Source organism: Mytilus californianus, unplaced genomic scaffold (genome assembly GCF_021869535.1).
Source record: "Mytilus californianus isolate M0D057914Y unplaced genomic scaffold, xbMytCali1.0.p SCAF_21, whole genome shotgun sequence".
Lineage (NCBI taxonomy): Eukaryota > Metazoa > Mollusca > Bivalvia > Mytilida > Mytilidae > Mytilus > Mytilus californianus.
The window spans coordinates 226,374-298,462 of NW_026262670.1; the positions used below are offsets into that span (position 1 = coordinate 226,374).

A 72,089-nucleotide genomic window follows, 5' to 3' on the forward strand; every position below is an offset into this window, starting at 1 on the left:
AAAATAATGTCAACATTGAAAGTGAAACAAGGGGGAACCACTTCGTTGACTGATTCGATCCACAAAAAATCATTCTTATACAGGTAAAAACGATGATTAACATATTTTTTGAACCAATAACATGAAATCAGACAGACATAGACAAATCAAATTGCACCAACTCGCTATTTATTCATGTTTATATTTATGCTAATATCGGGTTATGTAACCGTCGGCAGTCTTCGGAGTTCATCCCGATGGTTAATAAGACTAAAATACTGAGTGCTGATATGCTGAAATGCTGATACATATTATCGAGTTCATGCATTGCCTTTTGTTCATTTTAGTCTTTTTGTCATTCGGATATACATTTTAGTATGTTGTAAATCAAATAGAGAATTTGAGTCGAATCGATAAACATGAATTTGTCAGGTAATGCGCCTTTCAGACAAAACAATGACAAAAAGAAGAAAAAGATGAGAAATGAAAAACACCGATGCAAATAATAAAAATTACATAAGGCCATGATTGAACCGGTTTCTAAAAATACCTGCTAAGCATGTTGACGAAACGTATACGATGATAAGTCATTATACAATGACAAAACGTATACGATGATAGGTTTTTATATAATGATAAAACGATACGATGATAAGTCAATACACAATGACAAAATGTGTACGATGATAAGTCATTACACAATAACAAAATGTATACGATGATAAATCATTATACAATAACAAAACGTAGAAGATGATAAATCGTTACAAAATAACAAAACGTAGACGATGATAAGTCATTACTCAATAACAAAATATATACGTTGATAAGTCATTAAACAATGACAAAAAAAAAACGTGGACGATGATAAGTCACTACACAATAACAAAAAAAAAAACCGTATACAATGATAATTCATAACACAATGACAAAACGTATACGATGATAAGTCATTACACAATGACAAATGTATAGAATGATAAGTCATTACACAAAAACAAATGTATACGAAGATAATTCATTACACAATAACAAAACATATACGATTAAAAGTCATTACACAATAGCAAAACAAAAAAACGTATACGAGGATAAGTCTTTGCACAATGACAAATGTATACAATGATAATTCATTACACAATAACAAAACGTATACGATGATAAGTCATTACACAATGACAAAAAATACGTATACGATGATTAGTCATAACACAATAACAAAACGTAGACGATGATAAGTCATTATACAATAACAAAATATATACGATGATATATCATAACACAATCACAAAACGTATACGATGATAAGTCATAAGACAATAACAAAACTTAGACGATGATAAGTCATTACACAATAACAAATGTATACAATTATAAGTCATTACACAAAGACAAGCGTATACGATGATAAGTCATTACACAATAACAAAACGTATACGATGATAAGTCATTACACAATAACAAAACGTAGACGATGAAAAGTCATTACACAAAGACTAACGTATACGGTGATAAGTCCTTCATTACACAATGACAAAACGTATACGATGATAAGTCATTACACAATAACAAAACGTAGACGATGAAAAGTCATTACACAATAACAAAACGTATACTATGATAAGTCATTACACAATAACAAAACGTAGACGATGATAGGTCATTACACAATGACAAATGTATACGATGATAATTCATTACACAATAACAAAACATATACGATTATACGTCTTTACACAATAGCAAAACAAAAAAACGTATACGAGGATAAGTCATTACACAATGACAAATTTATACAATGATAATTCATTACACAATAACAAAACGTATACGATGATAAGTCATTACACAATGACAAAAAATACGTATACGATGATTAGTCATAACACAATAACAAAACGTAGACGATGATAAGTCATTATACAAAAACAAAATATATACGATGATAAATCATAACACAATAACAAAAATTAGACGATGATAAGTCATTACACAATAACAAATGTATACAATTATAAGTCATTACACAAAGACAAGCGTATACGATGATAAGTCATTACACAATAACAAAACGTATACGATGATAAGTCATTACACAATAACAAAACGTAGACGATGAAAAGTCATTACACAAATACAAACGTATACGGTGATAAGTCCTTCATTACACAATGACAAAACGTATACGATGATAAGTCATTACACAATAACAAAACATAGACGATGAAAAGTCATTACACAATAAGAAAACGTATACTATGATGAGTCATTACACAATACCAAAACGTAGATGATGATAGGTCATTACACAATAACAAAACGTATATGATAATAAGTCATTACACAATCACAAAACGTATACGATGATGAGTCATTATAAAATAACAAAACGTATTCGTTGATAAGTCATTACACAATGGCAAAGACGAATTGGTACATGTTTTATCTTATCCTTAAACATGATTTGATATATAAAGCATCGGTACTTGTAATTCTTTAACAATAATACCTCAAAGTTTTGTTGTTCTATTGTGTCAGTTAAACCAAAAAGGTTATCCTTGATACTGTAACAGGAAACAGACAATTTCTGCGGACAATTCAATTGTATCAGTTGAACCAAAAAGGTCCTTGATACTGCTAGATAACAGACAATTCAATTGTGTCAGTTGAACCAAAAAGATCCTTGATACTGCTAGGCAACAGACAATTCAATTGTGTCAGTTGAACCAAAAAGGTCCTTGATACTACTAGGCAACAGACAATTCTATTGTGTCAGTTGAACCAAAAAGGTTGTCCTTTATACTGCTAGGCAACATACAATTCAATTGTGTCAGCTGAACCAAAAAGGTCCTTGATACTGCTAGACAACAGACAATTCAACTGTGTCAGTTGGACCAAAAAGGTTGTCCTTGATACTGCTAGGCAACAGACAATTCAATTGTGTCAGATGAACCAAAAAGGTTGTCCTTGATTGCTAGGAAATAGACAATTCAATTGTGTCAGTTGAACCAAAAAGGTTGTCCTTGATACTGCTAGGCAACAGGCAATTATATTGTGTCAGTTGAACCAAAAAGGTTGTCCTTGATACTGCTAGGCAACAGACAATTCTATTGTGTCAGTTGAACCAAAAAGGTTGTCCTTGATACTGTTAGGCAACAGACAGTTCAGTTGTGTCAGTTGAACCAAAAAGATCCTTGATACTGCTAGGCAACAGACAATTCAATTGTGTCAGTTGAACCAAAAAGGTCCTTGATACTACTAGGCAACAGACAATTCTATTGTGTCAGTTGAACCAAAAAGGTTGTCCTTGAAACTGCTAGGCATCAGACAATTCTATTGTGTCAGTTGAACCAAAAAGGTTGTCCTTGATACTGCTAGGCAACAGACAATTCTATTGTGTCAGTTAAACTAAACAGGTTATCCTTGATACTGTAACAGGCAACAAACAATTTCTGCAGACAATTCAATTGTGTCAGTTGAACCAAAAAGGTCCTTGATACTGCTAGATAACAGACAATTCAATTGTGTCAGTTGAACCAAAAAGATCCTTGATACTGCTAGGCAACAGACAATTCAATTGTGTCAGTTGAACCAAAAAGGTCCTTGATACTACTAGGCAACAGACAATTCTATTGTGTCAGTTGAACCAAAAAGGTTGTCCTTTATACTGCTAGGCAACATACAATTCAATTGTGTCAGCTGAACCAAAAAGGTCCTTGATACTGCTAGACAACAGACAATTCAACTGTGTCAGTTGGACCAAAAAGGTTGTCCTTGATACTGCTAGGCAACAGACAATTCAATTGTGTCAGATGAACCAAAAAGGTTGTCCTTGATACTGCTAGGAAATAGACAATTCAATTGTGTCAGTTGAACCAAAAAGGTTGTCCTTGATACTGCTAGGCAACAGGCAATTATATTGTGTCAGTTGAACCAAAAAGGTTGTCCTTGATACTGCTAGGCAACAGACAATTCTATTGTGCCAGTTGAACCAAAAAGGTTGTCCTTGATACTGTTAGGCAACAGACAGTTCAGTTGTGTCAGTTGAACCAAAAAGGATGTCCTTGATACTGCTAGGCAACAGACAATTCTATTGTGTCAGTTGAACCAAAAAGGTTGTCCTTGAAACTGCTAGGCATCAGACAATTCTATTGTGTCAGTTGAACCAAAAAGGTTGTCCTTGATACTGCTAGGCAACAGACAATTCTATTGTGTCAGTTAAACTAAACAGGTTATCCTTGATACTGTAACAGGCAACAAACAATTTCTGCAGACAATTCAATTGTGTCAGTTGAACCGAAAAGGTCCTTGATACTGCTAGGCAACAGATAATTCAATTGTGTCAGTTGAACCAAAAAGGTTGTCCTTGATACTGCTAGGCAACAGACAATTCTATTGTGTCAGTTGAACCAAACAGGTTGTCCTTGATACTGCTAGGCAACAGATAATTCTATTGTGTCGGATGAACCAAAAAGGTTGCCCTTGATACTGCTAGACAACAGACAATTCAATTGTGTCAGTTGAACCAAAAAGGTCCTTGATACTGTTAGGCAACAGACAATTCAATTGTGTCATTTGAACCAAATAGGTTGTCCTTGATACTGTAACAGGAAACAGACAATTTCTGCGGACAATTCAATTGTGTCAGTTGAACCAAAAAGGTCCTTGATACTGCTAGGCAACAGACAATTCAATTGTGTCAGTTGAACCAAAAAAGTCCTTGATACTGCTAGGCAACAGACAATTCTACTGTGTCAGTTGAACCAAAAAGGTTGTCCTTTATACTGCTAGGCAACAGACAATTCAATTGTGTCAGCTGAACCAAAAAGGTCCTTGATACTGCTAGGCAACAGACAATTCAACTGTGTCAGTTGAACCAAAAAGGTTGTCCTTGATACTGCTAGGCAACAGACAATTCAATTGTGTCAGTTGAACCAAAAAGGTCCTTGATACTGCTAGGCAACAGACAATTCAATTGTGTCAGTTGAACCAAAAAGGTCCTTGATACTGCTAGGCAACAGACAATTCTATTGTGTCAGTTGAAGCAAAAAGGTTGTCCTTTATACTGGTAGGCAACAGACAATTCAATTGTGTCAGCTGAACCAAAAAGGTCCTTGATACTGCTAGGCAACAGACAATTCAACTGTGTCAGTTGAACCAAAAAGGTTGTCCTTGATACTGTTAGGCAACAGACAATTCAATTGTGTCAGATGAACCAAAAAGGTCCTTGATACTGCTAGGCAACAGACAATTCAATTGTGTCAGTTGAACCAAAAAGGTTGTCCTTGATATTGCCAGGCAACAGGCAATTCTATTGTGTCAGATAAACAAACAGGTTATCCTTGATACTGTAACAGGCAAAAGACAATTCATGACGTCCAGTTAAATACTTATGCTCGTTCTCTTTGATTCTGCGTTGCATCATATGATTTGGTGGTTTTGCAGTAAAACTCAAAGCTCGACATTGATTCTAACAGGCAACAGACAAATTGAAGGTGTCCAGTAAAACCCAAAGTAACGTCCTCTTTGATTCTGCTTGGCAACAAATGTCAGCACACTTAATAATCAATAATTGTAAAATGATAAACAGGTGCATTAATCTGATATGACAGTTGTTTTCCATTCGTTTGATATGTTTGAGCTTTTGATTTTGCCATTTGATAGGGGACTTTCTGTTCTGAACTTTCCCTTGAGTTAAGTTTTTTTTTATTCCCCCGTCGTAGCGGAGGGGGCATTAAGTTTAAACCTTGCCCGTCCGTCCGTCCGTACGTACGTCCCAAAATTAGTTTCTGTTCTCTAACTTAAGTTTGCCTAAACCAATTGTTATGAAACTTATACACAATGCTTATTACCCCAAAATACAAATCAAGTTTGATTTTAGTGGTGTCACTTTAACTGTTCTAGAGTAATGCCCCTTTACAAAAGGAAAAATTGCTGAATTTTTCGTTTCCGTTCTCTAACTTAAGTTTGCCTCAACCAAATGTTATGAAACTTATACACAATGCTTATTACCCCAAAATACAAATCAAGTTTGATTTTAGTGGTGTCACTTTAACTGTTCTAGAGTAATGCCCCTTTACAAAAGGAAAAATGTTTTGAATTTTTCGTTTCCGTTCTCTAACTTTAGTTTGCCTCAACCAAATGTTATGAAACTTATACACAATACTAATTACTACAAAACTCAGATCAATTACAAATTTGGGTAGCGTCACTTTTACCGTTCTTCAGTTATGTCCCTTTATAACTTTATATGATATGCAAGCGGGGGCATCATCTGTGTCCATGGACACATTCCCCATTTATTTTTTTTATAAAAACTGAAGTACAAAGATAATTTTAATATTATACCTTATCGAAACACTCCTAGGTCTCCTAACAAGCTGTTGGAACAGGATATAACTTAATTTTACAGAGGGAGATACTATTAACCCTCTCGATGAACATACATTTGATATAATTTATGTAGAAGTATTTTAAGCTTAACTTAAACTTCTAAAGTAGAAAGAATTTCATATATAAATCATTTCTTTAAAAGTGACATTCACAAAAAAAACCATAAATAAATATTTGCTATGAACATTGTATTTTATCAGTGAAACACACAGTTAAAAGTATTTAATTCTGAATTTAGGTCAATTTTATCACAAGACACTCATTGTGATGTTATCAGACTGTAAAGTTCGCCTTCAATGACATTTGATTTTTTAAAAACCTGTCGAGTATCGGTGTTCTTTGTAAAAATAGCTTTAAGGACAAATTGTTTAATTGAAAAACACAAAATGCGTATGTTATCAACAGATGCAATACTACAAAATAAAATATATCTTGTAATCTTATAATACTGTATAGAATGATACACATTATAATAAATTATCTATTTTATTGTTCATGAATGCAAAATAGTGATTTAAATATTACATTTCAAATTAATTGTCCTTTGATGAGTAATATACTTGTAACTCAAACCGTTCACAATTTGGAACATCAAACTGTCGTTAATATTAAAACACTAGATTCTTTTTCTGCGTGTATTTAAGTATTTAAATCAGTCAATGTTTTTATTAATTTTCGTCTGTACGAATATGTTTAATTTGTTGTGTAAAATCAAACCTGCTATAAAGGTCGCCCCTATTAAGCAAAACCTGATTTGTATAGTCATCCGATTCTTGTCCCGTTGTAGTTATATACGTGCATGTTAACCTCAATTCAAAGGCCACCTTTTTATAAGGTCATGTTAATTGTGAGAGAAAAACAATACCTTATCACAACCCTCAGGCAAATGTGGACGGATAGCTTGGGTAAATAAATGCAAAAGTAGTGTACCGCTGTTCAATAGTCATAAATCGATTAAGCAAAAAACAAATCCGGGCCAGAAACCAAAAACTAGGGAAACACATCAAGATCTTGGTATCGATTTCCATCAAATTTTTATTGATAATGTATAATAATTCATCAAAATTTGGATGGGGTGCCGCAAAAATGGGAATGTTTTTTTCTCACCCATTCCCCTATATACTTAAAAAGGTTCATTACGGCTAATATTGTTTGCACGAGAGAATCCTTAGTTTTATTAATGTTTTTTTTACTGAAGCCTGACTGTAGGCGATACTCAACTTTAGTACAGAGTTATGGATGACCACTCAGGGAAGAAGATATTGTTGTAATTCATTGGGCTTACAGTACAAATCTGTTGACATTACTACATTCCTTACTTGTGTTGTAGTGTCAAGAGGAAAGTATTGGTGTTTGTCATTGAGCTTACAGTACAAATCTGTTGACATTACTACATTCCTTACTTGTGTTGTAGTGTCAAGAGGAAAGTATTGGTGTTTGTCATTTGGCTTACAGTACAAATCTGTTGACATTACTTCATTTCTTACTTGTGTTGTAGTGTCAAGAGGAAAGTATTGGTGTTTGTCATTGGGCTTACAGTACAAATCTGTTGACATTACTTCATTTCTTACTTGTGTTGTAGTGTCAAGAGGAAAGTATTGGTGTATTTCATTGGGCTTACAGTACAAATCTGTTGACATTACTACATTCCTTACTTGTGTTGTAGTGTCAAGAGGAAAGTATTGGTGTTTGTCATTGGGCTTACAGAACAAATCTGTTGACATTACTTCATTTCTTACTTGTGTTGTAGTGTCAAGAGGAAAGTATTGGAGTTTTTCATTGGGCTTACAGTACAAATCTGTTTACATTACTAAATTCCTTACTTGTGTTGTAGTGTCAAGAGGAAAGTATTGGTGTTTGTCATTGGGCTTACAGTACAAATCTGTTGACATTACTTCATTTCTTACTTGTGTTGTAGTGTCAAGAGGAAAGTATTGGTGTTTGTCATTGGGCTTACTGTACAAATCTGTTGACATTACTACATTCCTTACTTGTGTTGTAGTGCCAAGAGGAAAGTATTGGTGTTTGTCATTGGGCTTACAGTACAAATCTGTTGACATTACTTCATTTCTTACTTGTGTTATAGTGTCAAGAGGAAAGTATTGGAGTTTGTCATTGGGCTTACAGTACAAATCTGTTGACATTACTACATTCCTTACTTGTGAAGTATGGTCAAGATAAAGATATCAGTGTCTGTCATTGGGCTTACAGTACAAATCTGTTAACATTACTCCGTTCCTCACTTGTGTAGTATGGTCAAGAGAAAGATATACGTGTTTGTCATTGGGCTTACAGTACAAATCTGTTGACATTACTACATTCCTGACTTGTGTAGTAGTGTCAAGAGGAAAATATTGATGTTTGTCATTGTGATTACAGTACAAATCTGTTGACCTTACTCCGTTCCTTACTTGTGTAGTATGGTCAAGAGAAAGATATCAGTGTCTGTCATTGGGCTTACAGTACAAATCTGTTAATATTACTCCGTTCCTCACTTGTGTAGTATGGTCAAAAGAAAGATATACGTGTCCGTCATTGGGCTTACAGTACAAATCTGTTGACATTACTACGTTCCTTACTAGTGTATATAGTATAGTCAAGAGAAATATATCAGTGTCTGTCATTGGGCTCACAGTACAAATCTGTTGACATTACTCAATCTTACTTGTGTAGTAGTTTCAAGAGGAAAATATTGGTGTTTTTCATTGTGCTCACAGTACAAATCTGTTGACATTACTAAGTTCCTTTCTTGTGTAGTATGGTCAAAAGAAAGATATCAATGTCTGTCGTTGGGCTTTCAATTAAAATCTGTTGACATAAGTCAGTTCCTTACTTGTGTAGTAATGTCAAAAGAATAGTATAAGTGTATTTCATAGGGCTTCCAGTACAAATCTGTTGACATTACTACATTCTTTTCTTCTGTTGTAGTGTTGAGAGATATCCTTTTGTTATTCACCGTTACAGATATAGGCAATGGGCAAAATTAAATATAAACTAATTCTTGAGTAAAATGTGCAGAATAAATGGCAAAAAAAAAAAAGAAAAGAGAAAAATAGGGCAAAAAAATAAAGAATAGAGAATAATGGGTTGCTAAAACATAAAGAATAGAGAATAACGGGTTGCTAAACCATAAAGAACAGAGAATAATGGGTTGCTAAACATAAAGAATAGAGAATAATGGGTTGCTTAAACATGAAGAATAGAGAATAATGGGTTGCTAAAACATAAAGAACAGAGAATAAATAGGTGCTTAAACATAAAGAATAGAGAATAATCGGTTGCTAAAACATAAAGAACAGAGAACAATGGGTTGCTAAAACAAAAAGAACAGAGAATGATAGGGTGCTAAACCATAAAGAACAGAGAATAATAGGGTGCTAAACCATAAAGAACAGAGAATAAGGGAAAGCTAAACCATAAAGAACAGAGAATAATGGAAAGCTAAATTATAAGAACAGAGAATAATGGGTTGCTAAAACATAAAGAACAGAGAACAATGGGTTGCTAAAACAAAAAGAACAGAGAATGATAGGGTGCTAAACCATAAAGAACAGAGAATAATAGGGTGCCAAACCATAAAGAACAGAGAATAATGGAAAGCTAAACCATAAGAACAGAGAATAATGGGTTGCTAAAACATAAAGAATAGAGAATAATGGGGTGCTAAAACATACGAATAGAGAATAATGGGTTATTAAAACATAACGAACAGAGATTATAGGTTGCTTAAACATAAGGAACAGAGAATAACGGGTTGCTAAAAAATAAAGAAGAGAGAATAATGGGTTGCTAAAACATAATGAATAGAGAATAATGGGGTGCTAAACCATAAGAATAGAGAATAATGGGTTACTAAAACATAAAGAACAGAGAATAATGGGTTGCTAAAACATAATGAATAGAGAATAATGGGGTGCTAAACCATAAGAATAGAGAACAATGGGTTGCTAAAACAAAAAGAACAGAGAATGATAGGGTGCTAAACCATAAAGAACAGAGAATAATAGGGTGCTAAACCATAAAGAACAGAGAATAAGGGAAAGCTAAAACATAAATAACAGGGAATAATGGAAAGCTTAACCATAAGAACAGAGAATAATGGAATGCTAAACCATAAGAACAGAGAATAATGGGTTGCTAAAACATAAAGAATAGAGAATAATGGGGTGCTAAACCATACGAATAGAGAATAATGGGTTGCTAAAACATAAAGAATAGAGAATAATGGGGTGCTAAACCATACGAATAGAGAATAATGGGTTACTAAAACATAAAGAACAGAGATTATGGGTTGCTTATACATAAGGAACAGAGAATAACGGGTTGCTAAAACATAAAGAACAGAGAATAATGGGTTGCTAAAACATAATGAATAGAGAATAATGGGGTGCTTAACCATAAGAATAGAGAATAATGGGTTACTAAAACATAAAGAACAGAGAATAATGGGTTGCTAAAACATAATGAATAGAGAATAATGGGGTGCTAAACCATAAGAATAGAGAATAATGGGTTACTAAAACATAAAGCATAGAGAATAATGGGTTGCTAAAACATAAAGAACAGAGAATAATGGAAAGCTAAAACATAAAGAACAGAGAATAATGGAAAGCTAAAACATAAAGAACAGAGAATAATGGAAAGCTAAAACATAAAGAACAGAGAATAATGGAAAGCTAAAACATAAAGAACAGAGAATAATGGAAAGCTAAAACATAAAGAACAGAGAATAATGGAAAGCTAAAACATAAAGAACAGAGAATAATGGAAAGCTAAAACATTAAGAACAGAGAATAATTGGTTGCTAAAACATAAAGAACAGAGAATAATGGGTTGCTTAAACATAAAGAATAGAGAATAATGGAAAGCTAAACCATAAGAACAGAGAATAACGGGTTGCTAAAACATAAAGAATAGAGAATAATTGAAAGCTAAACCATAAGAACAGAGAATAACGGGTTGCTAAAACATAAAGAATAGAGAATAATGGAAAGCTAAACCATAAGAATAGAGAATAATGGGTTGCTAAAAATTAAAGAATAGAAAATAATGGGATGCTTAACCATAAAGATCAGAGAATAACGGGTTGCTAAAACATAAAGAATAGAGAATAATGGGTTGCTAAAACATAAAGAACAGAGAGTAATGGGTTGCTAAAACATAAAGAACAGAGAATAATGGAAAGCTAAACCATACGAACAGAGAATAAAGGGTTGCTAAAACATAAAGAATAGAGAATAATGGATTGCTAAAACATAAAGAATAGAGAATAATGGGTTGCTAAAACATAAAGAACAGAGAATAATGGAAAGCTAAACCATACGAACAGAGAATAATGGGTTGCTAAAACATAAAGAATAGAGAATAACGGGGTGCTAAAACATAAAGAACAGAGAGTAATGGGTTGCTAAAACATAAAGAATAGAGAATAATGGGGTGCTAAAATATAAAGAACAGTCTGAGAGAATAATGGGTTGCTAAAACATAACGAGCAGAGAATAATAGGGTGCTAAACCATAAAGAACAGAGAATAATGGGTTGCTAAAACATAAAGAACAGAGAGTAATGGGTTGCTAAACCATAAAGAACAGAGAATAATGGGTTGCTAAAACATAAAGAACAGAGAATAATGGGTTGCTAAGCATAAAGAACAGAAAATAATAGGGTGCTAAAACATAAAGAACAGAGAATAATTGACAAAACATAAAAAGAATAGAGAAAATGACCTAAAAAATTAAAGAATACAGAAATGAAGGACCCCCATCCAGATCCTCAATAACAGTTAGGTTTTTAATTTTCTTTTCGATACAACTTCAATTTACCCAATTTTCTTTGTTCTGTGCATTATTATGCCATGATTTTGTGCTTAACACTCTAGAATTTCACTTTGTAATAATTGTAAAGAGTGATACAAATTAATGCACGTGGCTTCCTGCCGAAGCAAGACATCTCGGCACATTACAAACTCGGCACATGTCAACTCATAGTGCAAACTCGGCACATTACAAACTCGGCATATTACAAACTCGGCCCATTAAAAATAATATTAGATATATATTATTGTGCCAATAAAGACTTATTTTCATTTTTATTTGTAATTCAATTTTGTCACTTATTTATGTTGTCTTCTATTAAAATTTGTGTTTGTATTTAATATCTTATTTACAGTAGTGTCCCGTAATTCCGCCCGTCCGGTAACCCCCCCCCCCCCCCCCCCCCCAATCCCATTTACTTCCGTAATTGTCACGTTCGTGACTATTTCGTCTGCTATTTTATTCAAAGGAACTGTACTCATCATCACTGGATGTCAAATTTTAAAGAAAAATCCTTTATTACGAAAATATCTAGTGCTATATATATAATACAGTCCCTAAAGCTAAGGATAATCATATTATTGCTTACAAAACTCATTTCTGACTTGAATTTGTTTTTGTGGATTATCTGGAATCCCTTTATAAGTGGTCTTTAATAAATAGATCTCTTCCTATTTTTCATAAGTTATCATAATAATTATAACAAACACAATTTTTTGGGTTAAACGGACAGAAAGTCACAGGACAAAAAGTCACAGGACAGAAAGTCACAAATTTGTTGGGACAAAAAGTCACAAATAATTTGTTGACAATTGTTTGATTATATAAGAGAAAGATCTTGAAATGTTTTTCTTTTTATTACATATATCCTTTTAACAGTTTAGAAAATTGTTCATTAGCCTTGATAAATAAAAAAATCATTAAATTTTAGGCATGCAATGGATATATTTCATGGCACCATGAAGCCGCTTTGACATTTTGTTTCCGTAACAATTATTTGATAATTATCGATATTTATTAAATAAATTTTAATTAAAAAGTTGCTTTATATATATTACTTCCAGAAAAATACAAAAATGTTTTTTGTTTTTTCTTTTCAATAAGTGTTTTCTTAAAAATGAATTGTGTTCCAATTCTCACCTACGGTAAAAAAATTATTCATATTTCTTTCTCTAATCGTAATCATTATATACATGTAACATTGCTTTTTATGAACCATTTTCATTAATGGGCCGAGTTTGTATATGCCGAGTTTGACATGTCCCGAGTTTGTAGTGAGCCGAGATGTCCTGTATTCCTTCCTGCCACTGCTTCCTCCATTTTTAACAACTGCTTCCCTCGAAATCTAAATAAAAAATAAGATGACTCAAATGTTTGCGTTATTTCGTAAAGGTTCGCGTTATAAGTAAACGCTAACATAGGAAGAAGCATAAAAAAGTTTGCATTGCGCTAATACTTTTTCGTACAAAACTCTATTAAAGTTGATCGTTTGTTATCGGTTCAATAAACATATATTGCATTGCATTGATTGGTATTGTATTACATACTAGATACCCGTATGTAGAAATGACTTGTCGACAATCGGTAATGTTTATAAAGGAAACGAAAATGGAAATTCTTTTTAACCAAGACAGAGACATATAATACAAATGTATTATATGTCTCTGACCAAGAGGACTATTTTTAAAGGTAATTTTAGTTAGTTCTGTTGAATAATATTAATATGAAAGTTGTTTTCCGTTTGTTTGATGTGTTTGAGCTTTTGATTTTGCCATTTGATAAGGGACTTTACGATTTGAATTTTCCATGGAGTTCGGCATTTTTGTTATTTTACTTTTCATTATTCAGACAGTAATATAAGTATCGTAAAATCTATATTTGTGTGTTACATTAAATGACCTTCATGAGAAGAAAATAATATTGTAGATTTTCGTGAACATGGGCGTATCAAGAATGCATATTATGTTGAAAAATGTGTTTTTAGTTCTTTTTTTTTTTTTAATTTTGACAGCCTGCTTTTTAATCTACTCCTCCGTATCTTCCTCCCTTTATCAAAGTCCTGGAGTCTGCCACTGGTGAAAGATATCATATTTTACACGTATATATGTCCCCTTTGAGGACCTCATTCTGAAATGTAAGAAGACAACTTTTCAAGTAACTATTTTACCAAGTTATTTAATTCAATTCATAGTAAACCAAATAGAAAAGCTGGACTTCATAAAACAAACTTGCTAAGCCTTATAAGATGCACATATTTATTAGTTTAAAATAAACTTATAAACAAGTCTTACAGGTTTTTCAATCGTCTTTGTGTATCGCCCCGTAAATGACTTGATTAACTAGTGATAGCTATCAGTGCTCTTTCAATAGGTAGCTTACAAAGGTAAATCTATTTAAAAGTCCATCTAACAAGAATTAAACATAACTTCCTTATTCATTGTACACGCAAATGTACCATTGATTATACCATTTGAATGATCCAGTCAGGTGGCCTAGACATAAATTATTTTCCTGAATGTGACCTACCGAATTAGACTTATTACCGGATTTGTACTTACATGAGCTACACGACGGGTGCCACATGTGGAGCAGGATCTGTTTACCCTTCCGGAGCACCTGAGATCAACCTCAGTTTTTTATGGGGTTCGTGTTGCTCAGTCTTTAGTTTTCTATGTTTTTGTGTACTATTATTTGTCTGTTGGTCCATTCTCTTTTAGCTATGGCGTTGTCAGTTTGTTTTTGGCTTATGAGTTTGAATGTCCCTCTGGTATCTTTCGCCTCTGTTTTATTGATTTATTTCCTCTGCATGACAACACCTACACTTAAAACAACAATTAAAACTTTAGGCACAAATCATTCGTCTTTTTCTGGGGTATAGTTAAACATTGTTTATTAAAAAAATATCTAAAAAAGTAAACAACATTGACATGACATAAAATGCTTAGTAGAGAGAAAATCAGCATCTATCTAAAGTACTATTTTTAGTAGCAGGCACCTTCCGGAGTGTCATTGAACTTATAGACAGGACATTTTTTTTTTGCCCTCCTCCTTATTTCAAAATTATTTTTTGTTTTCTTTTAATTGTAATTATTTTTTTTGTGATTTTCTGTGTTATACTTCCATAAATTTACTACAAACAACGTTTGTTTACGATTTATATTACTATCAATTGCTAGTTTATTGTCGACAGCGGTCACTGATAACTTATTTGTATAAGTATTGCCGATTGACGACCAAATGTCAGATTTTTTTCTTCATTTTTTCTATGTGATCTTCATACTGCAAAGCAAATAATGTTTTGGAATGCAGCATGTTTTGTTTTCTTTCAAGAAAACTGTTTACATGATCACATTTAGTACTAGTACATTGGACAATTCAGAGTCATTTAATATCTTAAAAGGGGTGGATGTTTTTTTTTCTGAGGGATATCAAAAGCCATTTCTTAGGCCCGATTGGCTCAAAATATATCTGAAGGGTGCCCATTTTTGTTTCTGATGGGTCTTTTGTTGTCTTAATGTGTAAAATTGAGGAAATGCTGGCACAATTTGGCATCTGAGGGGTTTAAAACAAAATTAAGCACGTGAGAGATTGAAATTTGCCTGAAATTTTTCTTAGGGGGTCTCTGACAAGGTATAATCCCCCGGCTTTTCATATCTTAATTGGAACAGAGACATATAATACAATGATTGGAATGTCCCATTACGAAATTGTTTCTATGCAGCATTTTTAATTATTTGTTTACCATATAAGACTAGTCTAGACAAGACTGGAGCAGTCAATATACAAGACTCAGGGCGGGTCCAGGCGGCGTTATTTCAGAAAACGGAATCTATCTACTACCGACGAGCGGAAACAGACCTTTTCGCTATTTAGGAATATGCGACTTTTGAATTATTGACGTAATACAACAATCACTTTTCCTTTGTGGCGTCAGACATTTTCTATTGTGACATCAATTTTTTTTTTCGGGAATCAAAGGCTATGTGATGTCCAGTAATGACGGACAAAAAGTGATAAGGGAGGCCCCTCATGGGGGTGTCCAAGTAATCACATAATCACAAATTTTTTGCCACAATATGAATCACATAATCAAAAACCCCATGAGGAGGCTCATATTTTATAAGGTGTATTTAGAGCGGAAATTTTTTTTAACGTTTTTATAATCATATAAATCGTGAGAACAATGAGAAACTGTTTTGACGATCAAAGTGTAGCGTACGCCCTCTACGTACCCCTGGATCAACCAGTACGACTGCAACCTGTCTTACTTTAAAAAAATCCTATCAGAAAAATTTCCGGAAACAAGTCCTGAAACGAGTTGTATATTATGCCAAGTAGATATTAGTTTCACGCCGCCTCTCAAAGTATGTTTCCTGTAACGATTGTGAAAGAAATGGTAAGAATAGACGGTTTTTGTCAAACATACTCAAAGATATCTCAGCTGGTGCAGTGGTGGTCCTAGTTCCAAACAACAGTAAATTATACACATGTAATACTAAATAGTCATGACTGACTAAGAGTAAGAGGGGGTCCGCTTCCAGTCATACTCCAGTGATTCCCTAAATAACCAAGTTTTTCCCCCAAATCCGCCTCTAACTAGTATATCATTGACTACCCAATAACAGGTTGGGCTCAAGTCAGGAAAAGTGGGGTATTCCCTGTTTTCAGTGATCACCCCAGTTTTCTGGTGTTAAAAAACACCAGTTTACAGGGACTTCCTTTTTCTATTTCAATTTATTGCATGAAATTTACAAAAGCGCATGTTTTATCTGTATCAGTAGTATTTGTAAATACTTTTAAGTATTTTAGGAACAACAAAACATGAATAAGTGAAGCCTTGTTTTTTCTAGAACTCAAAAACATACAATTCTTTTGTTTATGAATCATTTGATCAAGCTGCATGCTCCAGGTGTAACTGGTCGTAACTGAATTATGTTCACTTCTATTGAAAATGTCTATTCATTGAATTTAAATGCCTAAGTGATTAACTTATCTTTTTGTCTTCTCATAATTGATGATCAAGGTATGACAGTCAAGGGTCTAACTTAAATAAGTTATTAGAGAAAAATAACAATACATTTGTTATTGAGGGCTAAAAAATCAAAAATCTGTAATAACATATGTATGTTACATGTTTCAAAGGGGCATTATACATCCTTAATTTTGTTAAATTGTGTACTAGTTCTATTGATATTATAATTGTCTTTATGTATATTAAACTTTAGAAAGATATAACAGCCCATAGTTTGCCAATCATTCATAACACACCCACGTTATCACAGAAAAAATATGCCTGTAATAACTAAAGGGTGTTATTACAGCTTCTCTACATCTCTTCAAAGCCCTTTCTCCTACATATATCACAATGTATTTTAATTTATTGTAATAAATAATGATAAGAGCATGTAATGAGGTTCTGCGCAAGCTTCCTAGTCATTCCCAAGTGTCTCATGTAATAAGTTAAATGCCTGTAATAACTAAGCCTTGTTATTACAGCTAAGTTATCACTTAAAAGCCTTGTCTCATTGATTTACCATGGTTGATCAAAAATGTATTAATTGAATTGGAAAATTAGTTTTCAAGGTTATGTATTAAGGTACTGCGCAAGTTTCAAGAATTCCCAAGTGCCCACTGAAAATAAAAAAAATTATGGTACATTTAACTGATAACAAACATATGTTACTACAGATTAAGAGAAAGTATTCGTAATAACACATGTATGTTATTTTTCTCTAATAACTTATTCAAGTTACACCCTTGACTGTATGAATTGGTGAACAAAGGAATTGTTTTGTTGTGAGTTGAGCATCAAATAAGACTTGAAATTAGCTTGATTTTTGAACTTATAAAAACACTTGCTATCATATAACATTGTTATCACATGTAGAAGGTGCGCTTTTGTAGGTTTCATACCATAAATTGACAAGGAAAAAAGAAGTCCCTGTTTACTGGGTTTTTTAATACCAGAAAACTGGGGTGTTCCCTGAAAACAGGGAATACCTCACTTTTCCTGACTTGAGCCCAACCTGAATAAGGTCTTGCACGTGACGGTCGGTACAGAGACAGTTCACAAATTGCACAGAGTAGGGGAAAACCGCCTAATTGCGGACAGCACCGATATGCGGACGGAAAACGAATATCTCACTTTTCAATTAAATTATGAAAAATTGAAATAAAATAGATATAAGAAATAAGGTGTTTTGCTTGCTATTGAATCTCTATTTTGTTGAAATAAGGTTATCATGTCTATTGCTTACGATTTACTTTTGTGTCATGTGATTGAAATTGCATGCTATAAATAGTATGTCAACAAGTTTGAAAACCGGGAAATTTTGAAAAAGGTCCAAAATCAGCGTGTCATGTTGAATACACAGTTGTTCATGTAAGAATGGCAATTTATGTGTTGAAAAGCAATAGGCATGCATTGAGTATTTTATGCAAGGAAACATTTCTTTTAATTATTTTTTGCTGATTTGTCTAAATTTTGATTATAAAATAGGAATAAGCAAGTGTCCGCATTTTCACCACCAGAAATAATATGGTAGCCGAAATGCGGACACAAAATATTTTGAACAACTAACACGTGCAGTGGTGCATATGTCAATACCATGATGACGGAAATAAACAAAACTCTCTTATAATCTAGCATTATTAGTTTCAATCCAATACATTTATATCAATAAAGTGTTGATTTGGGTATTTTGTTTTGCTTTCATTTTGCATATTACGAACATAATCATGATAATGCGTTTACAAGTTTGATTTCCACTCCAGTTGGCAACTTGCACACATCTTCAATAGGTCAAAAACTGAAAACGTCATCCCCGGGATGGCAAGACAATCTATTTCTCTTTCTTAACAGAATGTCTACATGTTTAGGACTGAAATGAAATAAAATGTACAGAAAACAATCGCCCGAATGAAATGTCTCGTAGACGAGTGGCTATTTGACAATGATGTTACTGGCTATTTATTTATGAAACTAATACGTTTATCAAAACATGAATATGTATCAACACTACTATGCGAAATTATTGAAAGTGATAAGGAAAATGAATTCAGCAGCATTGTGTTTATTGCTAGAAAATCAAGTAGAAGAGGTAAAGAGTTGGACATTCTTACTGCGGAAGCGGCAGATGAACTTATTGATATCACGAATATTCTTTTGAAATAAATGTTTTTATAAAACTTTTCAAAACATGAGAGAAATAATGTAACCAATACATTGGTTTTAAAGACCTCTTTAGACTTCTGTGAACGTCCAACAGTAACGACTTTGTGCATCCAGTCGTCTGTCTGTCTGTTTGTCCATCCATCTGTGACAAATCGAAAAAACAAAGAGGACCCTCATGGGGAGGTACCAGTAATAGCATAATCACCAAATTTTTGCCAACATAATCATATAATGATTAAATATTTGCTTTGGTAATCAAAAACTTAGGGCAAAAAACCCAAAGGGCCAAGTGAGCTTTTCTCATCACTTTGCGTCCGTCGTCGTCGTCGTCCGGCGTCGTCTGTTAACTTTTACAAAAATCTTCTCCTCTGAAACTACTGGGTCAAATTTAACCAAACTTGGTCACAATCATCATTGGGGTATCTAGTTTAAAAAATATGTCCGGTGATCTGGTCAACCAACGAAGATGGCCGCCATGGCTAAAAATAAAACATAGGGGTAAAATGTAGATTTTGGCTTATATCTCTGAAACCAAAGCATTAAGAGCAAATCTGACACGGGTAAAACTGATTATCAGGTCAAGATCTATCTGCCCTGAAATTTTCAGATGAATCTGACAACCCGTTGTTGGGTTGCTGCCCCTGAATTGGTAATTTTAAGGAAATTTTGTAGTTTTTGGTTATTATCTTGAATATTATTATAGATAGAGATAAACTGTAAACAGCAATAATGTTCAGCAAAGTAAGATCTACAAAAAAGTCAACTTGACCAAAATGGTCAGTTGACCCCTTAAGGAGTTATTGCCCTTTATAGTCAATTTTTAACCATTTTTCGTAAATTTTTGTAATCTTTTACAAAAATCTTCTCCTCTGAAACTACTAAGACAAATTTAACCAAACTTGTCCACAATCATCATTAGGGTATCTAGTTTAAAAAATGTGTCCGGTGACTCGGCCAACCAACCAAGATGGCCGCCATGGCTAAAAATAGAACAAAGGGGTAAAATGTAGATTTTGGCTTATACCTCTGAAACCAAAGCATTTAGAGCAAATCTGATGGGATAAAATTGTTCAATAGGTCAAGATCTATCTGCCCTAAAATTTTCAGACCAATCAGGCAACCCATTGTTGGGTTGCTGCCCCTGAATTGGTAATTTTAAGGAAATTTTGCCGTTTTTGTTTATTATCTTGAATATTATTATAGATAGAGATAAACTGTAAACAGCAATAATGTTCAGCAAAGTAAGATCTACAAATAAGTCAACATGACCAAAATGGTCAGTTGACCCCTTAAGGAGTTATTGCCCTTTATAGTCAATTTTTAACCATTTTTCGTAAATTTTTGTAATTTTTTACAAAAGTCTTCTCTGAAACTACTTAGACAAATTTTACCAAACTTGTCCACAATCATCATTAGGGTATCTAGTTTAAAAAATGTGTCTGATGACCCCGCCTGTGAACCAAGATGGCCGACATGGCTGAAAAATAGTACATAGGGTAAAATGCAGTTTTTGGCTCATATCTCTGAAACCAAAGCATTTAGAGCAAATCTGATGAGGATAAAATTGTTCATTAGGTCAAGATCTATCTGCCCTGAAATTTTCAGACCAGTCAGGCAACACATTGTTGGGTTGCTGCCCCTGAATTGGTAATTTTAAGAAAATTTTACAGCTTTTGGTTATTATCTTGAATATTATTATAGATAGAGATAAACTGTAAACAGCAATAATGTACAGCAAAGTTAGATCTACAAATAAGGCAACATGACCAAAATTGTCAATTGACCCCTTAAGGAGTTATTGCCCTTTATAGTCAATTTTTTACAATTTTCATAAATTTTTGTAAATTTTTACAAAGTATTTTCCACTGTAACTACCGGGCCAAGTTCATTATGGATAGAGATAATAGTAAGGAGCAAGAATGTTCAGTAAAGTAAGATCTACAAACACATCACCATCACCAAAACACAATTTTGTCATGAATCCATCTGTGTCCTTTGTTTAATATGCACATAGACCAAGGTGAGGGACACAGGCTCTTTAGAGCCTCTAGTTTTCTTTAGTTATCAAATAATCATAAACTAAAAGCTTTGTAATCATGGTAATATTACGTTGTAATACTTGCTAAAAAAAAAAATGCCTACCTACCCCACCTAAATTTTTTGGACATGTTACCCGAACCAAACAATTTTTTAGCTCACCTGGCCCGAAGGGCCAAGTGAGCTTTTCTCATCACTTGTCATCCGTCGTCGTTAGCTTTTTACAAAAATCTTCTCCTCTGAAACCATTGGGCCAAATTTAACCAAACTTGGCCACAATCATCATTAGGGTATCTAGTTTAAAAAATGTGTCTGATGACCCCGCCGACCAACCAAGATGGCCGCCATGGCTAAAAATAGAACATAGGGGTAAAATGTAGATTTTGGCTTATATCTCTCAAACCAAAGCATTTAGAGTAAATCTGACACGCGTAAAACTGATTATCAGGTCAAGATCTATCTGCTCTAAACTTTTCAGACAAATCTGACAACCTGTTGTTGGGTTGCTGCCCCTGAATTGGTAATTTTAAGGAAATTTTGCAGTTTTTGATTATTATCTTGAATATTATTATAGATAGAGATAAACTGTAAACAGCAATAATGTTCAGCAAAGTAAGATCTACAAATAAGTCGTCATGACCAAAATTGTCAGTCGACCCCTTTAGGAGTTATTGCCCTTTATAGTCAATTTTTAACAATTTTTCGTAAATTTTTGTAATCTTCTACAAAAATCTTCTTCTCTGAAACTACTGAGACAAATTTAACCATACTTGGCCATAATCATTATTAGGATATCTAGTTTAGAAAATTTGTCTGATGACCCCGCCTTCCAACCATCATGGCCAACATGGTTAAAAATAGAACATAGGGGTAAAATGCAGTTTTTGGTTTATATCTCTGAAACTAAAGCATTTAGAGCAAATCTGACAGGTAGCAAAAATGTTCATCAGATTTAGATTTATCTGCCCTGAAATTTTCAGACGAATCCGACAACCTGTTGTTGGGTTGCTGCCTCTGAGTTAGTAATTTTACAGAAATTTTGATTTTTTAGCTCACCTGGCCCGAAGGGCCAAGTGAGCTTTTCTCATCACTTTGCGTCCGTCGTCCGTCGTCGTCGTCCGGTGTCGTTTGTTAACCTTTACAAAAATCGTCTCCTCTGAAACTTCTTGGTCAAATTTAACCAAACTTGGTCACAATCATCATTGGGGTATTTAGTTTAAAAACTATGTCCGGTGATCTGGTCAACCAACGAAGATGGCCGCCATGGCTAAAAATAAAACATAGGGGTAAAATGTAGATTTTGGCTTATATCTCTCAAACCAAAGCATTTAGAGTAAATCTGACACGGGTAAAACTGATTATCAGGTCAAGATCTATCTGCTCCAAACTTTTCAAACAAATCTGACAACCTGTTGTTGGGTTGCTGCCCCTGAATTGGTAATTTTAAGGAAATTTTGCAGTTTTTTATTATTATCTTGAATATTATTATAGATAGAGATAAACTGTAAACAGCAATAATGTTCAGCAAAGTAAGATCTACAAATAAGTCGTCATGACCAAAATTGTCAGTTGACCCCTTTAGGAGTTATTGCCCTTTATAGTCATTTTTTAACAATTTTTCGTAAATTTTTGTAATCTTCTACAAAAATCTTCTTCTCTGAAACTACTGAGACAAATTTAACCATACTTGGCCATAATCATTATTAGGGTATCTAGTTTAGAAAAGTTGTCTGATGACCCCGCCTTCCAACCATCATGGCCGACATGGTTAAAAATAGAACATAGGGGTAAAATGCAGTTTTTGGTTTATATCTCTGAAACTAAAGCATTTAGAGCAAATCTGACAGGTAGCAAAAATGTTCATCAGATTTAGATTTATCTGCCCTGAATTTTTCAGACGAATCCGACAACCTGTTGTTGGGTTGCTGCCTCTGAGTTAGTAATTTTACAGAAATTTTGATTTTTTAGCTCACCTGGCCCGAAGGGCCAAGTGAGCTTTTCTCATCTATTTGCGTCCGTCGTCTTCGTCCGGTGTCGTCTGTTAACTTTTACAAAAATCGTCTCCTCTGAAACTACTCTGTCAAATTTAACCAAACTTGGTCACAATCATCATTGGGGTATCTAGTTTAAAAAATATGTCCGGTGATCTGGTCAACCAACGAAGATGGCCGCCATGGCTAAAAATAAAACATAGGGGTAAAATGTAGATTTTGGCTTATATCTCTGAAACCAAAGCATTTAGAGCAAATCTGACATGGGGGTAAAATTGTTTATCAGGTCAAGATCTATCTGCCCTGAAATTTTCAGATGAATCTGACAACCTGTTGTTGGGTTGCTGCCCCTGAATTGGTAATTTTAAGGAAATTTTGCCGTTTTTGGTTATTGTCTTGAATATTATTATAGATAGAGATAAACTGTAAACAGCAATAATGTTCAGCAGAGTAAGATCTACAATTAAGTCGACTTGACCAAAATGGTCAGTTGACCCCTTAAGGAGTTATGGCCTTGTATAATCAATTTTTAACCATTTTTCGTAAATTTTTGTAATCTTTTACAAAAATCTTCTCCTCTGAAACTACTAAGACAAATTTAACCAAACTTGTCCACAATCATCATTAGGGTATATAGTTTAAAAATGTGTCCGATGACCCCGCCCGCAAACCAAGATGGCCGACATGGCTAAAAAATAGTACATAGGGTAAAATGCAGTTTTTGGCTCATATCTCTGAAACCAAAGCATTTAGAGCAAATCTGACATGGGGTAAAATTGTTTATCAGGTAAGATCTATCTGCCCTGAAATTTTCAGACCAATCAGGCAACACGTTGTTAGCTTGCTGCCCCTGAATTGGTAATTTTAAGAAAATTTTGCAGCTTTTGGTTATTATCTTGAATATTATTATAGATAAGAGATAAACTGTAAACAGCAATAATGTACAGCAAAGTAAGATCTACAAATAAGTCAACATGACCAAAATTGTCAATTGACCCCTTAAGGAGTTATTGCCCTTTATGGTCAATTTTTTCATAAATTTTGTAAATTTTTGTAAATTTTTACAAAATATTTTCCACTGTAACTACTGGGCCAAGTTCATTATAGATAGAGATAATTGTAAGCAGCAAGATAGTTCAGTAAAGTAAAATCTACAAACACATCACCATCACCAAAACACAATTTTGTCATGAATCCATCTTTGTCCTTTGTTTAATATGCACATATACCAAGGTGAGCGACACAGGCTCTTTAGAGCCTCTAGTTTTGTTATTACCTTAGATATCATTATAATATCTAATGTCTAATACTATTAATTATGATTTTAATCTTATTTTACATGATTTCCAAAGCATCAGTAAATACAGGTGAGCGACATAGGCTCTTGAGAGCCTCTAGTTTTGTTTAGGCCTCACTGAATCTGCCTTTATGTAATATTTGGTTTTTGTGTCGAAAAGGGAAACCATTTTATTCAATGTTTCAAACAGAAGTGTGTCAAAGATTTCCGGTAAAGGAACTGCACCAATAATTTTGCCATCGCTTGGGGACCTTCTCCGCCATCATCTTGTCTGCCGTCAAAAACTTAAAAATCTTCTCACCTGAAACTACTGGGCTAAATGTTATCAAAATTTACCTGAATGTTCCTAAGGGCATCTACATTTGTAGTTTAAAAATTGTATCTGTTGATTTGATCCATTAACAAACATGGCTGATGATGCTAAAAATAGAACATAGGGATGATATGCAGTTTTGGCTTGTATTTCAAAAACTAAAGCAGATAGAGCAAATCTTCCCATCTCCTGCAAGTTTTTTCCTGGAGTTTTTGCCTCTGAAATGACAATTTTTAGTAAATTTTGAAAGTTTTTGGTTTATATCTTAAAAAACTAAACATGCTAAAGCAGTTTAAGCAAATTTGACAATTTCCATGATTTGGAGGTCTCGGTTTATCTTCTGTGGAATTTTTAGAAAAATTGTTCATCATTTTTTCGAGTTATTGCCCTTGAAATGTCAATAATTTGTTGATTTCGTAGTTTTTGTCGAGCCTGCGACTTTTGTCGCAGAAAGCTCGACATAGGGATAGTGAGGTGGCGGCGTCGTTAGCTAACTTCTTAAAAGCTTTATATTTTAGAAGGTGGAAGATCCGGATGCTTCATACTTTGTATATGGATGCCTCATGTTACGAAGTTTCCGTCAGTCACATGTCCAATGTCCTTGACCTCATTTTCATGGTTCAGTGACTACTTGAAAAAAAAGTAAAGATTTATTGTAATGTTAAATTCTCTCTTATTATAAGTAATAGGATAACTATATTTGGTATGTGCGTACCTTGCAAGGTCCTCATGCCCGCCAGACAGTTTTCACTTGACCTCGACCTCATTTCATGGATCAGTGAACAAGGTTAAGTTTTGGTGGTCAAGTCCATAACTCAGATACTATAAGCAATAGGTCTAGTATATTGGGTGTATGGAAGGACTGTAAGGTGTACATGTCCAACTGGCATGTGTCATCTGACTTTGACATCATTTTCGTGGTTCAGTGGTTATAGTTAAGTTTTTGTGTTTTGGTCTGTTTTTCTCATACTGTATGCAATAGGTCTACTATATTTGGTGTATGGAATGATTGTAAGGTGTACATGTCTAGCTGGCAGGTGTCATCTGACCTTGACCTCATTTTCATGGTTCAGTGGTCAAAGTTAAGGTTTTGAGTTTTGGTCTTTTTTTCTAATACTATATGCAATAGTTCAACTATATTTGTTGTATGGAAATATTTTATGATCCATATGTCAGTCATGCAGGTTTTATTTGACCTTGACCTCATTTTCAAGGTTCATTGCTCAGTGTTAAGTTTTTGTGTTTTGGTCTGTTTTTCTTAAACTATAAGCAATAGGTCAACTATATTTGTTGTATGGAAGAATTGTTAGCTGTACATGCCTGCCTAGCATGGTTCATCTGACCTTGACCTCATTTTCATGGTTCATTGGTCAATGTTTAGTTTACTTGATTAATGTTAAGTTTATGTGACAGTTGTAATAAAGCTTTATATTTAGGACTATCAACATAATATCAATGATTAGTAAAGAAGGCGAGACATTTCAGCGTGTGCACTCTTGTTGAAATTTTAATAAGTAAAAACAACCAAAATAAGATCTACAAATCATCAACTTAGACTGAATAGTCAAATGACCCCTTACAGGAATTGTATTCTATAAATGATGCAGTATCTATAGAGAAAAAGAAATTGTTTCTTGAAAATGTATTTCCAGGTCATTAATGTCATACATGTAGGTTGTAAATCTATGACCTCATAAATATGCATGATTTAAACACAAAGCAAAAGAACAACGCTTTTATTGTTGTTCAGGGTTTCAGATTGCCATCGGTCATCGGCCATTGACTGTAATAAATAAAAAATGACTGATATTTATTTGTCCAAGCTTACATTGTGACCGATTATTTTTGGTTACTTGTGACGAAATGGCCTTTGTAAATTTAATCTAATCAGACCAGCGACGATCAACTACGACGGCAGAGAAACCTCCCATGATAAATATCTATTTTGTTTGTTTTGGAATTCCAATGCCTAAAAATAAATTACTTCCGTTGTTAATTTACGGCCAATCAGGACTTGCAGAGCAATGATCAAAAGATACAACCAACCAGTATGTAAAGTAATTGTACTTCTTTTTAATCAGTGATCAGAGCCTGTATTTCCTAATTTCATTATGTGTTACGAAATTCTGGTCTGTAAAGATACAAATTTATTTCTCTAATATTTTTTTTCCAGTTAAAAACTTATGTTTTTAAAAAGATTTTTACACTGGCAGAGACCCTCAGAATGCAGCATTTGGAGTCTTAAGTTTTAAAAATTTTCTTGGGGGGGGGGGGGGGGGGGTGGGTGGGGGCAATCACACTGTGCCCGACTGATGCAACTTGAACTCACAGGACAATTTGTCTGATATAATATTAACATACAGTAGTCCTATGATGGTCAAATTGTAGCAGAATCACTGTTCTTCATCTCAAAGTCACAGTGAGGCCTTCAACACGGAATGTTGTATAATATGTATACAGTATTGTATCATTGAATTATTTATTAAGAAAATCAACTTGTCCGACCTCATAAATCCCTTGGCCTAATCCAGAGTTAAAAATTTGGATATTGATAATGTGCAAAGTGACACTGGGCTTTTAGCATACATTTGTACCTGATGAAGGGAGTAAGTTGATGTGTTGTATGAATTAGAAGACAAAAAAGTATCTTCAGTACTAGACCTACCAAATGCCACTTAAGAAGATCTACAAACAGGCAAAACTAACCATTATAACTGATTGCAGTAAAGAAAAAAGAAAAAATTCAAAATGGTGTATTTTTAGCTCACCTGGCCCGAAGGGCCAAGATAGCTTTTCTCATCACTTGGCGTCCGTCGTCGTCGTCTTAGTCGTCGTCGTCGTCCGTCGTCGTTAGCTTTTTACAAAAATCTTCTCCTCTGAAACCACTGGGCCAAATTTAACCAAACTTGACCACAATCATCATTAGGGTATCTAGTTTAAAAATGTGTCCGTAGACCCCGCCAACCAACCAAGATGGCCACCATGGCTAAAAATAGAACATAGGGGTAAAATGTAGATTTTGGCTTATATCTCTGAAACCAAAGCATTTAGAGCAAATCTGACTTGGGTAAAATTGTTTATCAGGTCAAGATCTATCTGCTCTAAAATTTTCAGACAAATCTGACAACCTGTTGTTGGGTTGTTGCCCCTGAATTGGTAATTTTAAGGAAATTTTGCAGTTTTTGTTATTATCTTGAATATTATTATAGATAGAGATAAACTGTAAACAGCAATAATGTTCAGCAAAGTAAGATCTACAAATAAGTTGTCATGACCAAAATTGTCAGTCGACCCCTTTAGGAGTTATTGCCCTTAATTGTCGTTTTTTAACAATTTTTTGTAAATTTTTGTAATTTTTTACAAAAATCTTCTTCTCTGAAACTACTGATACAAATTTAACCATACTTGGCCATAACCTTTATTAGGGTATATAGTTTAAAGAATTTGTCTGATGACCCTGCCTTCCAACCATCATGGCCGACTTGGTTAAAATAGAACATAGGGGTAAAATGCAGTTTTTGGTTTATATCTCTGAAACGAAAGCATTTAGAGCAAAGCTGACAGGTGGCAAAAATTTTCATCAGAGTTAGATTTATCTGCCCTGAAATTTTCAGACAAATCCGACAACCGGTTGTTGGGTTGCTGCTCCTGAGTTAGTAATTTTACAAAAATTTTGCAGTTTTTTGTTATTATCTTAGATATCATTATAATATCTAATATCTAATACTATTAATTATGATTTTAACCTTATTTTACATGATTTCCAAAGCATCAGTAAATACAGGTGAGCGACATGGGCTCTTGAGAGCCTCTAGTTTACCAGGTGAGCGATAGAGGCTCACGAGAGGCTCTTGTTATTTGTTGATATATCTTCCCATCGTATTCAGGTGTTGCTACACTACACATGCTCATTTTTTCACTTTTGTACACAATTATTTCCTTCATTTTTTGTTGCAGAATATACATGTTCATCCAGTCTTGCAAAAGCTATTTGTTCTTAGCTCTTATAGGCCAGGATAATCATTTTGAAAATCCTTCTCCCCTTCTTCCCTGCCCCCCCCCCAAAAAAAAATGAAATGATTGTCCCCTAATACCAACATGACCAATGAGACAACTATTCACCAGAGGCCAAATAGTGTAGATTTTATATCAACAGAAAGTCATCATATAGCCTCCAACAATGAGTAGCCTTTTCAATAGTCGTCTGGCGCAAAAAGGACGATAACTCAATTTTAGAATTTAATATTTTCGGAGACGGTCAATTTCCGGAATTGAATGCTTTATCATCATGGTTTTTTCTTTGGCCGTCGATGACGACACTATTGCTGCATTCTTTGATAATAAGATATATTTAACAAGACAGTATTATCAATGTATTATCGTGGTATAAATATATGTTAGCAATGTTAGATACCTGAATTAATTGTTATTTTGGCAAGGACAATTCATCACTTCCCCTGAAAACATGATTTTGTACAAGTTATCTTATCGGCATCTCCCGGCGGCAAAGCAGATCAATTTCCTAATGATTTTTACTACGACATTCTGATTTTTATTAATTGCTACATATTACCGCTTTTTTTAAATCAATTTTTGTTTATATTATCAACAAATTAGAGTAACATACTAGGTCGAGTTGTCGTTCGTAGTGTATAGTTTGTTCCAAACCAGTGTTTATTTCTTGTACAGGTTGGCAGTTGTTTATTAACAATAAAGTTGTTGCAACTAAAACACATGTTATCTTCGGTGTGTCTGTGTGTTTTTTTTTCTAATTAGTAATTGTTTATAAAAACAAATTGTTTCTTTTAAAATACATTTGGCAGATATGATTATCATGTAATTGTTATTTCCCTTGTTTAAAAATTGAAATTGCGGGTTTCTATATTTAACGATTTACATGACATTGCATGACACTTATTCTGTACATATTTGTTAAATTGAATAGATATTGCTATTTTGAATTCATTTGTTAAAGATATTTATTTACGTTCTAATTTAAAGTTTAGTATTTGCATCCTTGCTATCATTTATAACCTTTGTTGAAAGACTTAATCATTTTATATAAGTTGTTTGGAATTACAATATCGATTTACCATACTCACCGACCGTGCGAGGGCTGTATAGCCAGTCAAGGTCGTTAAAAACTCCCATCATCATCATCGATTTACCGACCGTGCAAGGGCTGTATAGCCAGTCAAGGTCGATAAAAACTTCCATTTGTATATCGATTTAAATTCTTTAAAAACACTCTAAGGCGCTATGTAGAGCTGACTTAGCGAAGGCTTTACAGCCTGTCAAGATGGTTTTAAACTTCCATCATCATCGATGAATTGGCTGTGGACTGATGTTCAGTCCAGCCATGGGAAGCTGTGTTCTACCAAAATCTCCTTATGAGGTTAGTGCATCTGCCATATGCGTTCTTAGAACGGACAATTATTGCAGGCATTCAATGCTTCATTTCTCTACTTTTGGTCTACATGATACAAATTGTATTTATTGAATAAATTATATATTGTTTTCATTTTTTTTTTTTTTTTTAGTTTTTTTTTCTCTCTTTTATTTAGATAGCGCTATTACATTAATTAGGCATCAATCGTCTTCTTATTTATCAGTTGACAAACTAGAACAAGCTGTTGTCCGCATCCCCTGCAAAATTGATCCTTCTACAAACATGACCCCAACCCCTTTTCTTTTATGGCTATCAGTAAGGGGGTGGACAGGGAGCATTGATTCCCAGTTCCCTCCCCAAACTCCTACTTCATTCCGTATTCTGTTCCTCTGCACTCCTATTTTTTCGTCAACATGAATTAACCCTTTTTAACGACCCTTTCCTCAAGGTTAACACCACCCTGACTCCAGCTTTCATCTGTCCAATTCCCATTTCTAGCCCTCTCATTCCATAGTTTCCATAATTCTGTCCACCCCCTTATCAGTGTCACAATGACTCGCACCCATTAACAACCCATTATTTGGCCACAAAATATGTTATACTACTTGGTTTGTTTCCAATATGCAAATATTACGAGTCAGGACGTTTGCTTTAATAATGGTCATTTTTTTAACACATCTCGTTTTTAACTCCCATGCGTATTTTTTACTGTCAACTATATAAATGGCCTCAACGCATAAAAGAACAATACAAAATATCTCTTCACAAATGTGTTGTCAAAATAATAAAAATGTACTCTTTCAATAAATATTCTTGCAATAAATTCATAGTGACTTTTAAAATTTTCTATAGAATAAATTGAAAAAGAATTAGACTTTCATACACTCAATTTAATTTTGAATGTTTCAATGTCTTAAATTGTCATTGTTGAAGGCTGTACGGTGACCTACAATTGTTAATTTCTGTGTCATTTGGTCTCTTGTGGAGAGTTGTCTCATTGGCAGTCATACCACATCTTCTTTTTTATATTTACCTATTTATTTGATTGCGCCCTTATTATCCTATAATGAATCTTTTTTTTTATTCCACAAAGATTACATAGCAAATAAATAGAGGTTTTTATCAAAGTTTACTTTGCGGTTCCAAAGTGAGGAAATAATTATAAAACATGGGTAAGCAAACTAAATACCTAGAAGATGTTTTAAAAAATAGACTATAGTTGATGAGATAACTCCTCGTGTAACAAGATTTATCGCTCCTGTGATTAAAACACATTGAGATTGAGATTGAATTGTCTCCCTTTGATAACAGCCAATACCAAAGCACAATTATTTTTTTTTTGTGATTTTTTATTGATTAACAATAGTTAAATAAAAGAAAAAGGATAAAACTTTGTATTTCGAGGTCTCACAAAAGCTTTTTTACCTGTTATTCTAATTTTACATTAAAAACCCAAATTTAGATGAAAAGGCTACAATGAGCCAAACTCTTATCCCTGTTGTGATTCTGTGTCTAGAGCGATTTTGTTATTTGGCTACCCTCAGATAATCATTCCGTACACAGAATCTGAAATGGGGTTTAGTGTAAATCCTGTACCACAAGCTATAAAAGACAGACATAAGAAAATGTAAAACAACTCACATGAGAAAACCCAACATCATGATTTATTGTTTTTTATGAGTTTTAACAGATGTATAATACTTTGACTGGTGGAGCAACTACTTTGAAGTTTGGTTTGTAAAAATTGTCATAGGCCTGTTCAACTGCACTTAACAGAGCAGCTTGAGAAAGATTTTTAAATAAAAAAAAAACTAACATTTGTCATTCTCGAGATTAAAAAGTTTGACTTTTAACATAACCGTTAGAGTGACATGACCAGAATGACTCCCATTAGAGATAGTCTGGCTAATACCGTTAGAGTGACATGAGCAAACTGACTCCCAGTAGAGATAGTCTGGCTATTAACATTAGAGTGACATGACACAAAATAACTCCCAGTAGGTATAGTCTGGCTATTAACATTAGAACGACATGACCAGAATGACTCCCAGTAGAGATAGTCTGGCTATTAACGTTGGAGCGACATGACACAAAATGACTCCCAGCAGAGATAGTTTGGCTATTAACGTTAGAGTGACATGACACAAAATGACTCCCAGTAGAGATAGTCTGGCTATTAAGGTTAGAGTGACATGACCAGAATGACTCCCAGTAGAGATAGTATGGCTATTAACGTTATAGTGACATGACACAAAATGACTCCCAGTAGAGATAGTCTGGCTATTAAGGTTAGAGTGACATGACCAGAATGACTCCCATTAGAGATAGTCTGGCTAATACCGTTAGAGTGACATGAGCAAAATGACTCCCAGTAGAGATAGTCTGGCTATTAACGTTAGAGTGACATGACACAAAATATGATTCAATATTTTTTTCTTATACAATTTTTTTTCCTTACACATATTTTATATCTCCAATGACAATGTGGGGACGTGGGGTATTTGAGCGCGCCCAGTAGAGATAGTCTGACTATTAACGTTAGAGTGACATGACACAAAATGACTCCCAGTAGAGATAGTCAGGCTAATAACGTTAGAGTGACATAACCAGAATGACTCCCAGTAGAGATAGTCAGGCTAATAACGTTAGAGTGACATGACCAGAATCACTCCCAGTAGAGATAGTCTGGCTATTAACGTTAGAGTGACATGACCAGAATGACTCCCAGTAGAGATAGTCTGGCTATTAACGTTAGAGCGACATGACACAAAATGACTCCCAGTAGAGATAGTCTGGCTATTAACCCTTTCCCTTTCACACCGGTACAGCTTACCGGTGAAGCAAATTTTAAGATATTTTTGGGGCATTTAGTCTTGTTCCATCGTCATTTGCTGACGTACAGATATGGTTAAGGGCTCAAATTAATCCTCAGAATACCAGCAATATGATTGAATGTGCATCAAACTTCTATCATTATCAGTTTATAGTCAATTCGCCTCTTACTGACATGTATTTATTCTGTAAAAACCTTTTTTTTTCTTCGAATTTTAAAGAATATTTTCAAAAAGAAGTGCATAGAAAACTGTCCTTTTTGGGGGAATCATGACTTTTTTCAAAAACTGTGCAGTGAGTTTTTGAAGAATGGTATTAAAATAATAGTTCTAACTTGTACACTAGTTAAAAATGTAATGTTTAGTGTACCAGCGCAATCACAAACTTAAAATGCGCTAAAAATCCGTAGTCATTTCTTAAAGATTTTATCGTAAAAGAGACAAAAACCACTGAAATGTCCTGAAGTTTTTTTAGCAAAGTTGAAATAGATGTAACAAAACATGGTTTCGTAAGTGTTTGGGTATGATAAAGTTGAAAACACTTTTGTTTAAATGAAGGAAAATGTATATGTCAATGGAAACAAGACAGACTAAGAACTGGATTCCTGCTATATTTGCGCAAAAACCATGCATTTGGCCATTTGGCATCAAAAATATATTATCTGAACACATAATTTCTAAAAGAAAACAAGCTGGGTGAGGATCTTCATATGTTGTTGTTTTTATACCCCACGCAACGAGTTGCGGAGGGTATAATGTTTTTGACCCGTCCGTCTGTCTGTCTGTCCATCAGTCCGTCATGCCGTCAGTCCTGTTTCTTGTCATCGCAACTCCTCTCAAACGGCACAACAGAATTTCACGAAACCTTTTTAGAAAATAAGGACATACTATGTAGTTGTGCATATCGACAGGAAATTGCGATTCAATTTTTTTTCTAGGAGTTACGCCCCTTTGAACTTATTTACTTTAATGTACTACTGCAACAGTTTGTCATCGCAACTCCTCTGATACCACACAACAGAATTTCATGAAACCTATTTAGATAATAAGGACATACTATGTAGATGTGCATATCGACAGGAAATTACGGTTCAATTTTTTTCTAGGAGTTACGCCCCTTTGAACTTATTTGCTTCAATGTACTACTGCAACAGTTTGTCATCGCAACTCCTCTGATACCACACAACAGAATTTCATGAAACCTTTTTATACGACCGCAAAAAAATTTTGAGGTCGTATATTGGTATGACGTTGGCGTCGTCGTCGTCGTCGTCGTCCGGCGTCGTCGTCGTCCGGCGTCGTCGTCGTCCGGCGTCGTCGTCCGAATACACAATGGTTTTCGCACTCTAACTTTAGTTTAAGTGAATGGATCTCTATGAAATTTCACCATAAGGTTCAATACCACAATAGGAAGGTGGGGATTGATTTTGGGGGTTATGGTACCAACAGTTAAGGAATTAGGGGCCAAAAAGGGGCCGAAAATAAGCATTTTTGTAACTTCCAGACATAACTTGTGTGTTAACATATGGATCTCTTTGACATTGTACCACAAGATTCCATATCACAAAGGGTCAATGCTGGGATTGATTTTGGGGTTAATTGCCTCAAAATTTTAGGAATAAGGGGCCAAAAGGGGGCAAAAAACAAGCATTTTTCTAGTTTCATGACAATAACTTGTGTGTAAGTGTATGGATCTTTCTGAAATTTTACTACAAGGTTCCATTTCACAAAGGGAAAGCTGGAATTGAGTGTTGTGGTAATTGCCCAAAACGTTTAGTAATAAGGGGCCTAAAAAGGGGTTTAAAATAAGCATTTTTTAGTTTCTAGACAATAACTTGTGTTCAAGTGTATGGATCTCTCTAAAATTGTATTACAAGGTACCATACCACAAAGGCAAGGCTGTTATTGAGCTTGGTTTGGGGGGGAAAGGGGGGTGGGGGGTGATGAATCATAAGGGGGGCGGGGGTCAAAAAAGGGGTAATTTTTTTTTTTCTTTTTTTTTTTGTTTAAAATTTACATTTTAAGTTAGTTATTTTTTATCACGAAGAGAAAGTAGGAATTGAGTTTTGGGGTTAATTGCTCAAACCTTTATGAATAAGGGGCCAAATATTGGTCAAAAATAAGGATTTTTTTTAGTTTGCAACAAAAACTTGTGTTCAAGTGTATGGATCTCTGTGAAATTGTATTGCAATGTACCATACCACAAATTGAAGGTTGTGATTGAGGTGGGGGATGATGAATCAAAAGGGGGTTGAAAAAATGTGTGGGAGGTAGGATTTTTTTTTTTTCCTTTTTTTTTCTTTAAAATTTTCCATTTAAAGATGGTTGTTTCAGATTTATATATGAAAGAAAATAATAATGATACGGTTATATTATATCATGAGGAATTGAAATTTAAAATTATTTTTATTGGAAATTTAAGTTACATTGGAAAGTAATAATTGGCTTTGGGGGGGGGGGGGGGGGGTTGGTTATGGCTCTAATGTTTAAGGAATAAGGGGAAAAAAGGTTAAAAAACAAGGGTTTCCATTTTAATAGACAAATAATTGAGTAAAGAACATTATTTAAAAGCAGTGTAAGGTTGGTAATTCAAACTCATTTAAATATCTCATCTACACTGCTTATAAATTATGTAAATTGGAAATTTGCCAATAACTTTATTGTTAATAAATGCATTGGAAATTTGCCAACAATTTTAGTGTAATAAACTTCATTGGAAATTTGCCAATATAAAATTTTGCTGATGAAGGTTTTTTGTTTACCTTTAGCCTTGACTATGAAGTCATTTTCTATTTTTATAGCCTTATGATGTAGTTGAATTATTTAATACTTTTATGGTGTGTTTAAATGGGGTTTTATCATGTTTATGGTTGCAAATTTATTGTTTTAGTATAATATACTCCATTTAAAATTTGCCAATAAAAAACATTTTTGTTTATTTTTAGCTATGATTATGATGTCATTTTCTATTTTACTTTTATGGTTGCAAAGAAATTTTTATTTTTAGATATTACTGTTAAATGATGCTGATTAAGGTTTTTGCTATGTTTAGCCATGACTATGATGTCATTTTCTATTTTAATATCTGTTATGATGTATTTAAATGGGCTTTTATGGTTACAAAGGAATTTTATTTTTAGATATTACTATAAAATGTTGCTGATGCTGATTAAGGATTTTGTTTATTTTTAGCCATGACTATGATGTCATTTTCTATTTTAATACCTTTATGATGTAATTTCCATTTTTAGATATTACTGTTAAATGATGCTGATTAAGGGTTTTTAGCTATGTTTAGCCATGACTATGATGTCATTTTCTATTTTAATATCTTTATGATGTATTTAAATGGGCTTTTATGGTTACAAAGGAATTTTATTTTTAGATATTACTTTAAATGTTGCTGATTAAGGATTTTTGTTTATTTTTAGCCATGACTATGATGTCACTTTCTATTTTAATACCTTTATGATGTATTTAAATGGGCTCCCATGTATTTAGATTTTTGATTATTTATACATGTTACCAAATTGGTCCACATTGAACAAAAACGGTCCAAATTTCAACTTTATTACATTACATCAAACATTGAATTCTACATATTCTTTGATATATTGAAATTAACAAACAATTTAGTTTATGGATATTCCACCATAATAGGTAAATTAAATTTTTTCCAGTTCTTACACCACATTCATCCTGTGTCAGAAACCTATGCTGTGTCAAATATTTAATGACAGTCCAAAGTCATAGCTGTATCAAGCTTGAATTGTGTGTCCATACTTGCCCCAACTGTTCAGGGTTCGACCTCTGCGGTCGTATCAAGCTGCGCCCAAGCGAAGCATTTTATTAGATAATAAGGACATACAATGTAGATGTGCATATCGACAGGAAATTATGATTCAATTTTTTTTCTAGGAGTTACGCCCCTTTGAACTTATTTGCTTCAATGTACTTCTGCAACAGTTTGTCATCGCAACTCCTCTGAAACCACACAACATAATTTCATGAAACTTTGTAGATAATAAGGACATACTATGTAGACGTGCATATTGACAGGAAATTATGATTCAATTTTTTTTCCTTACACATATTTTATTTCTCCAATGACAATGTGGGGATGTGGGGTATGTGAGCGCGCTCACTAAGGTTCTTTAATTTTTTTCACGTCTTGAGAAAAACAAAATTTAGGTTACTGCTTGACTGAAATCGATTTAGACAAAAAACTAGTGTCCGAGTTTGAAATTGGACGAAAAGAGCGTCTGAAATCAGTTATTTTGAATGTTACGGACATTGAGATTTCAAGGCATATAGCACGTATTTCCTCTTTTAATACCAATATGATAACTTGTATGTCTTTAACAGACTTGGGGCATTGTGTTTCCACCAAAACCTTACCCTATTAGCGCAACAATATGTCTCTACACGACTTTTGTCCCAAGGATTTCGTATTTTTTCACATTTTCTCCAAAAGTCAGGTGACTTTTCTAAACATCCCACTTGACCAAAAAAGGACGAATTATCTTTAAACGTAATTTTCTGAAATATTTGATCAATTATCTTTCATATGAGCCCAACATGGCATGTGCATGACCATTGGTGCGAATGCAGTATTCAATTGAACTTTGATAGTGTCTTTTCGATAAGTAATGGTCTAAAATGCCCGAAAGGGAAAGGGTTAAGGTTAGTGACATGACCAGAATGACTCCCAGTAGAGATAGTCTGGCTATTAATGTTAGAGTGACATGACACAAAATGACTCCCAGTAGAGATAGTCTGGCTATTAAGGTTAGAGTGACATGACCAGAATGACTCCCAGTAGAGATAGTCTGGCTATTAACGTTAGAGTGACATGACCAGAGATAGTCTGACTATTAACGTTAGAGTGACATGACACAAAATGACTCCCAGTAGAGATAGTCTGACTTTTAACATTAGATTGACTTGACACAAAATGACTCCCAGTAGAGATAGTCTGACTTTTAACATTAGATTGACTTGACACAAAATAACTCCCAGTAGAGATAGTCTGGCTATAAACGTTAGAGCGACATGACCAGAATGACTCCCAGTAGGTATAGTCTGGCTATTAACATTAGAACGACATGACCAGAATGACTCCCAGTAGAGATAGTCTGGCTATTAATGTTAGAGTGACATGACACAAAATGACTCCCAGTAGAGATAGTCAGGCTAATAACGTTAGAGTGACATGACCAGAATCACTCTATAACATTTTCTTGATATTTTTTCCACAAGCTTGATTTTTTTATTGGTAAAAAGACAACAATTCCATTGAAAAAACAAATATGCATATGCAGAAATTGTCTTTTGCTTGATAAGCCTGACACTTTTTTAAAATATGCAAAAACTGGAATAGTTTGTAGATCAGGTCATAACCTTGAAGTAGATCATTCTAACTCTAAAGAAAACCAATCAGGTTACCTAATATTGTTGATCTTTGTCTGATAGTAAGAGTAGTTAATGAATTTTTGATTACAGAAAAATTCCCAAGGGTACTTTTAAAAGCTTTAGGCACTAACTAACTGCCCAAGCGCACTGGTGAAATTAATAGACGGGTTTATCTGTAATTGACCTAGAAAACATGGGCGCTTCCATTAACCTCTCACGTGACCGATCCGCCATTACAACCGTGAAAAATAACGCACGTGTATTGATCAAAACATTATCGATTTTCTGTTTACATTTGTATTTCTTTCATTTTCTGATTTATTTTACTATGGATGCTGCCAAAAGTTATAAAAAACATGGAAGCATTTCTTGTGCAGTTAATAGTTGTACACATAATCGTAAAAAACTTCAGGTGTGGAAAAAAAATCAATATGCGAATTACACAACGAGTTGCACAATGACTGCTCTCGGTTGATTTCATATACGTCTTATGACTCTGATGCCTCCAGACGAGCCAACAAATCTGAGTGGATCAAAGCCGTATAAACCTAAAAAAAATTTGCATAAATAGGTTTTTGTATGGTCCGGACATTTTTTTTTTAAATAAAACTTATGAAAGTCAAATAACACTGGCTGACGAATGTTTACACGATGTAAAACGACTGTTAAAAACTCAAATTAATCTATAAAATTTAATCCGATGACTACAGTGCATCTCCCTCTTTTTGTATAGAAGATCCACCGCAACATCAGATGCGGATCCAGGAATTTGAAAAAAAGGGGGGGGGGGGGGGGTGCGTGCCCCAAACTTTTGTAGTGGAAGCGGTAAAATGTCTGGATTAACCATAAATGAAGCTAATAATAATGAAACCTACCCCGAGGCTACATGTAGCAATTGAACAGACATTCTGACAATATTAACTCAGACAAAAACATTTTTAACAGAGGAGTAAGGAGTTCAAAATTAAATAAAAGGAGGGGGACCTCGTCAGCCGTTTAAGAAATATTATGAATGACAGGGACGCCTTATTGTATACTTATATATATATATGTTACTTAGTTTTCTTTACTATAGTGGAATTACTACACAATTTAATTTTCAACTACGATATTGCAGATCAGCTGTTGCTCGATCGTACTGATGAGGTTAACACTTAGGTTGATATTTGGTTATTTGGGACGGCGCTTTAATATTTTGAAAAGTAAGGCTTGTAAAATATTTTATTCCTGGGTGCAGTTCTTGCTGAAAAACTTAAAAGGTTTTATTTATATATATATGTAGGTCTGTGTGCCGTATAGTATATATTCACTTTATTTTCTTTATAAGACGTATACATTTACTTCTGTTGATTTGAACTTTCCTCAGTAGATTCTTCTGTGCATGAATTCTAAAATTTCATACATTAGAAAGGATTTTTCAAAGGTCTTACTCTTTTGGTAATCAAATAGTTTACTAGAACCTACAAAAGCGTAGCTATAATCCGACAACCCAAAATTCCGACAGTTCAGTAAAATACACCCCTAATCACGGTTATATTGCAATACTGTATTTCACTGTATTATATACACCTGGGACTTATATAAGAGTCTAATACGGATTAAGGATGAAAATCTACGAGACATCTGTTTTGGAGTGGTTGGGAACTTTGGAGGGGAGTTGGCAAAACACTAAATGACGCTTCAAAACATAACTAATCATCGCTTTGAATTTACATGGAGTCTTTGGTGGTTTAATGGCATTCATTTATATTAAGCACGGACTGGAGCATGATGTTATATACTATACATACTATAGTAGTTGTATGTCGAGTATTTTTCTGCAAAAGAAATTTTGCCAAAAAAGGTAAAAAAAAAAGAACTTTTAAATTAATACTACGCCCCTCTTTCCAAAATCCTGGATCCGCCCCTGCCAAAGTAATACGAAAATGTCAATCAATTTTGAGTATTATACGCGAGTCAAGCAAAAAGCACAAAACTCTCGTCTCTGTAGGTCCGTCTGATTAGTGGATTATTAAATTTTAGGACTGTCTCATTATATGTCTGACCACAGAAATTTCTATGATTTGATAAAATTCACCCTGGTTTTTCTGATATATCACATTCGACCGGTCAAGACTATTTATTTTTTATTTATGTATGCGTTATAATTATTAATAATGTGATTACCAAATGATTATAATCGACATGTAACCTGGGACTAGTATTGGTATAAAATTTATTATGCCCCGCGTGTAACATACAAATACAGTTATATTTTAAGGACACGACACCTGGCCTGAAATACACTTAGAATCCTTATCTAATTACTTTATTATTTATAGAACATATAATTTTGCCGCGGTCAAGTACGACTTCACATTCTTGTGTTTACATTTAATTATATGCGGTCAGGGCATATAGATCTATATCTTGTTTTTTTTTTTCACGGTTGTAATGGCGATAGTATTACGACAACGCCTAGGAGTCGTATCACAAATTAAGGCAGATAATCGGAAAAACCTGTCTATATACAAAGAAAAAGGGATAATTGATTTATGTAGGAAAATTATAGAAAAGATTGTGAAAATATGGAAAATCAATGAAATTAGCATTTGAAGATCAAAGAAAACACTAAAATCACTTAAATAGGTGATAAATGAATTTATCAAATCACTGAAATAATTGATGATGAAATCACTTGTTTAAGTAGCACCCCTGACTGTTTAATGAGAAATAATGAATTTCATAAACATTATAAACAGAATAGTTTTTAAATTGAATTTTAATTGATATACATTTATATGATACTTTCTGTTTCTTTTCCTGTTTTACATTAAAAAAAAAGTTAGTGCTAGAATTTAAGTTGATAGTTTCATACAACAGGAAAAATATAATTGTGTAACTATAAATGATGGACCATTGTAGTGATGCGAGCGATCAAACACTTCTATTTTTAAGTCTCGCCACTTTTTTCATTTTCAATTTTAGTTTCAAAAATAGAAGTCACTTCTCCCTATGATTCTAAAGTAGTGTGAGCCCGACAAATACACAGTTTGTGGTTTTTCTCCAGATTGATCAACCAATATGGCCTCCTTGTCTAAAATAGTAGTCACTTCTCCCTATGATTCTAAAGTAGTGTGAGCCCGGCAACTACAAAGTTTGTGGTTTTTTCTCCAGATTGATCAATCAATATGGCCTCCTTGTCTAAAATAGAACATAGAGCATGTAGAAGTCAAACTAATATTTCTAAAATAATAACATGCCACACCGATAGCAAGGGAGGGGGAAGTTCCCCTATTGTGGAGACCAAAAATATAATTAAAAGACTTATAAAGTTGAGATTCAGATTAAAAAGGTTGACTATTAACATTATAGTGACGTAACACAAAAATAACTCCCATTAGACAGCCTTGCAAATAACAGGCCTTCATTCTGTTATGAATTTGTCCTAAAACTATAACACTGAGCTTTGTATGGTACTATGGTAGGTTATATCTCTTCTTTTTTCATTCATGACAAGTTACTTGTCACAAGCTAAACAAGTATATTCAGAAATGGTTCCACCGATATTTATATAAATATGTGAAGAACTGAAATTGAGCTATTTTATATTTTCAGTTTAAAGATCTACTGTTTTTATTTGATTCAAGTCCAGTAAATTTATTACTTAGTAAAGGTAAGTGAATATTATCATGATTAAAGTCAAATTGTATTGGAATGTTTGGTTATTTATTTTATCAAATGAAATTCAGAAATATATTTCAATTGTAAATGTCAAAATTCTTAAAGGGGAGATAATAAAGAGCTAACAGGATTAACATTTTGCACTAATCTCCTTTTTGTCGAGCCTGCGACTTTTGTCACAGAAATCTCGACATAGGGATAGTGATCAAGCGGTGGCGGCAGCTAACTTCTTAAAAGCTTTATATTTTCCAAGGTGGAAGACCTGGATGCTTCATACTTTGTATATAGATGCCTTATGTTATGAAGTTTCTGTCTGTCATATGTCCATTGTCCTTGACCTCATTTTCATGGTTCAGTGACTACTTGAAAAAAAGTTAAGATTTTTTGTAATGTTAATTTCTCTCTTATTATGAGTAATAGGATAACTATATTTAATATGTGCGTACCTTGCAAGGTCCTCATGCCTGTCAGACAGTTTTCATCTGACCTCGAAATCATTTCATGGATCAGTGAACAAGGTTAAGTTTTCATGGTCAAGTCCATATATCAGATACTATAAGCAATAAGTCTTCTTAATTTGGTGTATGGAATGATTGTAAGGTGTACATGTCCAACTGGCAGGTGTCATCTGACCTTGACCTCATTTTCATGGTTCAGTGGTTAAAGTTAAGTTTTGTGTTTTGGTCTTTTTTTCTAATACTATATGCAATAGGTCAACTATATTTGGTGTATGGAAATATTTTACAATGTACATGTCAGTCTGGCAGGTTTTATTTGACCTTGACCTCATTTTCACGGTTCATTGCTCAGTGTTTAGTTTTTGTGTTTTTGGTCTGTTTTTCTTAAACTAATCCAATAGGTCAACTATATTTGTTGTATGGAATGATTGTAAGGTGTATATATCTATCTGGCAGGTATCATCTGACCTTGACCTCATTTTCATGGTTCATTAGTCAATGTTAAGTTTTCATGGTTAAGTTTGTTTCTTAGATACTATAAGCAATAGGTCAACTATATTTAATGCATAGATTGATTGTAAGGTGTACATGTCTGTCTGGCATGGTTCATCTGACCTTGACCTTATTTTTATGGTTCATTGGTCAATGTTTAGTTTTCCTGTTTAAGTCTGTTTCTTAGAAACTATAAGCAATAGATCAACTAAATTTGGTGTATTGAATGATTGTACACAAAATGTGGTAAGGTGCACATGTATTTCCGGTTTGGTTTATCTGACCTTGACCTCATTTTCTTGAATCATGTTAAGTTTATTTGATACTTTCAGTTAAGATTTATATTTAGGACTATCAACATAAAATCAATGATCAGTAAAGAAGGCGAGACATTTCAGCGTGTGCACTCTTATGTTATATACAGTATATATGGGAAACAAAAAATAACATGACATAATTACAAAATTAATTGCATATGTGGGTAAAAAGCTAACATGTCTAACAAAACATTGCAATCATTACAATGTAAATTGCTTAAAAAAATCAAGAGTTTTTAACTAAGAAGTCAACTTGTGAATGAGAGATGGGATGTTTATGTCATTGAGACAGCAACCATTCAATGAAAGAGGTCAAAATTGTATTCAACCATTGACAAGCATCTTTAAATTAGACTCATCACTGTGTTTGTACTTACATTCATGAGCACCACGAGTACCATATGTGGAACAGGATCTACTTACCCTTGCGGAGCACCTGAGATCACCCCTAAATTTTGGTGGGGTTAATGTGTTGCTCAGTCTTTAGTTTTTTTCATTTTGTGTTTTGTGTACTGTTGTTTGTCTTTTTCTTTTTTAGCCATGTTTTTAGTTTGAACATCTATTATTTGTATTTATTAGATCCTTGTCCAGTCAAGTTGTTATTATAGGTAAGTGTACATTATATGTGAACTATATAGGATCATTTACTATTGAAATTTGTTTCAAATGTAAAATGTTTAAACTCTATAAGCATGATGATGGGAGACAGGGGTTCAAATTTACTTTAGGCAATGGAAGGTTTAGGACCTTTGATCAAAGATACCTAAAGGTCCTCCATTATCCTTAGAAGGTATAATTTTTATTGAAAATTCAATTTACAGAGACAGAAAATGCTTACCATAACAAAACACCCATCATATCTTACTACATTCTTAGACCCCCATCCCCCATTCTTCTTCTTCTTTTGGTATACAATATTATGATGACATTAACCACCTTTTTTTCTGAATTTCTTAAATAAATTCAGCAAGAAAAGGCTTCCCCTTTTCCCAACACTATATGCTGTGTTAATTAACACTTTGTACCTTTATAATTGGTTTTGTTTCAATTGCTGCTTAAGAACACTAGCCTAACTTTGTGTCAGTTAACAGCTCAACTTCGTTTTCAAACTTGCGGTCAGTTTCTTTTAACCACTTTTTTTTGCAAGATACATAGATGCTTGGTGTTTATTTTTCATCATGATTTTTTATGGGGTCAAGTTTTAATTTTTGTTGTCCAATGACCAATGCACTTTCCCTTTCACTGTTTGTGGGAAAAATTTACGTTCTTGTTTTTTTCTGTCAAATTTTTGGTCTTTAGTCAGATCCTGTCTTTCGGGCTGCTTTAAGGACTACGTTTCATCAATCACCCCCTTGTATTCCCTATTTCTCCAATCACCCCCTTTGTATCTCCTGTTTCATTAGGTTTTTCTTTTGGAAGGGGTCACTCCAAAACCTAACAGACTCATACTGTTTACTGGTTATGTTTAAATATTATATTCTCGAGTTTCTCAGGATCTTGTACTAGAACCGGTCACATGACTACACATCAATTCAATTGTGAAGAATTTAAGCAAATGCATAAGTTTTATTTCAGTAAAGTTGCATATTTCATGATTATTTTATTCTTGATTTCATATATTTATTTTCAAAATGCTTTTGTAACTTTTTAACCTGCAAAAATATGAAAATCTGTCGGTTGTACCCAACTACTGGTTGGAAGATCTGAACCCATAAATGGAAGGTCACAGACCTCGGATTATGGCTTATTTGAGACAGCAACCCAACAAAGCAAGAATGGAGATGTGTACAGGTCAATATATAGTCAACAATTCAAAAATAACCTCATATGACAAGGTCAATATTTTCATGAAGCTGGCCATAAAAGTTAGGAATTATTCATATAAGAAATAATTCAACATTATACCTGTTTTGTAAGTTTGTTTTATTGAAACAGGGAGATAACACACAAACATTGATATGTTGATAAGAAACAGGAAGATAACACCATGAACACACAAACATTGATATGTTTACAAGAAACAGGGAGATCATTGATATGTTTATACAGGGAGATAACCCACAAACATTGATATGTTTATACAGGGAGATATAACACAAACATTGATATGTTTATAAGAAACAGGGAGATAACCCACAAACATTGATCTGTTATACAGGGAGATAACACACAAACATTGATATGTTTATACAGGGAGATAACTCACACACATTGATATGTTTATACAGGGAGATAACCCACAAACCTTGATATGTTTATAAGAAACAGGAAGATAACACACAAACATTGAATTTGCCACTGGACGTTAAGCAACAAACAATCAATCAATCAATCCCAAACATTGATATGTTAGATAACACAAACATTGATATGTTTATACAGGGAGATATAACACAAACATTGATATGTTTATAAGAAACAGGGAGATAACACACAAACATTGGTATGTTTATACAGGAAGATAACACACAAACATTGATATGTTTATAAGAAACAAGGAGATAACCCACAAACATTGATATGTTATACAGGGAGATAACCCACAAACATTGATATGTTTATATAAAACAGGGAGATAATACACAAACATTGATATGTTAATAAGAAACGGGGAGACAACCCACAAACATTGATATGTTATACAGGGAGATAACACACAAACATTATATGTTTATAAGTAACAGGGAGATAATACACAAACATTGATATGTTTATACAGGGAGATAACACACAAACATTGATATGTTTATAAGAAACAGGGAGATAATACACAAATATTGATATGTTTATACAGGGAGATAACACACACACAATGATATGTTTAAACAGGGAGAGGAAAAAAAGGTCGGACAAGTAAAAGCTATATCAAGCTTGTCCGACGGGACAAGTAAAATCATTCTGTAGAAAATAAATTAGATCCAACTTTGATGATCAAAGTAATAAACAATAAACCAGAACAGAAGATAAAAACAAATATCAATTTGACATGTTTACTTGCGATCGATAATTAAAAACTGGTTCTTTGTCAGATACTTTATAACAGATTCTCTTAAACAAGTCTTACCAATCGGAATCAGCGGTGCGCTTTGTTATAAGGTAACGAGGCAATTCAGCACCGGCTTGGAAAGGAATCAGTTCCATGTTTAATAGACAGTTCAGCACTGTTGGAGACATTTCGGGACCAAGACAAACCAGTACCTTGGTTCCCTACGTTTTTCTATTGCTTTATAATAAATATATGATAAATTTTATATAACAAAAATATTTTAAAAATGAAAATGAAGAAATCATTGACCATAAAATTCAGAAAATCATATTTGATCATATTTACACAAACAATATTTGATTGTGTCTGAATAAACATTTTAATATTATTAAAAACAAAGCTGATTGTAGTAAGGCATAATAATCAATATTCTATCAACATAAAAAGACCAGGATACAAAACAAATGAGTGTAGACTGACAGGCCTACCAGACTGTGCCTGATGAGCAGAGTGTGATGAGACTTTGGCATTGATGAAAACTAGAACCTAAGTCCTGAGACTAGACATGACAAGATTCAGTTGTTCTTGACTCATATTTTTAAAAAGGATATCAAGAGATATAAATCAAATTCTGTTCTATTGTTTTAATTCATTTTGTTCATTGAATCAACCTAAAATGCAAAAAAAGGTTAATATAAAGGTTTTTTTTATGAACAAGTTACAATTCCATTCGGACAAGTAAGTATGTACTTGTCCTATTGAACAAGTTGTAAAAAAAGTTTTTGTAGAGGCCTGGAGATAATACACAAACATTGATATGTTTAAGAAACAGGGAGATAACCCACAAACATTGATAAGTTTATAAGAAACAGGGAGATAACCCACAAACATTGATATGTTTATACAGGGAGATACTCCACAAACATTGATATATTTATAAGAAACATTCATAACAGTTAACTATAAATGGAAATACCAATGAAGTATTTTTAAGTGATACATATATTTTACATTTATCAGGCTTAAACAAGTAAATATGATTCATAGTTATTTTTCACAGATGCTTTAGATGATGGCACAACCTTACTTATAAATTAGTCTGACCTCAGAGGCACATTCAGCAGTATTTATCTAATTAGTATGTATCGTATAATATGTTTTTTAAGATTACATAAAAAAAAAATCAATTCATAAAAACCACCTCGTTGATCTTTATGGTGTTGTAGTATTGTGTTCAACATTAGTGTTGGAGGTGTTGGGTTTGAACCCTGGACATCTATACCAAAGACTTGAAAATTAATATTTGCTGCTTCTCCAAAATGAGGTTAATCAATACAGACTGTAAGCAGTTTTCACATCTGCCATGCAGTCACTTCCTGTTTGCCGATAGTTTGAAATTATACAACACTCATTGTACAATGATAATTTTCATGAAAGTTTCTTGGCTCTAATGATTTTATGGAATGATCATTTATGCTTCAGTAAATATATTACCTCAATCAATTGCATGCAGCGACACAGGTCTATTTGTCTTGTTCGAGTTATGGTCCCACAGCATAGGCTAGTGCCATTTTTGAAAAGAGCTTTTAGTTAAGGACTAAGCAACAAACTAAAATATGGCAATATAACACACCATTACAATATAACACACCATTACAATATAACACACCATTACATTATAATGTATAACCATTACAGTATAACAGGCCATTACAATATAACACACCATTACAATATAACACACCATTACATTATAATGTATAACCATTACAATATAACACACCATTACATTATAATGTATAACCATTACAGTATAACACACCATTACATTATAATGTATAACCATTACAGTATAACACACCATTACATTATAATGTATAACCATTACAATGTAACACGCCATTACATTATAATGTATAACCATTACAGTATAACACACCATTACATTATAATGTATAACCATTACAGTATAACACACCATTACATTATAATGTATAACCATTACAATATAACACACCATTACATTATAATGTATAACCATTACAGTATAACACACCATTACATTATAATGTATAACCATTACAGTATAACACACCATTACATTATAATGTATAACATTTTAAATTAGTGTGGGCCCAATGGTCAGGGACCTTTCATTTCTGTGAGAGAACCTTTGAATTTTGGAAAACAAAGGTCCATGGCCTACAGTCCGTTACGTTAGTACTTATTTCAGGACCATTGAATTTCTTGAGGAGGGCCTTTCACTTGAAAATTCAAGTGGTCCAGGACTTAACATATTTTTAAGCAAATTGTAAAACTTACTAATAGAAAAGAATTTCAAGCTTCAATCCTGTAAGTACATTAAGTATGTTAAGAGGGAGGGGGTTATCTGTGATCATTAGATTATTTTATTGTATACAAATAAGGAGGTGTGGTATGATAAACAATGATACAATTATTCCTAGACCATAGGACAAAGATATAAACAATGACAGGTCGTCCAACAGCCTTCAACAATGAGCAAAACCTATACCATATAATAATTAGGAGATGTGGTATGATTAACATTGATACAATTATTCCTAGACCATAGGACAAAGATATAAACAATTACAGGTTGTCCAACATCCTTCAACAATGAGCAAAACCCATACCATATAATAATTAGATGTGGTATGATTAACATTGATACAATTATTCCTAGACCAAAGGACAAAGATATAAACAATGACAGGTCGTCCAACAGCCTTCAACAATGAGCAAAACTCATACCATATAATCATAAGGAAGTGTGGTTAGATAAACAATGATACAATTATTTTTAGACCAAAGGACAAAGATATAAACAATTACAGGTCGTCCAACAGCCTTCAACAATGAGCAAAACCCATACCATATGATAATAAGGAGGTGTGGTATGATTAACATTGATACAATTATTCCTAGACCATAGGACAAAGATATAAACAATTACAGGTTGTCCAACATCCTTCAAAAATGAGCAAAACCCATACCATATAATAATTAGAAGATGTGGTATGATTATCATTGATACAATTATTCCTAGACCATAGGACAAAGATATAAACAATTACAGGTCATCCAACATCCTTCAACAGTGAGCAATACCCATACCATATAATAATTAGATGTTGTATGATTAACAATGATACAATTATTCCTAGACCATAGGACAAAGATATAAACAATTACAGGCTGTCCAACAGCCTTCAACAATGAGCAAAACTCATACCATATAATAATTAGATGTTGTATGATTAACATTGATACAATTATTCCTAGACCATAGGACAAAGATATAAACAATTACAGGCTTCAACAATGAGCAAAACCCATACCATATAATAATTAGGCGATGTGGTATGATTAACATTGATACAATTATTCCTAGACCATAGGACAAAGATATAAACAATTACAGGTCATCCAACATCCTTCAACAATGAGCAATACCCATACCATATAATAAGGAGGTGTGGTATGATTAACAATGATACAATTATTCCTAGACCATAGGACAAAGATATAAACAATTACAGGTCATCCAACATCCTTCAACAATGAGCAATACCCATACCATATAATAATTAGATGTTGTATGATTAACAATGATACAATTATTCCTAGACCATAGGACAAAGATATAAACAATTACAGGCTGTCCAACAGCCTTCAACAATGAGCAAAACCCATACCATATGATAATAAGGAGGTGTGGTATGATTAACAATGATACAATTATTCCTAGACCATAGGACAAAGATATAAACAATTACAGGTCATCCAACATCCTTCAACAGTGAGCAATACCCATACCATATAATAATTAGATGTTGTATGATTAACAATGATACAATTATTCCTAGACCATAGGACAAAGATATAAACAATTACAGGCTGTCCAACAGCCTTCAACAATGAGCAAAACTCATACCATATAATAATTAGATGTTGTATGATTAACATTGATACAATTATTCCTAGACCATAGGACAAAGATATAAACAATTACAGGCTTCAACAATGAGCAAAACCCATACCATATAATAATTAGGCGATGTGGTATGATTAACATTGATACAATTATTCCTAGACCATAGGACAAAGATATAAACAATTACAGGTCATCCAACATCCTTCAACAATGAGCAATACCCATACCATATAATAAGGAGGTGTGGTATGATTAACAATGATACAATTATTCCTAGACCATAGGACAAAGATATAAACAATTACAGGTCATCCAACATCCTTCAACAATGAGCAATACCCATACCATATAATAATTAGATGTTGTATGATTAACAATGATACAATTATTCCTAGACCATAGGACAAAGATATAAACAATTACAGGCTGTCCAACAGCCTTCAACAATGAGCAAAACCCATACCATATGATAATAAGGAGGTGTGGTATGATTAACAATGATACAATTATTCCTAGACCATAGGACAAAGATATAAACAATTACAGGCTGTCCAACAGCCTTCAACAATGAGCAAAACCCATACCATATGATAATAAGGAGGTGTGGTATGATTAACAATGATACAATTATTCCTAGACCATAGGACAAAGTTATAAACAATTACAGGCTGTCCAACAGCCTTCAGCAATGATCAAAACTCATACCATATAATAATCTATAAATAGCCTTGGTATGATAAAATGTGAAACATTTCAAAAGAAAAAATCCACAGCCGAAAAAAACAATGAAGGAAAAATAAATATGGTACACAACTTCTAACTAAATCCACTATGTTATAGGTCCTGGCTGTGGACAGGCACATAAACATTTAATTTAATTTGACAGATGTAGTTGATTATGGACAGTGTTTTAAGAAACTGTTACTTGATATTTGATATTGTTTTTTATGTGTGTCTTAAAGCTGGTAAATAAAACTTGAAATTCTTAGGTCTGGAAAAGTGCAATAGATGTTCTGGTGTTCGATGGAAAGAGTCACACCCTGCTTGTAGTATACATCTGTACCTCATTTAGGTATGTGATTAGATCTTAAAGGTTTTTAGTTCAGTTCATTAACTTCAAATAGTGCAGAAAAGTTGAGATAAATGACTGTTTCAATGCTATTATTATTTGAATGAAATCTAAAAATATTAGGTCAGTATTTTACATCCAATAATGATCATGTATTTTTAATTGGCAGTAACTATAATACATGTTCCTCAATGATAACTCAACATTATATATTGAATATAACTTTTCTTTTCTATTTTTAGGATATAATGGAAGATTGGAATAAGGTAAGATTTACTTAATAGTCCCCTTGTCATGTGTCGTTTTGTTCCCAATTATTGTACAATTAGATACAAGTATGTGATAATTTGAGATAAAAACTAGTAGAATTCTAGGTGAACTACAAAACTGCTTATTCCAAGAACACAGATCAAACAAAAAATTCAAAACTGGGACAAAGCAGGGTGCACTCAAAACATTTGACAAACTTAGGTGTTGCTAATAACTAAGGGAGCTACCATTTGATTTTTATGGGGGGGGCTAGGATGAAATTTGAAAAAATTGGCAGGACAGGAGTTTTGAGTAAAAAAAAAGGCAGGATGAGACAGTTTGCCAAAAAAAAAGTCAGGATGACAATTTAGGAAAAAAAAAGTCAGGATAAACTAATAAAAAAAAAGGCAGGACCGAATAGAGTAAAAAATAAAAAGGCAGGACTGAATAGATGGAAAAATAAATAGGCAGGACAAAATTTTTCATCCTAGCCCCCCCCCCCCCCCCCCCCTTCTACGCATTACACAGGTGACACTTACTTGTCTTATCTTCTACGCACTACACGGGTGACACTTGATCGTCTTACCTTCTACTCATTACATGGGTGACACTGACTCTTCTTATCTTCTACTCATAACACAGGTGACACTTGACTGTCTTATCTTCTACTCATTACATGTGTGACACTTGTCTTATCTTCTACTCATTACGAGGGTGACACTAGATTGTCTATCTTCCACTCATAACATGGATGACACTTACTTGTCTTATCTTCTACTCGTTACATGGGTGACACTTGATTGTCTTATCTTCTACTCATTACACAGGTGACACTTAATTGTCTTATCTTCTACTCATTACTAGGGTGACACTTGATCATCTTATCTTCTACTCATAACACGGGTGACACTTACTTGTCTTATCTTCTTCTCATAAGACGGGTGACACTTACTTGTCTTATCTTCTTCTCATAAGACGGGAGACACTTAATTACTTGTCTTATCTTGTTCTCATTACACAGTTGACACTTGCACACATGCAGATTTCCTAGTAACTTTAATATATATCCTCTGAGGTAAGGGTGTCAATAACTTACACGGGAGTGCTATGTTATTATCATACAATACTGAGTGGCAGTTTAGTTACACAAAAAGCATTTGAATCTGTATTGAGTAACTGATGACAAACAAAAATGCAATTTAAAGTTTTTTCAGTAAGAAATTTATCAAATATTTTTCAAGTTATGAGTGTATACTCTGTAAAGTTCTTTCCAGTAGTAGACAGTGTATTAATTATGTAGTACCTTCAGAATCCTTGTTTAAAATGTCAATTATGTAATTCATAGGTCTATAGTGTTATTAGAAAAAAATATTGGACAATTTTACTAAATAAAACAAATACAGAAGTTCTCTCCCCTTGACATTGTTAAGTTCATGCGAGTTGAATAAGACATACATGTATCTATTTTATGATATAAAGGCCAATTGATTCAACACATCATTTTAATCCATAAATTGTTTTTCTTGTTAGGTTACAGTCTCATTACTTTATTATAACCCACATCTACATTTATTCAGTCTACATTAGGGAGGTCACCAATGCGATTATCGTAACGTAATGATTTCCTTGCGACGGCAAAAATATCGGATTTTACCCAAGTTCAACTGCTTTGAAAAAGGAAAAAAATATATTGTATGAGCAAACAATTGATATGTAATTAAAGTTCAGACATTTATCTTTCTAAATATATAAGTTTTATGGGTATTGCAGTGATTTGGTTCGATAAAAAAAATGTTTGAAGTGGAGTTGTTTTGAAAAAAATGGCCGCCGGAAAAACTATGTGTCAAAGGTACTACTGATTTTGAAATTCATTCCGCAAGCTATTACTCGTCAGATTTTCTTCATTGATGGCTTAAAATTTTGGAAATATATTCAAGTTTTATGATCCGGTTGTCAGTCATACTTAACGGTCGATTTTCAGTATAGATATGAAAAATCTTTGAAATAGATGTGAAAAAAAAATCGTTTACGACTTTGTAAACACCACTGACACTCGGATTCATAAATTCCAGAACTCTCTCCTTCCACACGTATCCATGGTTTCACATGGAAAACAATAGCGGCTTGCGGAATTGATTGGATATTTGTATGAGCAGGGCGTGGTTTTCACGCAAAAAATCTGCGAAAAGAGTTATTTGTTCTTGACTTCCGGAAGTGACGTATCCGCCATTGTGTCTAACATGAAACATGAAACTTGTAACAAAATGACTTTTACCGACTATTTTTTGGACGGACTGCTTACTGAGAGGACAGACAACGTTGGAAATAGGCCACGGAGGCCAATCACATAAGGTAAGTACCTTTATTATATCTTATATAAGCAAATTTGCCATATTTCAGGGAGGGGAATTCCTTGTTTCATAAAAGTCAACAAAAATAACTTTAAATTATTTCCAGGATGTATTTTTTTGTTTAAATATATTAAACTTATAAATTGAAAGGGACTTTCTACCAGCAATTTTTTTTAAACGCTTCCCATGGCCTTTTTATCAAGCTATGAATATGTAATGAGGTAAATTCTCCTAACGTTGGAATGTGATCCATTCGGAATTTCTCGGGTTTTATTCATTGATAATACTCGGATTTTTCGGTGCTTTACATTGCAGTTGATGATAGTTGGTATAATTTGAACACATTACATTTGTTTTTTTTCATTTTGAGACAGGAATATGTTGTTTAAACCATAGATTAGTATATAACCAACTATATATTTATTCTAAACTTATGGATTAGGCATAATGAACTAAAATTTTCTTTTTCAAAAATGCTTTCTGTCAAAAAATGTATACATATGACAGTTTGGAAGAATATTTGCACACATTTATACATGTACATTAAAAATTTATATTTATGATTTTTCAACAGTAGCATGAGTATGTTATTTTAACTAATTGGTCATAATAAACAATATTGTAGATGTTTTCTTAAATATGCACACTGTTTATAAAGAATTTTAGTTGATATTTGCATCTTTCATTTATATTTATATTCAAACTTTTGATTTTCTTCCTTGACTTTTGAATTTAATAATTGTCACTTTTACTTTATTATGTAATTTAATATTGATGCCTATTAACTGACAGTTAAGTTATTAACAGAATTGCAGATGCTGTGTTTACTTATAACACATGTACCTTATGACTACCTACAAATATGATCAAGATTAAAAATCTGTTTTCCTCTGAACAATTTTTGTATTAAAATAATAAAAATTCAGATTATTTGAAATTTGATTGAATTTGTTAGTCTATTATACAATAAAGTTTTGTTGTGTTTATAGGAATGATACTGTCTGTCCATCCATCTGCCTGAAAGGATCTTCTCCCAGTTAGACAGTCTCATCAGAGTCATGTGGTGAGTCACTACCAACGCCTTGGAGGGAAATACCAATATTGGACTCAAAACCCATACAGTGAATTGGTTAGAAAGTTTGGATGAAGCACATCCTGAACATGTATGTGTATGATTTGAATTTAATATTATATAATTCTACAGCTCAGCTAAATAAATTTCTTCTGCACAATGTTTTAAATTTTAAAAACAAAATAATTTATACAATGCTTAAAGATAGTGCTATAATACCACCAGTCAAACCATTTAATAGAAGTAAAATAAAGGGTTCTCTATAGGGAATCACAGTTAAAAAGCATCTTAATATGTTCCTGATGAAGGTAAATCCAGAAAAGCACTTTGGACGCACAAAATTTATAACATGTTGTTTTCATTTTTTTCCAAACTGCAAAAAATAAGAAATTTTTTGACGAAGCATAGAGAACAGATTCAGAAATATAATATGATACGGATAAAAAAGAATTAAATACAGTGTAAAAATGAGCAACGATGTCTCCACAAAAAAAGTTATTACTGGGACACACATGTATATGAGTTGACCTAAATAAATTTCTTCATTCTGTTTAAGATTTAGAACTTACTTTTAACAGTCTAGATTTATTTTGATTAACTTAAGGTTTTCCACTAGGACAGGGCACACTCTAGGGAACAACGACATGGAGAGGAATGAGTTGAGATTGCGCCCCTGGATCCAGCTTTTATTGTAGTTAGACGAGTAGACCACAGATTTTGTCGAGAGGCTGATGGGAAGGAGTTTTAGTACACAGGGCATGATGCAGATACAGGGTTGTCATATATTGCATATGACTTTGAGAAGGGGGATGATGTCAATGACAGCAACAGCAATGTTTTCAAGAAGCCTACTATATATAGAGGAATACCAGAATGGAGATGTGTGGATTTTATTGTAGACAAACTATTTTTCAGCAAGATTAATGATTGTTTTCTTGTCTTTCAGCACTAATTCTTTTAGTTTTCTTTTAGTTTCTTAACCTATTTTTCTTCTTTTGTAGAAATTTATCCAGGGTACTAATTATCATATTGTAATGATTTATTTGTAGAATGTTTGCAGCAAATTGATTTGACCTTTATTAGGGCCCCGCCGAATGGTGGACGCCCTATAGTGATCAGTCCGTCCGTCTGTCCGTCCGTCCGTCCTTAACAAATTGTGTCCGCTCTATATCTAGAGAACTTTTATGATTTCAAAGTTTATACTTGACATGTATATTAACCAACACCAGAGGGTGTGTCATAATGTATGAACATCTCTCTAGGTCAAAGGTCAAGGTCAAAACTTTGGTTTTAGTTGACAACCTCATGTCCTATGGTAAAGATCGTGTCCGCTCTATATATTGAGAACCATTATGATTTCAAAGTTTATACTTGATATGTGTATAAAAAACAACACCAGAGGGTGTGTCATAATTTATGTACAACTTCTTAGGTCAAAGGTCAAGGTCAAAAACTTTGGTTTCAGTTGACAACCCCATGTCCAATGATAAAGATACAAATTTTTTACCACACATTATTCACAGCGGGGCCCACAGAGATGCCTCCCATCTCAATGATATCTAGTTGAGTTTTATTTGTTTTTTTTTACATGAGCATCTCTGATGACGGTAAATCCAGAAAAACCACTTTGTCAGCAGCCAATCTCAAAAATAAAAAGTCTTTTTTTTCAGATTGCATGTAAACCAGATTTTATATGAATTGTAAGAAACTGCAGGTACTCTCAAGTTAATTGAACAAATACAAAATATTTAATTCGTATAATGTACATATTGTCTATTGTAGATATGGTAAATTCTGGTGAAGAAACAGCTAGGTCCTGAAAATATATACTTTAGAACATTCAATAAACTTAGTCAAATGATGAATAGTTTATGTATCATTATCATAATTATAATGAATACCAAAACAGTTCAGATAGTCACTATTGCAAATCCCAATGGATTATTAGACTTAAAGACTGCATTGATCTTGGTCTTTATATATAATAAGTTCTCGACATATCCATTTTTTATAGGAATAACAGGTTTTTCGCAAAATATTTACCAATTTTTTTGAAAAATGAGAGTATTTTAGTGTAAATAATACATTTTCCAAGAGAAAACATCATTATAGCAATGTCTGACTAAGCAATGACTTAACTCTTAGAGTTTAAATGGATTATTTTTATTTTCTCGGTCAAAATTTGGGATTTTTCAAAATTATAGTTTTTTTTCATGCAGGTATAGGGCTAACCAAATTCCATCTAGGATAAATATCAATCAGCCAAATACAATGAAATTAGGTTCAACTGAAAGCTAAGATTGTAAGCTTTAATATGATACCAAACATGTGTAAAAATCTCCAATTTTCCGTTAAATTTTTGCATAACTGCGCAAATATTTGAAAAAATCCGCGATTTTCAAAATTGTCAAAACATTTCTTATTTTTGACCATTTTTTAAATTTGTATTGCATTAAATTCTATTAATATATGGCAAAAAGGTGCTTTTACATGTAAAGTCACAGTAGCAGTCACTAACTTCTGTGAAAAATTACTGTCAAATCATGAAATTAAGTTTTTGTGTAAATTTTAGTGTCTTTTTGGCGAAAAATAGCTCAAAAATTTAAGTCAAAATGATGATTTTCTAATTCAATTTTTTTTTATTAGCTTACAGAGCTTATTTTATTTGTGAAACAACTTAATACCAATACAAAACAAGTAGTAGAAAAAATTAGGGATTTTTTTCCAGCATTGTCTGACCAAAAATGTATTTTTTCCCCCAAAAAAACTACCTAAAAAAAGGGGGGCCTGCCGGCATGATTTTGAGTCGGCTAAAAAAAAATTCAGATATGTTGGCAATACAACTGTTAATATATTTCTGTTGACTGTTTAGGTCTTTACATAACTGCAAACAACCAGACCTCTGCCTGCTTTCCATTTCAAGATATCAATGTCTTAACATAGCAGTTTATTCAAAGATGCCCTTGACACATAGCAAAAAAAAACTAAGTCCAAAGTTTTTTTTTACAAAGTTTGAGATATTGTAGTTTTCTTAATATTGATGTTACAAAGGACTATAGTGGCTTAAATCAAAGCATAAAAGAGTCTTATTGCAATAATGCATATAGATTGCTTGCAGTTCCTAACCCATTTGATATATTTGGCCTGAAAAATAGCCCAAAATATGATATTTTTGCCTTCGCAAGGAAAACGGCCAAAATTTTGAAATCTAAATGGTCATAACTTTTGAACCGCTTGACCGATTCCCAAAATTTTGGCACCAATGAATTTCTTTTTTTGTGCTCTTCCATAATAATGTAATTTTATGCACTTCCTCTATACTTCATATTTTGGCTGACCTCCCTATCTACATACATTTATATAAAAATTTAAACACAAGTGAACCAAAGCCTGGTAAATCTTCTGTCAGTAGATTCCATAAAGTGGATACCTCCGTTATGCAGGGTCGTTACGATAAAAACATAAAATGTAGAAGGTCCAGTAACAACAACACTTTAAGGAATGCTTCAGTAATTTATTGAGAGCGACATGTTTCGATGGCTAGGCCACTGTCATCAGGATAGAAAACAATACATAAAATCATGCTGAGGTACAAAATTGGGTTGAGAAAATTAAAACGTCACAATGTTGCTATGGTGAGTAACGTTATAAATAGCAACTTTACCAGGTTACAAGATTTTTCAGTGATTTTCCTACCCTTTTTCAAATGGGGCCTGGGCCCTAGGCAATTGGGAAAAATGTGTCGTAAAACGTATGAATTGGGAAAAAATAAATCAATGTGTTTCAACATATTTTAAGGATGTAGATATAAGAAGATGTGGTATGAGTGCCAATGAGACAACTCTCCATCCAAGTCACAATTTGTACATGTTATTTATTATTTCAAAATTCCAATTTTCAAACATATCAACCCAGTCAAACAACCCTGAGATTTATTGCAAGTTTTCTTGTCAGTAAAATTTCTCTAACCGACACTTATATGGCATGGTATAATGTTTTCTGTGCTTAGTTCTGAGTTAGAGTCGACAACTGTCACTGATTATGGTCGCACTCAAGAGTGGGATTGACGGTCAGTCTCTCTTTGTACATGAGCAGAGTTCATTTTAAGTGAATCATGCTGAGATGTTTGGGTAGAAACAATTTGTTTAGTGTTAGTACTTGGGTTTGTGGCGATTGCTTATGTGCCTTTATCCCCCACAACCACGGCTTCATCCTGTTCTACATCCGTAAAAGTAGAAACATTTTCGTTCAAAATACATCAGTCCCTGAAGTATCTTCAGTACTAATTTTGGATTTTTTAAAGCTCAACAAGATTTTTACAATCAGTGTCATCTTTGCCTTTCTTTTATTTGCGAACATAATACTTTGAATAATGAGAGGACATGTTGTCTGTTTGGGCATGCTCAATTCACAGCAAAAAAAATAATCCAAACTGCCATACTTGCTCAGTATGACATTGCCTGTCAAAAAACATTTACGTGTGAGAAAATAATGAAAATCTTTTAGTTTTTCATGTAGGCATGTATTTAAAATGTTATTCAGATAATAACACAGCATCATCACTTTTTATCATTCCATATTCTTACCATTAACCACCACACGTCATCCAAATGCTGAACTAAGCTTACCCATTGTTAAAACTGGTTTACGGTCGAAATATGATAGTTACCTGTCTATATTCAACATGATTACTCCGGGAACAGTACAACAACCTATATTTTGAACTAAATCATACGAACAATAAAATTATCAATTACCTTTCCTCTACAACTTGATTGAATTGGGAATTTTACAGGTTCAATTGGGAAAAATTTTAGGTATTTTCTGATTGGGAACGGGGCCGATATTCGGACCTAAAATAAAGGCAGGAAAATCACTGTTTTTCGTATCCTGATGACTTGTGTTTAAATTTTTTCAACACTTTACAGTATTCCCGACGCTATTGGGAGTAGTACCTCTGGCCAAGGGAAGCCAGTCGAAATGGTACAGAATTGCCAGTAAAATGTCGTCTATATTTTGAAATAAAGACGTTAATTAAACACAAAGTTTACACAGAACACAACTGACAATAATTTATTGTATAATTCGTTCCACTGTGCAAGAAAGCTAACACATGATGGCAGAATAATTTTAACAAACATTTTAACAACAAAAACATTGTATTTTTATTTTATTTTATTTTATTTTATTTTATTTTAAAAAAAATAGTTCTCAAAGGTTAACAATTTTTGTTTATCTTGATAATATAAAATGCATAAATTCCAACAATTACACGCTTTTTAAATATTTCCTCTCTGTCTGAATGTTTTATTAAGGAAGGATACTACTGATTTATGTAGTCATTGCTATACAGAAGAATCTATAATTATTACCTAATTTAACAGTAAGGACATTCATTAAAATCTATTTCTATGTTTTACTTACAGAAACTTATTACAGCTGCTCAGAATGGAGATATAAAAGCCTTAACATTAAGTCTACAGAATGATGCAGACATTGATTATCAAGATGTAAGTCTAATAGTCACATTCAAAACTACTTTAATTTAATACTTCATAGAAAAATCATTTTAAGATATGTCGTCTTATGGTACATGTACAATACATGTACAATAAAAGACACAAAACTACATGTTACAAAGCACAGTAAAACAGTATGAAACTACAAGTTACTTCACAATAAAGCACAATAAAACAGTATTAAACTACAAGCTACTTCAAAATATAAGCACAGTAAAACAATATAAAACTACAAGTTACTTCTAAATAAAGAAATAAATCACAGTAAAATAGTATAAAACTACAAGCTACTTCAAAATAAAGCACAGTAAAATAGTATAGAACTACAAGTTACTTCAAAATAAAGCACAGTAAAATAGTATAAAACTACAAGTTACTTCAAAATAAAGCACAGTAAAACAGTATAAAACTACAAGTTACTTCTAAATAAAGCACAGTAAAACAGTATTAAACTACAAGTTACTTCAAAATAAAGCACAGTAAAACAGTATTAAACTACAAGTTACTTCAAAATAAAGCACAGTAAAACAGTATAGAACTACAAGTTACTTCTAAATAAAGCACAGTATAACAGTATGAAACTAAACGTTACTTCAAAATGAAGCATGGTATAACAGTATAAAACTAGAAGTTCCTTCTAAATAAATCATAGTAAAACGGTATAAAACTACACCTTACTTCAAAATAAAGCACAGTAAAAATGTATAAAACTACACATTACTTCAAAATAAAGCACAAATAAAACAGTATCAAACTACAAGTTACTTCTAAATAAAGAAATAAATCACAGTAAAACAGTATTAAACTACAAGTTTAATTCTTCAAAATGAAGCACAGTTAAACAGTATAAAACTACAAGTTACTTCTAAATAAAGAAATAAAGATCTGTATAACAGTATAAAACTACAAGTTACTTCTAAATAAAGAAATAAAGATCTGTATAACAGTATAAAACTACAAGTTACTTCTAAATAAAGAAATAAAGATCTGTATAACAGTATAACACTACAAGTTACTTCTAAATAAAGAAGTAAAACACAGTAAAATAGTATAAAACTACAAGTTACTTCTATAAAAAGAAATAAAACACAGTAAAATAGTATAAAACTACAAGTTACTTCTAAATAAAGCACAGTAAAACAGTATAAAACTACAAGTTACTTCTAAATAAAGAAGTAAAACACAGTAAAATAGTATAAAACTACAAGTTACTTCTATAAAAAGAAATAAATCACAATGAAACAGTATAAAACTACAAGTTACTTCTAAATAAAGAAGTAAAACACAGTAAAATAGTATAAAACTACAAGTTACTTCTATAAAAAGAAATAAAACACAGTAAAATAGTATAAAACTACAAGTTACTTCTAAATAAAGAAATAAATCACAATGAAACAGTATAAAACTACAAGTTACTTCTAAATAAAGATCTGTATAACAGTATAAAACTACAAGTTACTTCTAAATAAAGAAATAAAGATCTGTATAACAGTATAAAACTACAAGTTACTTCTAAATAAAGAAATAAAGATCTGTATAACAGTATAACACTACAAGTTACTTCTAAATAAAGAAGTAAAACACAGTAAAATAGTATAAAACTACAAGTTACTTCTATAAAAAGAAATAAAACACAGTAAAATAGTATAAAACTACAAGTTACTTCTAAATAAAGAAATAAATCACAATGAAACAGTATAAAACTACAAGTTACTTCTAAATAAAGATCTGTATAACAGTATAAAACTACAAGTTACTTCTAAATAAAGAAATAAAGATCTGTATAACAGTATAAAACTACAAGTTACTTCTAAATAAAGAAATAAAGATCTGTATAACAGTATAACACTACAAGTTACTTCTAAATAAAGAAGTAAAACACAGTAAAATAGTATAAAACTACAAGTTACTTCAAAATAAAGCACAGTATAACAGTATAAAACTACAAGTTACTTCTAAATAAAGCACAGTAAAACAGTATAAAACTACAAGTTACTTCAAAATAAAGCACAGTAAAACAGTATAAAACTACAAGTTACTTCTAAATAAAGCACAGTAAAACAGTATAAAACTACAAGTTATTTCTATAAAAAGAAATAAAACACAGTAAAATAGTATAAAACTACAAGTTATTTCTATAAAAAGAAATAAAACACAGTAAAATAGTATAAAACTACAAGTTACTTCTAAATAAAGAAATAAATCACAATGAAACAGTATAAAACTACAAGTTACTTCTAAATAAAAAAAATAAACCACAGTAAAATAGTATAAGACTACAAATTTAATACTTCAAAATAAAGCACAGTAAAATAGTATAAAACTACAAGTTAGTTCAAAATAAAGCACAGTAAAACAGTATAAAACTACAAGTTAGTTCAAAATAAAGCACAGTAAAACAGTATAAAACTACAAGTTACTTCTAAATAAAGCACAGTATAACAGTATAAAACTAGAAGTTACTTCAAAATAAAGCACAGTAATACAGTATAAAACTACAAGTTACTTCTAAATAAAGCACAGTATAACAGTATAAAACTACAAGTTACTTCAAAATAAAGCACAGTAAAACAGTATAAAACTACAAGTTACTTCTAAATTAAAGAAATAAAGATCTGTATAACAGTATAAAACTACAAGTTACTTCTAAATAAAGAAGTAAAACACAGTAAAATAGTATAAAACTACAAGTTACTTCAAAATAAAGCACAGTAAAACAGTATAAAACTACAAGTTACTTCTAAATAAAGAAATAAAGATCTGTATAACAGTATAAAACTACAAGTTACTTCTAAATAAAGAAATAAAGATCTGTATAACAGTATAAAACTACAAGTTACTTCTAAATAAAGAAATAAAGATCTGTATAACAGTATAAAACTACAAGTTACTTCTAAATAAAGAAGTAAAACACAGTAAAATAGTATAAAACTACAAGTTACTTCAAAATAAAGCACAGTAAAACAGTATAAAACTACAAGTTACTTCTAAATAAAGAAATAAAGATCTGTATAACAGTATAAAACTACAAGTTACTTCTAAATAAAGAAATAAAGATCTGTATAACAGTATAAAACTACAAGTTACTTCTAAATAAAGAAATAAAGATCTGTATAACAGTATAAAACTACAAGTTACTTCTAAATAAAGAAATAAAGATCTGTATAACAGTATAAAACTACAAGTTACTTCTAAATAAAGAAATAAAGATCTGTATAACAGTATAAAACTACAAGTTACTTCTAAATAAAGAAATAAATCACAATGAAACAGTATAAAACTACAAGCTACTTCAAAATAAAAAAAATAAACCACAGTAAAATAGTATAAGACTACAAATTTAATACTTCAAAATAAAGCACAGTAAAATAGTATAAAACTACAAGTTAGTTCAAAATAAAGCACAGTAAAACAGTATAAAACTACAAGTTAGTTCAAAATAAAGCACAGTAAAACAGTATAAAACTACAAGTTACTTCTAAATAAAGCACAGTATAACAGTATAAAACTAGAAGTTACTTCAAAATAAAGCACAGTATAACAGTATAAAACTACAAGTTACTTCTAAATAAAGCACAGTAAAACAGTATAAAACTACAAGTTAATTCAAAATAAAGCACAGTAAAACAGTATAGAACTACAAGTTACTTCTAAATAAAGCACAGTAAAACAGTATAAAACTACAAGTTAATTCAAAATAAAGCACAGTAAAACAGTATAAAACTACAAGTTACTTCAAAATAAAGCACAGTATAACAGTATTAAACTACTAGTTACTTCTAAATAAAGAAATAAATCACAGTAAAACAGTATAAAATTACAAGTTACTTCAAAATAAAGCACAGTAAAACAGCATTAAACTACAAGTTACTTCAAAATAAAGCACAGTGAAACAGTATAAAACTACAAGTTAATTCAAAATAAAGCACAGTAAAACAGTATAGAACTACAAGTTACTTCTAAATAAAGCACAGTAAAACAGTATAAAACTACAAGTTAATTCAAAATAAAGCACAGTAAAACAGTATAAAACTACAAGTTACTTCAAAATAAAGCACAGTATAACAGTATTAAACTACTAGTTACTTCTAAATAAAGAAATAAATCACAGTAAAACAGTATAAAATTACAAGTTACTTCAAAATAAAGCACAGTAAAACAGCATTAAACTACAAGTTACTTCAAAATAAAGCACAGCGAAACAGTATAAAACTACAAGTTACTTCAAAATAAAGCACAGTAAAACAGTATAAAACTACAAGTTACTTCAAAATAAAGCACAGTAATACAGTATGAAACTAGTAGTTACTTCTAAATAAATCACAGTAAAACAGTATAAAACTACAAGTTACTTAAACAAAAGACAGTAAAACGGTATAAAACTACAAGATACTGCAAAATAAAGCACAGTAAAACAGTATAGAACTACAAGTTACTTCAAAATGAAGCACATTAAAACAGTATTAAACTACAAGTTACTTTAAAATAAACAATTAAACAGTATAAAACTACAAGTTCCTTCAAAATAAAGCACAGTTAAACAGTATAAAACTACAAGTTACTTCTAAATAAAGAAATAAAGATCTGTATAACAGTATAAAACTACAAGTTACTTCTAAATAAAGAAATAAAGATCTGTATAACAGTATAAAACTACAAGTTACTTCTAAATAAAGAAATAAAGATCTGTATAACAGTATAACACTACAAGTTACTTCTAAATAAAGAAGTAAAACACAGTAAAATAGTATAAAACTACAAGTTACTTCTATAAAAAGAAATAAAACACAGTAAAATAGTATAAAACTACAAGTTACTTCTAAATAAAGAAATAAATCACAATGAAACAGTATAAAACTACAAGTTACTTCTAAATAAAGAAATAAAGATCTGTATAACAGTATAAAACTACAAGTTACTTCTAAATAAAGAAATAAAGATCTGTATAACAGTATAAAACTACAAGTTACTTCTAAATAAAGAAATAAAGATCTGTATAACAGTATAAAACTACAAGTTACTTCTAAATAAAGAAATAAAGATCTGTATAACAGTATAACACTACAAGTTACTTTTAAATAAAGAAATAAAACACAGTAAAATAGTATAAAACTACAAGTTATTTCTATAAAAAGAAATAAAACACAGTAAAATAGTATAAAACTACAAGTTACTTCTAAATAAAGAAATAAATCACAATGAAACAGTATAAAACTACAAGTTACTTCTAAATAAAAAAAATAAACCACAGTAAAATAGTATAAGACTACAAATTTAATACTTCAAAATAAAGCACAGTAAAATAGTATAAAACTACAAGTTAGTTCAAAATAAAGCACAGTAAAACAGTATAAAACTACAAGTTAGTTCAAAATAAAGCACAGTAAAACAGTATAAAACTACAAGTTAGTTCAAAATAAAGCACAGTAAAACAGTATAAAACTACAAGTTACTTCTAAATAAAGCACAGTATAACAGTATAAAACTAGAAGTTACTTCTAAATAAAGCACAGTAAAACAGTATAAAACTACAAGTTACTTCTAAATTAAGAAATAAAGATCTGTATAACAGTATAAAACTACAAGTTACTTCTAAATAAAGAAGTAAAACACAGAAAAATAGTATAAAACTACAAGTTACTTCAAAATAAAGCACAGTAAAACAGTATAAAACTACAAGTTACTTCTAAATAAAGAAATAAAGATCTGTATAACAGTATAAAACTACAAGTTACTTCTAAATAAAGAAATAAAGATCTGTATAACAGTATAAAACTACAAGTTACTTCTAAATAAAGAAGTAAAACACAGTAAAATAGTATAAAACTACAAGTTACTTCAAAATAAAGCACAGTAAAACAGTATAAAACTACAAGTTACTTCTAAATAAAGAAATAAAGATCTGTATAACAGTATTAAACTACAAGTTACTTCTAAATAAAGAAATAAAGATCTGTATAACAGTATAACACTACAAGTTACTTCTAAATAAAGAAATAAAGATCTGTATAACAGTATAAAACTACAAGTTACTTCTAAATAAAGAAATAAAACACAGTAAAATAGTATAAAACTACAAGTTACTTCTAAATAAAGAAATAAAGATCTGTATAACAGTATAAAACTACAAGTTACTTCTAAATAAAGAAATAAAGATCTGTATAACAGAATAAAACTACAAGTTACTTCTAAATAAAGAAATAAAGATCTGTATAACAGTATAAAACTACAAGTTACTTCTAAATAAAGAAATAAATCACAATGAAACAGTATAAAACTACAAGCTACTTCAAAATAAAAAAAATAAACCACAGTAAAATAGTATAAGACTACAAATTTAATACTTCAAAATAAAGCACAGTAAAATAGTATAAAACTACAAGTTAGTTCAAAATAAAGCACAGTAAAACAGTATAAAACTACAAGTTAGTTCAAAATAAAGCACAGTTAAACAGTATAAAACTACAAGTTACTTCTAAATAAAGCACAGTATAACAGTATAAAACTAGAAGTTAATTCAAAATAAAGCACAGTAAAACAGTATAGAACTACAAGTTACTTCTAAATAAAGCACAGTAAAACAGTATAAAACTACAAGTTAATTCAAAATAAAGCACAGTAAAACAGTATAAAACTACAAGTTACTTCAAAATAAAGCACAGTAATACAGTATGAAACTAGTAGTTACTTCTAAATAAAGCACAGTAAAACAGTATAGAACTACAAGTTACTTCTAAATAAAGCACAGTAAAACAGTATAGAACTACAAGTTACTTCTAAATAAAGCACAGTAAAACAGTATAGAACTACAAGTTACTTCTAAATAAAGCACAGTAAAACAGTATAAAACTACAAGTTAATTCAAAATAAAGCACAGTATAACAGTATTAAACTACTAGTTACTTCTAAATAAAGAAATAAATCACAGTAAAACAGTATAAAATTACAAGTTACTTCAAAATAAAGCACAGTAAAACAGCATTAAACTACAAGTTACTTCAAAATAAAGCACAGCGAAACAGTATAAAACTACAAGTTAATTCAAAATAAAGCACAGTAAAACAGTATAGAACTACAAGTTACTTCTAAATAAAGCACAGTAAAACAGTATAAAACTACAAGTTAATTCAAAATAAAGCACAGTAAAACAGTATAAAACTACAAGTTACTTCAAAATAAAGCACAGTATAACAGTATTAAACTACTAGTTACTTCTAAATAAAGAAATAAATCACAGTAAAACAGTATAAAATTACAAGTTACTTCAAAATAAAGCACAGTAAAACAGCATTAAACTACAAGTTACTTCAAAATAAAGCACAGCGAAACAGTATAAAACTACAAGTTACTTCAAAATAAAGCACAGTAAAACAGTATAAAACTACAAGTTACTTCAAAATAAAGCACAGTAATACAGTATGAAACTAGTAGTTACTTCTAAATAAATCACAGTAAAACAGTATAAAACTACAAGTTACTTAAACAAAAGACAGTAAAACGGTATAAAACTACAAGATACTGCAAAATAAAGCACAGTAAAACAGTATAGAACTACAAGTTACTTCAAAATGAAGCACATTAAAACAGTATTAAACTACAAGTTACTTTAAAATAAACAATTAAACAGTATAAAACTACAAGTTACTTCAAAATAAAGCACAGTATAACAGTATAAAACTACAAGTTACTTCAAAATGAAGCACATTAAAACAGTATTAAACTACAAGTTACTTTAAAATGAACAATTAAACAGTATAAAACTACAAGTTACTTCAAAATAAAGCACAGTATAACAGTATAAAACTACAAGTTACTTCAAAATGAAGCACATTAAAACAGTATTAAACTACAAGTTACTCCAAAATATACAACAGTAAAACAGTATAAAACTCCAAGTTACTGCAAAAAAAAGCACAGTAAAACAGTATTAAACTACAAGTTACTTTAAAATAAACAATTAAACAGTATAAAACTACAAGTTACTTCTAAATAAAGCACAGTAAAACAGTATTGAACTACAAGTTACTTCTAAATAAAGCACAGTAAAACAGTATAAAACTACAAGTTAATTCAAAATAAAGCACAGTATAACAGTATTAAACTACTAGTTACTTCTAAATAAAGAAATAAATCACAGTAAAACAGTATAAAATTACAAGTTACTTCAAAATAAAGCACAGTAAAACAGCATTAAACTACAAGTTACTTCAAAATAAAGCACAGCGAAACAGTATAAAACTACAAGTTAATTCAAAATAAAGCACAGTAAAACAGTACAGAACTACAAGTTACTTCTAAATAAAGCACAGTAAAACAGTATAAAACTACAAGTTAATTCAAAATAAAGCACAGTAAAACAGTATAAAACTACAAGTTACTTCAAAATAAAGCACAGTATAACAGTATTAAACTACTAGTTACTTCTAAATAAAGAAATAAATCACAGTAAAACAGTATAAAATTACAAGTTACTTCAAAATAAAGCACAGTAAAACAGCATTAAACTACAAGTTACTTCAAAATAAAGCACAGCGAAACAGTATAAAACTACAAGTTACTTCAAAATAAAGCACAGTAAAACAGTATAAAACTACAAGTTACTTCAAAATAAAGCACAGTAATACAGTATGAAACTAGTAGTTACTTCTAAATAAATCACAGTAAAACAGTATAAAACTACAAGTTACTTAAACAAAAGACAGTAAAACGGTATAAAACTACAAGATACTGCAAAATAAAGCACAGTAAAACAGTATAGAACTACAAGTTACTTCAAAATGAAGCACATTAAAACAGTATTAAACTACAAGTTACTTTAAAATAAACAATTAAACAGTATAAAACTACAAGTTACTTCAAAATAAAGCACAGTATAACAGTATAAAACTACAAGTTACTTCAAAATGAAGCACATTAAAACAGTATTAAACTACAAGTTACTTTAAAATGAACAATTAAACAGTATAAAACTACAAGTTACTTCAAAATAAAGCACAGTATAACAGTATAAAACTACAAGTTACTTCAAAATGAAGCACATTAAAACAGTATTAAACTACAAGTTACTCCAAAATATACAACAGTAAAACAGTATAAAACTCCAAGTTACTGCAAAAAAAAGCACAGTAAAACAGTATTAAACTACAAGTTACTTTAAAATAAACAATTAAACAGTATAAAACTACAAGTTACTTCTAAATAAAGCACAGTAAAACAGTATTGAACTACAAGTTACTTCTAAATAAAGCACAGTAAAACAGTATAAAACTACAAGTTAATTCAAAATAAAGCACAGTATAACAGTATTAAACTACTAGTTACTTCTAAATAAAGAAATAAATCACAGTAAAACAGTATAAAATTACAAGTTACTTCAAAATAAAGCACAGTAAAACAGCATTAAACTACAAGTTACTTCAAAATAAAGCACAGCGAAACAGTATAAAACTACAAGTTACTTCAAAATAAAGCACAGTAAAACAGTATAAAACTACAAGTTACTTCAAAATAAAGCACAGTAATACAGTATGAAACTAGTAGTTACTTCTAAATAAATCACAGTAAAACAGTATAAAACTACAAGTTACTTAAACAAAAGACAGTAAAACGGTATAAAACTACAAGATACTGCAAAATAAAGCACAGTAAAACAGTATAGAACTACAAGTTACTTCAAAATGAAGCACATTAAAACAGTATTAAACTACAAGTTACTTTAAAATAAACAATTAAACAGTATAAAACTACAAGTTACTTCAAAATAAAGCACAGTATAACAGTATAAAACTACAAGTTACTTCAAAATGAAGCACATTAAAACAGTATTAAACTACAAGTTACTTTAAAATGAACAATTAAACAGTATAAAACTACAAGTTACTTCAAAATAAAGCGCAGTAGAACAGTATAAAACTACAAGTTACTTCAAAATGAAGCACATTAAAACAGTATTAAACTACAAGTTACTCCAAAATATACAACAGTAAAACAGTATAAAACTCCAAGTTACTGCAAAAAAAAGCACAGTAAAACAGTATTAAACTACAAGTTACTTTAAAATAAACAATTAAACAGTATAAAACTACAAGTAAATTCAAAATAAAGCACAGTATAACAGTATGAAACTACAAATTACTTCAAAATAAACAAAAGTAAAACAGTATATAACTACACAATACTTAAAAATAAAAAACAATAAAACAGTATAAAACTACATGTTACTAATTTTGAACATAAATAGTATAAAACACACAACTACAAGTTACTTCAGAACAGAACAGATTGTACATAAATAGTATAAAACACACAACTACAAGTTACTTCAGAACATAACAGATTATACATAAACAGTATAAAACACACAACTAGAAATTACTTCAGATCATAAAAGTTTGTACAAAAGCAGTATAAAACACACAACTACATGTTACTTCAGAACATGACAGATTGTACATAAGCAGGATAAAACACACAACTTCAAGTAACTTAGTAACATGATAGGTTGTACATAAATAGTATAAAACACACAACTACAAGTTACTTCAGAACATAACAGATTATACATAAACAGTATAAAACACACAACTAGAAATTACTTCAGATCATAAAAGTTTGTACAAAAGCAGTATAAAACACACAACTACAAGTTACTTCAGAACATAACAGATTGTACATAAGCAGTATAAAACACACAACTACATGTTACTTCAGAACATGACATTGTACACAAGCAGTATAAAACACACAACTTCAAGTAACTTAGTAACATGATAGGTTGTTAATCTTATCTATGAAACACACAGCTCCAAGTTTATTCAAAATTAAAGCAATGTGTTCATATAAATGATAAACTAAAAACTACAAAAAAGTTACTTTAAAATATGACAACTCGTACATACCAATATTAAAACACAATTATATACTACTTAAAAACACACAAGATTGTACATAAACAGTATAAAACACAAAACTACAAGTAACTTTAGAACAGAACAGATTGTACATAAACAGTATAAAACACATAACTACAAGTAACTTTAGAACATAACAGATTGTACATAAGCAGTATAAAACACACAACTACAAGTATCTTCAGAACAGAACAGATTGTACATAAACAGTATAAAACACACAACTACAAATTACTTCAGAACATAACAGATTGTACATAAGCAGTATAAAACACACAACTACAAATTACTTCAGAACATAACAGATTGTACATAAGCAGTATAAAACACACAACTACAAATTACTTCAGAACATAACAGATTGTACATAAGCAGTATAAAACACACAACTACAAGTATCTTCAGAACAGAACAAATTG

At 31.9% G+C, this 72,089-nt stretch overlaps 2 long non-coding RNA genes across 3 annotated transcripts; both read left to right on the top strand.

Annotated features, from left to right (window-relative positions):
• Nucleotides 1-13,737: 13,737 nt before the first annotated feature.
• Nucleotides 13,738-52,311, top strand: LOC127731929 (uncharacterized). Its single transcript, XR_007995906.1, has 6 exons — nt 13,738-13,874; nt 42,227-42,284; nt 44,139-44,167; nt 47,606-47,683; nt 51,490-51,572; nt 51,812-52,311. It is a non-coding gene; the product is annotated as an uncharacterized LOC127731929 (long non-coding RNA).
• A 1,710-nt stretch (nt 52,312-54,021) lies between these two features.
• On the top strand, nt 54,022-57,768 carry LOC127731930 (uncharacterized). Of its 2 annotated transcripts, none has more exons than XR_007995907.1 (3): nt 54,022-54,170; nt 55,159-55,332; nt 57,024-57,768. It is a non-coding gene; the product is annotated as an uncharacterized LOC127731930 (long non-coding RNA). The 2 variants fall into 2 exon arrangements; XR_007995908.1 differs by lacking the exon at nt 54,022-54,170 and adding an exon at nt 54,204-54,493.
• The last annotated feature ends 14,321 nt before the right edge of the window (nt 57,769-72,089 follow it).